This window comes from Diabrotica undecimpunctata, chromosome 5, assembly GCF_040954645.1.
Source record: "Diabrotica undecimpunctata isolate CICGRU chromosome 5, icDiaUnde3, whole genome shotgun sequence".
Lineage (NCBI taxonomy): Eukaryota > Metazoa > Arthropoda > Insecta > Coleoptera > Chrysomelidae > Diabrotica > Diabrotica undecimpunctata.
The window spans coordinates 141,224,437-141,296,525 of record NC_092807.1 but is presented as its reverse complement, the minus strand read 5'-3'; the positions used below and the strand labels follow the sequence as shown (position 1 = coordinate 141,296,525).

The 72,089-nt window shown below is 32.6% G+C and overlaps 2 protein-coding genes and 1 long non-coding RNA gene across 5 annotated transcripts in view; 2 read left to right on the top strand and 1 right to left on the bottom strand.

Annotated features, from left to right (window-relative positions):
- The window catches only part of LOC140441889 (uncharacterized), a 10,742-nt gene extending 6,680 nt beyond the window's left edge, over positions 1 to 4,062 (top strand). Inside the window, exons 2-3 of the long non-coding RNA XR_011951046.1 lie at positions 2,470 to 2,555; positions 2,656 to 4,062. This is a non-coding gene — a long non-coding RNA (uncharacterized lncRNA). The remainder of the gene's footprint in view (positions 1 to 2,469; positions 2,556 to 2,655) is intronic.
- Positions 4,063 to 22,886: 18,824 nt separating this feature from the next.
- LOC140442495 (uncharacterized) lies at positions 22,887 to 23,300 on the bottom strand. The gene has a single exon (XM_072533563.1). The coding sequence runs from the start codon at positions 23,298 to 23,300 to the stop codon at positions 22,887 to 22,889; it is 414 nt and encodes a 137-aa protein (XP_072389664.1).
- Positions 23,301 to 26,002: 2,702 nt separating this feature from the next.
- On the top strand, positions 26,003 to 71,719 carry mnb (minibrain). 3 transcript variants are annotated; one of them, XR_011951045.1, is made up of 8 exons: positions 26,003 to 26,953; positions 36,524 to 36,759; positions 37,015 to 37,351; positions 37,416 to 37,702; positions 38,788 to 39,044; positions 44,345 to 44,676; positions 62,052 to 62,178; positions 71,063 to 71,202. XR_011951045.1 is itself a non-coding variant. In XM_072532864.1 (7 exons), exons 1-7 carry the CDS (start codon positions 26,899 to 26,901, stop codon positions 71,341 to 71,343), a joined length of 1,785 nt encoding a protein of 594 aa, XP_072388965.1. In that variant the 5' UTR covers positions 26,004 to 26,898; the 3' UTR covers positions 71,344 to 71,719. The 3 variants fall into 3 exon arrangements, 2 of the variants coding, with proteins under 2 accessions (XP_072388965.1, XP_072388966.1); XM_072532864.1 differs by lacking the exon at positions 62,052 to 62,178 and having other exon boundaries at positions 26,004 to 26,953; positions 71,063 to 71,719; XM_072532865.1 differs by lacking the exons at positions 26,003 to 26,953; positions 62,052 to 62,178 and adding an exon at positions 35,594 to 35,612 and having other exon boundaries at positions 71,063 to 71,719.
- Positions 71,720 to 72,089: the final 370 nt, after the last annotated feature.

The window sequence follows — 72,089 nt, the reverse complement described above, 5'->3', positions numbered from 1 at the left end:
TAACTGACATCGTAGACATCTCAAAAAACCGCGTATGTCATATCCTGCATTAAATTTTAGGCATGAGAAATCTGTCAGCACGATGGGTGCTGCCTTTGCTTACTTCGGACAACAAGCGCAACCGTGAGATCACTTCAGAGCAGGATTTGATGCTATTTAAGCGGAATCCGGAGGAGTTTCTACGTCGTTTCGTAACCGTCGACAAAACATGGATCCACTGGTACACACCAGAGACTCAGGAACAGTGGACGGCACCCGGCTAACGTGCTCCGAAGAAGGTGAAGACTGTGATAGGAAAGGTGATATCCATCATTTTCTGGGATTCACAATAGGTGACCTACACTGACAACCTGGAGAAGGGCAAAACGGTCACAGAGTTCTACTACTCTGAATTATTAAGCTCATTCAAAGCCGAATTGCAGCAAAAACGATCCCATTTGGCGAAGAAAAAAGTACTCTTCCACCATGACAACGCATCAGCTCATATCTCCGCCGTCGCCTTAGCGAAATTGGGCTACGAACTGTTGCCCCATCCACCGTATTCTACAAATTTGGCCCCATGCGACTTCTTGTTTCAAAACTTGAAAAAGGCAGACATTCAAGTCGAAAGAGGAGGTCATTGCCGCCACGGAAGCCTACTTTGAAGAACCCGAGAAAACATATTTTTCAGGCGGGTTGAGAAATAAATTTTAAAATCTTCGCCCATTGTGACGTCAGAGCTTAGGTAGTCCATTGCTAAGTTACCAGTTCCAGATGGGAGTAGTAGGGGACGATTCCGTGTGGGACGCTTAGCTGACATATGTGGAAGAGATGACTTAGAAACTAATGAAGAAATATAAGTAGGAAAGGCGAAAAACTTATATAAGACTAGTTATGATATACGGAACTGAATACTGGACAGGTAAAAAGTAAGAAGAACAACGAACGCATATGACTGAAATGAGAGTGTTTAGGTAGATAAGTAAAGTGACAAATAAGGATAAAATTGACAAAAAATTGTCATTCCAAAATTGTTTAAATAAGAATTTATAAAAAACTGAAAATATCACAGTTTATTGCTAAATGTCCCGTTGATGTCTTGTATACTTCCTATGCGCTTTTATTCAAACCTTGCCACTATTCTCTTAAATATACAGTGAATGTAAAGAACTCAACAATGACTACATAGAAAATGGTGACCCAGACGTAGCTAATGACCTGTTAAAAACTTTAAACGAAGCTCGGCAAGATAACTAGATACAAAATAAAGAGAAAATGGAATTCAAAAGGTCGGGCAGACAATCTTGGAGTCTACTTGCAAGATTGTCTGCAGCTCTGCACAATTCAGAACTCTGCCATGAATTCGCCACCGACGAAATAACGTCGTTACTCCGAGAAATAAAAACTGGCAAGGCGCCAGGTTTTGGCGGGATACATCCTCATTTCCTACTGTAATGTGGCCAAAGGACATCCAAATGGTTGGCTGTATTCTACTCACGGATCTTAATAACTGAAAACTTACCAAAAGCTTTTAAGAAAAGCAACGTAATTGCTGTATTAAAACCAAATAAACCACCACTCTACGATATAGCACTGCCCTACCATCCTACCAATCCTATCCAAAATATCTGGGAGACAGAACTCTTTCGTTTAAAAAACATCTAGATATAACATAATCTCTGTGGTACTAGCTGAGCAGCATCTACAGAGATACTACGAACATTTGTGCTAAGTTTGGTCTACTCTACAGTAGAGTACCGTGCATCGGTCTGCCTAAATAATGTCCATATAAAGTTAGTGGATACGCATCTCAATATAACAATGAAAATGATTCGCGGCTTCATCGGTTATCCAACTTTCTGCGTCCAAAGTTGAAAATAGGCCTCCCTTAAAATTTTTTTAGTTCTGTCTGTCCTGAGTTTTCTGCAGCCAGTTCCCAGTGATTCTTTTGACGTCGCATCATTTGAATTTCCTCAAAAACCATGCCTTTTGAGACTTCTACAAAAGAAACTATATATTAACTGCATAACCCCAAAAAATTAAATATTACGGGATTCTCTATGTGATTTGCACATAAAATTACAAGAGCAAGGTTAAGACAGTGAAAGTGGTAATGAACGTATAAGAAATTTTTTTCTTTTCCTTACATCTTATTTGCACTTCAGTAAAGTTAGCCATCCATCGAAGCAAACAGTTTCAACGTCCTTCCATGAAAAACCCATTCTAACAAAATGAATCTCTAAACTGACAATACTGAACCATAAGGTATATATCGATTGCCGTAGGGTGTAGTTATGGCATGACTGTTTTAGGACTGCCTAAATATTCAGCGGTTTTAATTTACTGCAAACAATTTATTTGCAATCACTGGTCTTGAACTCCTGAAATATGCAGCCATGGAGTATATGAGTACACAAATCACTGATTTTTAACCCCCAAAATTTTTACCCATAGAGGATGTGGATGTACTAATCACTATTTTTGGACCAGGGTACTCATAGGAAAACTACAATTGCCATTTGGATCGCCAACCTTCGAAAGGAGACGGCGCAATGAGAAGAAGAAGTACTCATAGGGTGAGTTTACAATTGCGATGTCAAAATTGATTTTTGTGTGAGACTTGTGCCATAGCCGTTCGTGGGAATTAATTTTATTAATTATTTTTTATATTTTTAGAAGAGTAATACCTCATTTCAGTGCCCCTTCTAGATAGCGTGATGGTAAACACGCCTATGATTACGACTAAGGTAAAACCGACAGTTTCCAGGGAAGAACAAAGCCCAACTACTTAATCATATCATCATATTGAGAAACGTTGAATCTTTGGGCCACTTCTTATTGAGTACTACTACCATGTTGCAAAATGGCCTCTATGGTGGCTAATACATCTCTAGACACTAAATAATATCAGTGAGAAATAGCTTGTTAGAACTGAACAAAATAGTATAACATTTGTACTTCGGTGACAGTGTTTTTATAAAAACAGTGATTCATATTTTTTTATAAATATCGTAGTAAAATCTCATTTTCGCTAATTGCTGCAACAAAAAAATTACCGAGTAATACGGAAATTAAATTTTGCCAATGCGGTTTTTATTTTATCAAGTTTTGAGATAAATATGGATTATGTTTTTATATAATCATATCATTGCCGTGAATGCAAAATGTCGTATGTAAAAAATGCACTTTTCAGGAGCAAGAAAAAAACTAAATAATATTTACTGTGTGAGTAGTGTTTTTCTCCAAATTAGAAGATATTATAATTAAGGAAAATACATGTGTATGAGCCTAAATCATTTGATAAGTTATTATTAAATTTTAGCAAACATAATGCATTTTGCGTTATAATTAAATTTCGAAAAAAAAACGTAAGCTCTGAGGTTCAAGAGTATCAAGAAACAGTTCATTTTGCAATCTTATTATGACTTTTATTAATGATAAAAATTGAGTAAAAATCAAAATATTGGTATAAAAATCTTGTTTACAACATTGAAATGACAGCTCAACTTGTAATAACATGCTTGCATTGACTTAGAACTTGAATTGGATCATCATATTCATGAGGTATGGAATAATGGTAGAAATGGTGTTAGTTTTCAGGAATTACTTTCTTCAGTGATTGCAAGTCTTCAAATGTCCTCTTTGTTACTTTAATAATAGGTGCGGAGAGAGGTATTCATTTTACAGTGATTTGTGCCATGAATACGATTGGAACATTCGTTCCTAGCGGTATCATATATCCCAGGAAAAAATGAAACAAGATATCTTAGACCAGGCTTTGCCAGGTTGCTTAGAATTGTGTCAAGAAATGGATGGGTTAATGGAGCTTATATTGGAATAAAAAAAATAAACATTACGATAAAAACGGTATGTAGAATGTAAGGCTTATTAAAAATAACTGATAATACTGAATGAAGTTGGTAAAGAAGGTAAGAGGAAGATATTATTGTACCAAAATATTAGTTATCTGCTTAATGATCGAACAATACGGGACACAGTTTATATACTAAATTATTTTACACAGGCTCGATACGTCAACTACGGTCCAGCAACTGGTTATCTGCAGTTTTGATAAGTTAAAATAAAAATAATCATTCATAAATTTAATTTACATTAAAGTTAATTATTTTAAGAGTTTAGTTACTAAATTTATGTTGTTATTTTGTTGTTAAGTTAATAAAAAGTTCTTTTTTAATAAAACATAGTTCCGTTACTAAAAACCCTTAAGTAATTTATTTAGCCAAATAATGGGAAACTCTTAGAAGATCGTTGCCGTTCGCCAAAAGTACACCATTACCATAAAATCAGGAAAAACTTAGGTAACAGAAATATTAAAGACAAAAAGAATTCATTTTTAAAAATACATCAAGCATCATTCTGTATCTATGCAGATTTCATTGTATTTCTAATTTAAATTTAAAAGATTCATATTATAAGGGTAAGTAACTGTTGTGGCGCGCCTATCGGTGATTTGATGGCAGCATTGTGTAAGTACACTGACCTGCACTGTTCTCACATCCTCCTCCAGCTCCTGAAGGTATTGCGCCCAAATCTACCTCTCATCCTTCTCTCTTCCATTCTTTCATACAAGTCTCCCCAGTGGCATTATTTCCACATGTTCAGGTCACGAAGTCTTCTCGACTTTACAAACCTATCTCCTCCTCTCTCATCAATTATTGCAATACAAAATTACTTCTAATTGTCCGTAGATTCTTTCCGTAAGTCTATTTCTTTCAGAAGTTCGAGGAGGACTTATCTGCCTTTATAATGCACCAGATTTCAGTTGTGAAGGTAGCATTTGGTCTTATCAAACGATTGTACAAATTAATGTTTCCAGTATAATCCTGTTTAGGAATTTATGTTATATCACTAGAATAGATTTGTATCCATCAGAAACGGAACTAAAAAATCAAGTTGTGTCGTTAGTTTCGTTAAACCAGCTTTCCCTATAATAATAAATAAATCTCAAGATCAGGCATTATCTGACTCAGTTTTTGGACATAAAAATCTTCGTCGTACAGCAAATATTCGCGTAAAAGTTGTGGATGGACTCTTCAAAAAGAAACTTAAGAGGTTATGTTTAATATAAGTGGGCTCTTAACCATCCTTCCACTCGATCTAAGAGGTTTAATATAGCTTATTCCTGGGTTAGTTGTCCTTTCAGTACAGCCTTATTAACAAAGTCCATTGTGGCCTTTGATGGCACTTCTACTAAGTCGTACAGTTCGACTTGATAATGCTCAAATGCATTTAGTTTTATCCTATCCAACCCTGGAAAGTTACACAGAAACTGGCATGCCATATTGACTTAAGCCTGACAAAATATGCAATCTCTGTCAGTCTGATTTTATTCATGTGCTCCTTGCGGCGACAGTGTCCTGTTTATAGACCTACGATAATTCAAAGATCATTCTTATTTATATCTAGTAGACCTTTGGATCTCTTCTTTGAAGTTTCATGTATAAATGCCTTCGAATGTTTAAGACCCATTTGTTCGTGCCGGTGGTTATGTTTCATGCGTTCATATAGTCCGATATCCTTCTTTTGTCTATGCTTCTTGCTATGCCAACGACAGGTTCCGGATCTAAGAATATTCCTTTTCCCCTCCCCTTGGCAAGTAAGACCGCTTCAGGTATCCAGAGCAAACTTACTTTTTCTGATCCGAATCAAATTCTAAAGACAGTTCCAAACTAATTTAAAATTGATTTGATTTCAGTCCCGTTAATGCCGCCTGTTAATTTTTATATATCTGTTCCTGGAGTTCCTCTTTATTAGTTTTTGCAAGCACATCTCTATAGTACAAATTTCTGCTTGGAAGATAGTGAAGTGGAGCTTTCGCTAAGACTTAGCCTTGCTTTTTCTCCGTATACTCCAGGTTCAACTCTTTCATCGATTTTAGAGTCCTCTGTATACCAGCATTGATCTGCCTTTATAAGATTCGTTTTGTTCGAAGCCCTACTTCCTGGCGTCTGACCCGCCTTCTCTATTCCTACCCTCGTCTCGTTCTCCATTTGTGTATATAATAGAGGAAGAACAAGAGAAGTATAATCTCCATGGATGAGGTTGGACTAAAAGAAACTGGATTGAAGGAAGCACGTGAATTTCCTCGAATAATGTTATTTACAAAGATGCTTTCCTAACCATAATTTATTCAAATTTTGTTGAAAGTTTGTTAAGTTTTTCACTCTAAGTAAGTGCTTATTGCTCAGTTTTATGAATTCGTTTTATTTAATGTTTAATTTTACCTATTCATCTCATCCTGCGACGGGCTCCAGTACTAGTGTCTATACAGGCTTGGTATAAAGCATAGAACCAACTCAATATCTTTGAAACAAAAAAGACGCTAATCATGAAAGTTTACATGCAAGTACTATAACGCATCGCATCTGAGGCCATATTTTTTGTTACTCTACTTCCAGTTTCACCGGAAATACCCTCAACTATTTTATTTAAATGGGACACCCTGTTTACAGATTTTAAAACAACTTGTTATTCCTAATTCGTACAATCAAAGTTTGATAAAATTTGTTAAAACGAGAAATTAATCACTTTACAGTTAAATAATAATTAAATTTATTTACGAAGACCAATGAGAATAATAATTGAAAAAAATCACTTCAAATGTCACCATAACCGATCATAATTAATAGTTCAATACTATCTTTTTCACTTAAATGCATCATTTTGATTCTACAACTTATTACTGTGAATTGGTTTGTCGAAAGTAGATAATAGGTAACTCGTTACTCGCTTATTTCTTACTACATTGTTTTAATACAAAATAACATGACGCTTTTATGTTTTTACTCTTATTAGATAAGTAAATAAATTAGTAGACTTACACATTGTGAGGATGTGAACTGTTGCGAACATTTGAATTGATTTTATAAATTATTAGTCTCATTTGCCTTGGGGAATAAAATAAATAAAGATTCAAGGTGTCCTATTTATACTAAATAAGTTGAGGACATTTCCAGTGAAAGCGAAAATAGATTAGCAACAAAAAATATGACATTAGATAGGATATTTGTTATTGTACTTGAATGTGAAGTTTCATGAATATCGCCTTTTTTGTTTCAAAGATGTTTACTTGGTTCCATACTTTATTCCAACCATGTACAAAATCTGCATATATTATGCAGTAGTTTCAACAAGTAGGCTTACTCAATTAACGTTTCCGCACACTAGTATTACATTTTCCAGCAGATCTATATTTTTCGAAAGAAATATATCTGAATGACTACAAAGTGATCCTATAGAAGACGTAAATAGTCCAGAAAACAGAAGGGATTTAGAGAAAATCCCTACATAAGGAAATGTATTACGACTCCACACAAAAAACATACACATAGTAAGAAATTAGTAGTTACCAAGTCTAATAAAACCTTCGATAATTACTCAAATTGACACATTGGAAGCAACTATAAGTTTCTCATAAGTATTGATTATTTTCAAATTACAACCGCGCATACTCAAAAGGAGAAATCGATATTCTTAATGTGTTTTTGGTGTTGTTTTACTCATCATGGAGTATTATTATATACGATAATTGCATATTACATAGATGGATACGGATCGAAGAATGAATTTATCCCCTTATCCATAAAATTTTAATATATTAAATATTCCAGATTACATAATTGTCTGACATGATTTAGCATTTGTAATATTTCTGGAAACATGCCAAAATAAAATATAAATAATTAAAATAGGTTTTAGAAATTTTATTGTTTGTATATGACACGAAAATTACCTAATAATTATTTTACTAATGATATGTTCAGTTAACCTTCACTTTAATTACATATGGTTATATATGGCGTACTGTGGGTTGTCTAAAAATGGTAATATACATACACCGTGTTGCTTTGAACAGGACCCAACCTCATAGTCTAAATTACTATTTAAAATTCAATATAAAATAAATAAAATTATGAATAATTATAAAAATAAAATTAAGAAAAATTAAATAAAATTAGGTAATGTAAAATAGATTCTATATTATATTTTACAAATTTTGAAAATTACTCATAAATATGGGAATAAAATCAGTAGCACTTAAAAAAGAATAAAACATTAATTTAAATGTTTTTTAACTTCGCAAATAAATTCAATGATTTATTGATTAATTTTGTAATCTTCTTCTTTTACGGCACTACAGACCAAATTGAGCCTTGGCCTCCTTTATTTTTTGTCTCCACCCTTGCTTGTCTGTGGCTGATCTCCATACACGGACTCCTAAAAGGGCTTGTACGTCGCTGTTTACTCTGTCTTCCCAGCGCTTTCCAACCGGTCTGTTTCTCTGCATTCTAGCATTGAGTGCTCTTTTTGGTAGCCTATCCTCTCCCATTCTTATCCGTGTCCAGCACATTGCAATCTTTGTATTTTAATGAAGTCTGACAGTGGTGCTTCCTTATAAAGTTGATAAAGCTCGTTGTTTTATCGACTTAAAAATTTCGTTTTTCCTCACATGTCCTAGTATTCTCCTCAGTACTTTCCTTTTGAATGTATCGAGTTTGCTTTTGGATGTTTCTTTCAGGACCCATGCTTCACTGCCATAGCATAATATTGGTCGAATTAACGTTTTGTAGATTCTCATCTTTGTTTTTCGGTGGACATTTTTAGACCCAAATATATGGGAGAGGGCAAAATAAGCTCTATGTGCCTGCGTTATTCTCTTATGTATTTCTCCATCTTCTGATCCGTCGGCATATATTTCTACTCCCAGGTATGTAAACTTTTCAACCGTTTCAATGTCATCTTCATTTATAACGTTTTGTGGAACTATATTTCTTCTCGTCTATATCATTATTTTTGTTTTTTCTGTGTTAATTTCCAGACATAGCATTTTTGTTTGCGTTTTAAATCAATGTTTCCTGTGCTCTTGTTGATGTTTTACTCATAATATTAATATCATAGGCATAAGCGGGGAGTTGAACCATTCGGTTGGTCAGTAGGTTTCCTCGTCCAGTTTGCATTTGCCTAACCGCATACTCCAGTGCCAGGTTAAAACAAAGTTGGGGCCAGCTCATCTCCCTGCGAAATTTCAAAAAAGTTTGTCCGGTAGTTTTTTATTCGTACACATGCCTGAGTTTCATTAATTGTGGCTTTAATGAGTCTAATTATTAGCTTGTGTGGTATTGCCAATTCAGCCAATATATTGTAGAGTTTTTTCCTTTTTACTGAGTCGTATGCTTGTTTGAAATCTACAAACACGTTGTGAACATCAATGTCATGTTCCCATGATTTACTCAAGATCTGTTTGACTGTAAATATTTCATCCAATGTCAATCCTCCCCCGTCGGAAGCCCGTCTGATACTGTACAATAATATTTTCTGCTAGTGGTTGGCTGAGCGGATCCTGAGTGGATTTGATGAGCGCGTGGATGTGACTTGCTAGGTGGTCGCCACCTACCTTATACAATTCTGATGGTATTTCGTCAACTTCCGGGGATTTACTGTTTTTCTGGACCTTAATAGCTTCGAAAACTTCCTCTATGGTTGGAGCTTCTACTCCATTCTTTACTTCATTCTCTTCTACGTAGTTCGTACCATTTCATTTTTTCAATTTTGAAATAACTCCGATAAAAACAAGAACTAAATACTTTGAAATACTGTACAAAATATTTAAAGTTTTAATCAAACAATAACATAACCTTAAAATATAAACATTCAAAGTACTTTGATATTCTTACCTTACAAATTCACGAACAACAAATAATACCAATCGCACAGAATGCATTTTTATGACGAAAAATCCTTATTTATTCTTCTATTAGAAAAAACAATATTTCCATCTTCTTATGAGACAAATACACACAAATTAGAAATGTTTGGAAAGGTTTTTAAAACCCCCGCTCATTGTGACGTCAGAGCTTAGGTAGTCTAAAAGAGTCGACACCCAAGGTTAGTAGATGTTAAGTACTTAAATATCTACTAACCTTGGTCGACACCAATGTTTGTCTATGTCCACGTCCACACACAATATTACAGTCCATCTAATTTACAAACCGTTGCACGTCATTATCTACGTCAGAGATCGAAGTTGACATAGTTGCCAAAGTATAAAAAAATCCTGAATCCATTTTAAATCAAATAGGTCACATAATTATTATTATACTCTTTACAACGACTATTTAAATTCTTACGTGACATTTTTGAAATAAAACACATTAATTTTGTTCTAAAAAGAACAGATTTTATTAAATAGGTAAAAATATAAAACAAGAGGTATTCACTTTAAAATTTAAAATAATAAAGTACAAAAAGTGTTAACACCGCAACTGTCAAATAAGTGTTACCAATTTATGCCAAAATTTCACCTTCGTTCGATTACAGTTACAGTGTGTTCCGAACAAATGTTCTTTATAAAAACGCTGTATAATGCATTTATACAAATTAAATGAAACATATTGTTGTCTATTTCTTTAAGTTAACATTAATAGAAATTTTTAAATATTAGTTCTACGCGTATATAATAAAATATGTCTAGTGGCTGTAATGCCAGTGTACTCGGCAAAGTGATTCTAAAAAAAAAACACCTACCGCCTAAATATTTCGTGTTGGTATCATGTGACGTCACGGGCTATGACGCCGATGACGTGCAACGGTTTGTAAATTAGATGGACTGTAGTCAACTCATAGAACTTTGCTTTCTGTGATTGAAATTATATAATCATTTTTATCTTTAAGCAGGAGTTAAGAATTAAAATCCAAATATACTTAATTATATCCATATTTTACTATATACATAACATACATCCATTTTTTTATCGTATAACTAAAGTAAAATGTTCTTATTTGCACTATCACGGAGACGGAACTCTATAATTGTAATTTTAACTGCTTCACGTCAAAAAATGCCTACAATTAAAAATAAACAAAACAAAAACGATTAACCTCTTGCTAAAAAAAATAATACACAACCAAAATTTTGTTAATAATTTTTGATCGATTTTAGTTTTCTGTTTTCATTTTAGAAAATATTCGGATTATTATTAGGGAAGATATTACAGGTATTTGATTTCTTGTTCTTAAATAATTTTATTAATAGAATTATAAATTTGTACTGTAAAGTATTTCGAATTTAAAGGTTTTATGTAAAAACATGCATAAAGTCATATAAGCTGTACAATACCTAAATATTAATTTTTTTCAAGGTAGTATAGGTTCATTTTGGTGTTTAATGCATGCAGAACAATTTATAACCCTTTCCAATTTTTTAATTATTATTTAACACTCAAATGACATTGTATGTATTAATTTATTTAAAAAATGAGAAATCTGGAAGATTATATCCTTTGAACAAAAAGTAGGAACAATGATACATGTATTTTTTAATATTAGGCTTGTGAAATGAAAAAATTAAATTAAAGAAAGATAATTAAAAGTTATTAGTAAAAAAGTGCCTTGAGGAAATATATTTGGTTAGGTTAGAGTGCCTTAAAATGCGAAATGCCCAAGTAATCTTTTCTTTGGCCTTTTCCCAATGGGTTTAAATTTTTCTATTTCTCTAATTACATCTCTATAATTTTTATCTTGGATCATGCCAATATATTAATAAAAAGACATGTCTTGCCCCTTCACAGACATGTCTTGCCCTAAGTGTACCCTAGCAGCTCTTCAAAATATCTTGTGTTCATAAGAATCACTTTCATTGTGACACTGGGATCAATTCTCAACCAATCAATTGGGGGCTGCTTCTAAATGTCCCCTAATATACCCATTCTTAATGTTATCCTTTTTTCACCTCACTTATCAATCAAAGCATACTTATTTCTGTCATAATCATTAGACATTCCTCTTTATCTTTAACTACCCAACATTCAGTCTCTGTGTTTTAGCTGGTCTTAAAGCAATTTTTAGAATTCCAGTTTCATTGGATTCTTTCATTTCATCCATCCTGATCTGTGTTTACTGGATATACTATACATCTCCATCTATTTTCCCCTATAATACTGATCTTAGGTATTTAAAACAATTACTTTTCACAATCATTTCATCATCCAAAGTTGTCATTTTTTCTGTAGAAACTTTAGAGTTCTATAACTTCATATTTAAATGAATATTCCAAATACAGAGCTTCTTTACACTGTTCCAGTTATTGTTGAAAATCCTTTTCATTATTTCCTACTTACACTACATAATTGGCCCTACATTAAGCATCAGAGAATGTGACCCTGTTTTCTGTTTCTCTGTTGAGAACATATATGATTATTTTTACAATAATTTTTTTTCCAAGTAACTTCTTTATACTATACAGAAGACCTTCAGGGGATGGTTTATTGAATAACAATGAGCCATAGCCATTTTGATAATTAAAAATTGAGGTTTTTTACTTTTAAAAATGTCTTGTAGTGAACAATTGATAGCTATTACTGGACAATTTGGAATTGTCTGGTTTGAAACTCAATTCTTCTTCTTTAGGTACCGTCTCCTCTAAGGAGGTTGGTAATCATCACAGCTATTTTCACTTTTGAGATTGCAGCTCTGAACAAGTCGACGGAACTGCAATTATACCACTTTCTCAGATTGTTGAGCCAGGAGATGCGTCTTCTTCCAATACTTCGTTTTCCATGTATTTTTCCCTGCATTATGGTTTGTAGCAACACATATTTATCCCCTCTCATAATGTGGCTGAGATATTGTAACTTTCTTATCTTAATCATATTCATGATTTCCATTTCCTTTCCCATCTTTCTGAGGACTTCAACATTTGTTCTTCAGTCTACCTGACCTATTTTTAATATTCTTTGGTAGGTCCACATCTCGAATGCTTCAAGTCGATCGCTCACCTCTTTCTTTAACGTCCAGGCCTCTTCCCCATACAGCAGCACCGAAAACACATATGAACGTAATATTCTTATTTTGAGTTGTAAACTAAGGTCTCTACTGCATAATACTTTTCTTATCTTATTAAATGTTGCTCTAGCGTGACCAATTCTCATTTTTATTTCTTCTGTATACTCATTATTTTCATTAATAATTGTACCAAGATATCTGTATTTTTTTTACTTTTTCTTTTGGAGCCCTTCTTATGTTTAAAAAGTCTTGTTGTTGTGTTTTGGAAATTGTCATAAATTTTGTTTTATTAGCATTAAGCGTTAGTCCGCTTTCCTCGCTAGCATTTACGACATTATCTAAAAGTATCTGTAGATCTTGTATATTTTCTGCAATTAGTATAGTATCATCGGCATATCTGATATTGTTGATGGGTCTGCCGTTGACTTTTATTACAATTGTTACATTTTCGAGTGATTTTTTAATTATTTCTTCCGAATATAGATTGAACAATAAGAGGGAGAGTATGCAACCTTGCCTTATGTCTTTTTTTTATCTCTACTTCCTCTGAAAGTTCTTTGCCTACCCTGACTTTTGCTGTTTGGTTAAAGTAGAGATGAGTTATTATTCTTAAGTCTTTATGTGTTTATCTTTAAGTAACTGTATAAGACGGTTGTGTCGGACCTTATCGAACGCCTTATTGTAATCAATAAAACAAACATAGAGTGGTTGGTTTACATCCAAACATCTTTGCATGATAAAATCCAAATAATGCCTCTCGTGTACCCATGGCATTCCTAAATCCAAATTGGGTTTCAGTGATGTCTTGTTCCACTTTTCTGAAAATTCTTAAATGGATAATTTTTAAGAATATTTTTAGTGTGTGACTCATTAGACTAATTATACAGTGGTCATTACATTCCTTTGCATTAGGTTTTTTTGGTAATGTAATAAATGTTGATTTGAGCCAATCTCTCGGAATAATACCCGTATTATATATAGTATTATATAAGTCTACTAATACATTGATCTGATCTTCTGATATTAATTTAATTATTTCAGTTGGAATTGTGTCAGGCCTCGCTGTTTTATTAGATTTTGCCAGATTTATTGCATGTATTATTTCATCCTTAGTTATATTTGGACCTATATCATGTTCCTCGCAATCGTTCATGCTATTTTGTTGTGTCCTGTCATCCTCAAACAATTCTTGTATGTATTCTCTCCATCTGTTTAGTTTGCCTTTGATATCAGATATTATTTTACCATTCGTATCAACAAGGGTGTTACTATTGTTGGACCGTCTTATACCTGCTAATTCTTTAATTTTTTTTGTGAAATTCAAAACTGTCATGATTTTTCTGGAGTTCTTCTATCTCTAAAGATTTGTCGTTGTACGACTTCTCTTTAGCTGCCCGTATTTTTATCCTGATCTCCTTGTGTGTGGCTTTGTATTCGTTTACATTTTTGTTTTTGTATGATCTTCTTTTGTCCATTAGTTGCCGGATCTCATTTGTCGTCCATGGAGTCTTAGCTTCATCGATTTTGTGACTACTCAGCGTATCTTTAATTGGCATCATTAATGTGTTCTTAAATGTTTCCCATTTTTCGTTGGAATCTTCATTATCATTGATTATTGTTTTGCTTAACTCTTCGTTAGTTTTCAACATTAGTTCTCCTTATATTCAGGTGTTTTAGCAGAGTGCTTATTTGTTGTTTTTTGTCAATGAAACCCAATAGATGATGGTTAATGAAATTATTAATCAGAGAAAAATGCTATATTGATCCAGATAAGATTTACAATTATAAAGGATAAATAGTTAATAAATTAAAAAAAAACAAAAAATATCTCCTCAGCGAGGAATCAAACCCCCAGTCACTTGGGTATACTCAGTACTCAATACAACTTTGAATTATGGCAACTGTTATTAAACATATCATACAAAGTGTTTTCTTCTCTTCTGTGTAACAAACTGATGCTTTTTACTAAAGAAATCATTGGTGAGCACCAATGCAGATTTTGGCTAAACTAATTAAGTAGTGAAAATATACACATAAACAGCCTATTGATTTAAAACAAACCAGGTGCTTATGGGTATACCCTAAACACTAGTCAGATTCTTACAGCTTCCTCTTACTGACACTAAATCAGCTATAGTAATACAATATATAAAGACTGACAACTTTGAGATCAATAATGGTGTAAGACAAAGAGATGCTCTCGCAACGCTCTTGTTTAACCTCTTGCTACATACAGAAATATCTAAAGTTGACATCTATGGGAACCTTATAACAAAGAGTAAAGAAAAACCTGCATGTGTAATGAGAAAGAAGGTTTTAGAACATCATGAGAAAGTGAAGCAAGATGTAGGATTGAGAATAATTCAGAATAGAACCAAATATATGTTTACATACTTCACAGCTTTGAAAAGGTAGCAGAGTTCACATACCTAGGATCCCCAATAACTGAAAGTAATGGTGTGAGGCAGAAATGAAGAAGAGAATAAGCAACAGAAACACGACATATTACATAAATAAAAAACTGCTAACTTCTGAACTATTAGTGCAGAATTCAAAGATGTAATTGTACAAAACACTAATAAAATCCATTGTGAAATATGGACATTGCTGCAGAAAGGCGAAGATGCCCTGAAAAGTTTTGAAAGTAAAATGCCAAGGAAGATTGGGCCTGTAATATATTAACAGGCATATACAGTAAATTTTATTAAATCTCACAGAATTCGTTGGTTTGGCCATTTCCGCGGTTAGTACAATTAAACCTAGAGCTAAGATTAATACTATTATAAAAATTAATATTAAACTCACCAGTCTTCCGGGTTGAACCGCGTTGATTTCGATTTCGCCGAGCTTTCGACATCCTCTCTGATGTTTTCTTCAGGGTTTCCGAGATCTGTCTCCCGAGCCCCAAACACTACTAGTAAGTTTCAATATTGTTTCACTCTTTACAACATTCCTATAGATGAAACTCTAAACATGCTGGAAACTAAATACAGTATCCAACAAGACCACTTATCTCTCATTAAACATTGCATGTCCAACACCTATTTCATCTTCCAATTCATCAATTCTACAAACAAAGAAAAGGTGCCCCAATGGGCTGCCCTTTATCTCCAGTAATTGCCAATATCTTTATGGAAGACTTCGAGACCCGAGCATTATCCACATCAATGCTCAAGCCCACATGTTGGCTACGATATGTTGACGATACATTCGTCATTTGGCCCCATAACAGGGATGCTTTGGTGTCTTTTCAAACCCATCTGAATGGTATACATCCTAGTATCCAGTTCACGATGGAGATGGAAACTGATTCTCGACGTTATCATAAAGAAGAACCAATCCCAAGGTTTTCATTACTCTGTTACATCGAAAACCCACGCCCACCAATCGTTACTTGCATGCCAACTCTCACCATCCACCTGCACAAATTAATTCAGTCATTAATACACTTGTCTCCAGATAAATACGCCTTTCCGATGATGCAAGTAGACCCGCTGACCTATCTTGTTTGAAACAATCCCTCATCCAAAAATAGGAGCATCCACAGACATCAATCTCCCACTCAATCTCAATCCAAAGACTCAGACCCTTATCATACGAAAGCTTTTCTTCCTTAAATCAAAGGTGTCACTGAAAAAATCGACAAAATTTTTAAATCAAGAGGAATAACCCTCCTTTCAATATAAAGATACCACCCCAAAATAAAAGCACACTTAGGCATAGGATAGATTTTGAAGTTAAGGGTAAATAGAGGTCGATTCCAAAATTTCATCAAAATCTGATGTAGCCACAAATTGAATTTGTGACTTTCCAAAATTCAATTTGTGGCTACATCACCAGTATTTTTTACTTATATATTGTAATTAAAAATTAGATTGCTCTTAACATTGCTATACAGGAAGATCCGATTAAAACAATATGTTTGATTATCTTCAATGAAAGAGGTTTCCCCGGGAAAATCACCATTGATTTTTTTTTCAAGGACGACATCTGTTAATATACGATCTTTTAATTGTAAATTAATAGATTGCCACCTAGTTTAGTGTAATTTCTAATCGATGAAAATCGATCGTTTTAATAGGGCCCCCCTTTTCTGTATATTCCACCTTGAATATGTCCACAGTACAAAACCTTGTTAGTTTCATATTTCTTTTGTTTTAGTTAGTAATCATGGATAATTCGGAAGTTATAAAAAAGGCCCGTGTAGATTTATCGTCGCTACCAACAAGACAGTATTTAGATCAAACTGTAGTGCCTATATTGATGAACGCACTTTCATACCTAGCCAAAGAAAGACCTGATGATCCAATTGCTGCCTTAGCTTCTTTTTTGATGAAGAACAAAAGTACATACGAATCTAACTCAGACAACTCACCATCCAATACTGAAATGACTAATGTCGAAGAAAAATTATAATTTATTAGATAACATTTATGGAGACTTTACATTTTAATTTTAATTGATATAATAAATTTTCTTTAGTATAATATTCTACTTTGTATTGATCCTTTCGTGGTTTCGTCCTTAATTTGGCTTGTACTGAGACATACATGCCTTAATCTTTGAGACAAGTATATGACTACTGGCAGGATCAATCGCAGCTGTTCTATTAACTATGTACTCGAAAAAGAACGAAATATGTAGACAGCCTCCTCTAGTTTTTAATACGAGAAAGACAAACGTATCCTAATCTATCATAATAAATAAATAAATTCATTTTCGTTTACGTGTTTATTTGCGTTTGAAGATATATACATGCTAAGGCACGCTTACGAAAAAAATTATATGACAAAATAATTACGTACTTCTTAGTCTATGTATTTTCGAATGACTTAATAACTATAAAGGTCCATTCACATCATTCCATAGTTTTTAGAATGGTTTAAGCGGATCTAGGTTATAATTTTACGCCATCCGGTGAAAAATTCGACATTCCCTGAACTAATGAAATGAAAAAGACAGAAAAGATTTGATTTCACGTTCAAAGCGTCTATGTATCTATTGATACGTATTTCGACTTAAAAAGTCTCAGAATAGTTATTCATATCCGTTCTTAACGTGAAAAATAATCTTCTGTGTCTTATTAGAAGCAACAATAACATGGCTTCGTTATGGACGCAATAGCGACATCTGATAGAAAAATCGGTAAGATAGTTTCGAAACAAATTCAGATTTCTGCTTTAATCTGGAGCCTTCTAAAAATTGCAAGACATGACCAGACGACGATAAAGATGTTAAAAGAGACATGGGGAATGAACGGCTATGAATAACTATTCTGATGAGACTTTTTAAGTCGAAATACGTATCAATAGATACATAGACGCTTTGAACGTGAAATCAAATCTTTTCTGTCTTTTTCATTTTATTCGGATCTACTCTGTATGAGTACGAGAAACAAATTCGTTAGGATTTCTGCCTAGATGAATAGACATGTCGTGGAATGCAAATTTTAGATTCCCCATACATCTTTATCATCGTCTGGTTATGTCTTGCAATTTTTAGAAGGCTCCAGATTAAAGCAGAAATCTGAATTTGTTTCGAAACTATCTTACCGATTTTTCTATCAGATGTCGCTATTGCGTCCATAACGAAGCCATGTTATTGTTGCTTCTAATAAGACACAGAAGATTATTTTTCACGTTAAGAACGGCTATGAATAACTATTCTGATGAGACTTTTTAAGTCGAAATACGTATCAATAGATACATAGACGCTTTGAACGTGAAATCAAATCTTTTCTGTCTTTTTCATTTTATTCGGATCTACTCTGTATGAGTACGAGAAACAAATTCGTTAGGATTTCTGCCTAGATGAATAGACATGTCGTGGAATGCAAATTTTAGATTCCCCATGTCTCTTTTAACATCTTTATCGTCGTCTGGTCATGTCTTGCAATTTTTAGAAGGCTCCAGATTAAAGCAGAAATCTGAATTTGTTTCGAAACTATCTTACCGATTCCCTGAACTCTTCGCTAGAATGAAAGTGACACGGTGTTCTCGAAAGAGTTAATCGGTACGTATTTTAGAATAAAACGCTTGGAAAGAGGGGAGTAGCACATTTATTTGTTTTTGTGGATAATGCAATCAATAAAAACGCTCATTGGATCGTTTTTGAACCACTCACTTAAAAAGCTTGGAAAGTTCGCTGTCTCACCGCAAAGACTAGTAAAACTGTCATTGTGTACGTTTTTACGTATAAATCGTGCTGATTTATAGGTTTTATGTATAAACCTAGCTCAAACTGCTCAGCTCAAACTGTTGGGTCTACGCTGGGAAAGAAGAATTTGAATTATACAAACTTAAGAAGCTATTATACTTTCACTTTTGTATGGATTACTTATGTTGTAACAAAATTCCATAATTTGGTTTTATACTTTATCAATAATTGAGGAATATATGTGGCTATTCAAATCAAAATCCTTTCTGGTATTACTTTTACTTGCTTTATTTTGAGTATAAGATAATATCATTGCCCATTATTAAAATTGATCTACACCTAATAGAATCACTATCCTATTTATTCTAAGAATGATCCAAGGAAAAGCTTATGGAGTTAAGATAAAACTATACAATATTATGATTATGTATTATATAATTATATTCAAGGAAACTTGTGATAGTAACATTTTGAAGACGATATCCTGGGCAAACCTAGCAAATATATCTATTGCCACATCTTTTAGCAAAGGACCCCAGCACTGAGCTTATGTAAAAGCGATTTTAGTTAAATTGTTTATGAGTTAGAGTCTGTTGGAAGTGTCTGTTTTTAGCCCTTTTGAATAATATATTTGTAAAATATACAGTTTTAGTAAATATGTGCTACTTATTTTAGGGAGTGATTCTGCATTAAACTTATGTCCGCAAATATTTCCTTTTCTGAGATATGGGGTGCTGAAATTTTTCTTACAAACTAAAGATTTATTGCACTGAAAGCAACTGACTTATCAGAGCGACTGAGTAAGAAGCCCTTCTTCGTCTAGAAGAAGAATTTATTTCAAGTCTTGGGACAATGATAACTTTTGATCAGCCACAGGCTGCATCATCTGCAAAGCTACATCTCCTCAAAGTTTCAAGAGCAGAGGATGGCTGGAAAAGTCACAATGGTCGAGAGGGCGGAAGAACCAACAGCGTCTGATCCAGAATGGGCGGCTGAAGAAAAGGTCCTCCAAACACGCCTATGATAGAGGGAGCCATTAAAACGAAGAAAAGATAGAACATTCATATGTGCAACGTGGAATATACAAGGATGGAACAAAAAGGCGATGGAAGTGATGAAGGAGTTTAGAGAAAGCCACATCGACATACTAGTAACAACAGAAACCGTACAAGACCATATCCACTGCTGGAGCGGAGTTAATAAGGAATGTAGAGCAAAGGCAGGAGTGCGAATACTAATTAAAAATAAATGGAAGAACAGGGTTAGGACATGGGAGCCAATCAACGAGAGGATAATTAAAATGCATATAGATATATACGGTAAAGAGACAGTGATACTCGGAGTATTATGCACCAACAGACGATTCCCTGAGAGTAGAAAAAGAAAATTTCACGGAACAACTTTAACACCAAATAGAGCTAATCAAGAAGAACGTGGAGATAATTATAACAAAGATCTTAACGGCAGAACCGGAAGGAAAGAAAACGATAAAGTAGTGGGGAGATTTGGAGAGGATGAACAGAGAGGAGACTTAAAAATATTCATAAATATACATGGACGCAAGAAACACGAAAGCTGAAACGATAATAGACTACGTAATAGTCAAACAATATACCACAATAAAGATAAAAGATGTGAGAGCCAGAAGAGGAGCAGAATGTGGAACTGACCATAAACTACTGACAGCAAAAATGGGCATTAATTAAGGAACTGGAAACATAACAGGACCCCTCTACAGAAGAACCGTTGAACACTATAAGAGAAAAACAATACAATATAGAACTACTCCAAGAACAATCAATAAGAGAACTTCTACAATAGAACAATCAATAATACAAACAACGTCTAGACCAAAAATTAATAGAATTCAGATACGGCAATATCGAGCATATAAAGGTGAATATAAAACAAGCAGCATTCGAAGCCCTGGAGAGAAAGAACATATAACAAATAAACAGCACTATTATGAAATAAATGAACCAACAAAAAGAATAATTGAAGAAAAAAAAGCAACTATACAGAAAATGGCTGACTACAAACATCGATGAAGTTTATAAAGAATATAGAGAAAAAGATAGAGAAGTGAAAAAACAAATACCACAACAAAAGAATGAAGAATGGGAAAAAACCTGCTTAAATATTGAAACATACATAGGAGGTACAAGAACTTCGGAGTCATGGAAAGTACTGAGAGGATTGAAACAAAACTCAAAAGAAAAAATTAAATTGGGAAATATGCAGGACAAAGAAAGGAAGGACCATTACAAGGAACTGGTAACAGAACAAAGACCACAATTCATTGGAAAAGAAAACAGACGAAGACGAAGTAGGGAAGTGAGAACGACCATAAAAGCAATCAAAAATAAGAAAGCACCGGGACCTGGAGGTATCTCACCTGAGCTTATAAAGTACTGCTTAAAAAAATTACACCGGATGATAAAATGGATATTTCAGAAAGCCATAAATGGAGAACAGCTCTCAAAGCAAAGAGATAGAAAACGATGCGAAAACTACAGAGGAATAAGCGTAATATTATTAATAAGAAGATTATATGTGAAGATATTGCAAGAAAAGATAGAGCAAGTGATAAAAGGCAAAATCGGAGAGGATCAGGCTGGCTTCACGGCAGGAAGATCATGCATAGCCCACATATACACACTGGGACAACTGTTGGAAAAGAAAAAAGCAAAAAATAGAGATATACATTTGGCATTTGTGGACCTGAGAAAGGCGTATGATTCTGTATCAAGATCAGAACTATTGGAGGCAATGTACAAATTAAAAATTCAGACGGAACTCATAGAAGCTACAAAAGCTCTGTATAAAGAAAATAAAGTGTTCATTAAACTGGAAACAGGAATCATAGGAGAGTTCACCACAACAAATGGGCTCCTGCAGGGTTGTTCCACATCTCCAACCCTATTCAAAATATACTTAGAGAAACACTTGACTAGGGGAAATGTGTCTATGATGGACCCCTTAAGGAAAAAGCTCCATAATAATTTTAATTATTTACTTAGCAGGCTTTAAATATGACCACATAACGCCTTGTTATTTGTATAATATGCAAATGTTTCAAATTTTGATAAAAATTAAGATGACAAAAGTTATTCATAGTTTACTAAAATCGTGTTAAGGGTCCATCATGGACATATATGCGCTCATGATGGACCCTTTGATACGCCCATGATGGCCCCGTTGCATTTTGTATGAAATAAGTAAATACCAAATTATTTTATTAAACCAAAAGATATTCTAAACCATAAATAATATTACAAATAGGTATTTTTAAGAAAAAAGTTACATGCACAATTTACCCACAAATTGTTTACGTCCAGGATTGACATCTGCACATTTATTGTGACACCAATTCTTACACATTTGACAACGAATCCATTGTTCTTTGGATCGTGAATGCGAAAACAGTTCGTTACAGTAAATGCAAGCTGCATCGTCCTAGTCGTCTTCTTCAAAAGAAGATTCACAATCGTCTTCAGAACTGTTTGTAGCTGAAACACGAACTTGCCTTTTCACTTTTCTTGCGTCTTGTTTTCTTTTTTTTTTGCTTATTTTTGAATTTAAATATCCTGTTTTACCCCGTTTTCTACCCTTTTTCTGAGTTACTTCAGATACTCCAGCTAAAGGAGCAGGACAAATATCTTCGACCGAGATGTTTAGGACTGACGATGATGTTGATTTCTGATCAGTGATTTTTTATAAACCTTCAATCGAAGAAACATTTTGGTTCCGATGATCCGGTAGTGAATTCTCGTCAGAACATCCTGGTAGTGGGTTTTGTTCATAATTTTCTTTATCTGTTGTTGTAGACGGCAAAAATTGCCAATCCTCAAAGACATCTGGATTGAACGGTTCTGTTTCTGTCTTTTTAAATGCATTTATTGCATTTGATGGAAGAGCACCTTTTAAATATGCTCTATTAAAGATACTCGCTACTTTAAATTGGGTAACTGTTTTACCTGGATTCTATCGCAGCCATAATTGAATTTCTTGTCCGTAGTAAGTTTAAAGTGGTAAAAAAATCCTACGTCTAAGGGTTGAACGGGATGAGAGCAGTGAACAGGTAAACAAAACATAATAATACCGTTTTCTTTTGCAAACTGGAGAGCTTCAAAACTTTTATGACTACCATGACCATCGAGTAACAACAAAACTTGGTTGGTTTTAGAAGCCTTTGAATACCTTAAAAAATGTTGCAGCCAGAGACAGAAAATGTCGAAAGTCATCCATCCTTTTTCTTGAGCGAAGGCTACACTTCCAGTAGGTACATCGATCATAAGTTCGTCTTTCTTTTTCTGTCGAGGAAAAATCAAAGCAGGAGGAACATATGTTCCAACTGAATTCATTGCACATACGACCGTAACATGTAGACCGCGCTCTGCACTACTTAAAGCACCAACCTTTACCTTTACCTATTATAAATCTTCTGCGATCTCTTTTGCTCAGTTGTCAAACTGGTCTCGTCCATGTTATAAATGTTTTGCGGTGGAAATTGAAACTCGTCTAATAAATATGCTAATGCTATAAAATAAGCACATATATTTGGTTTATTAAAAGCTTGAGCCTTTGCCAACGAAGTATTTTCTGGAGTTCGTAATGATATTCCAGGATTTCGCTTTAAAAAGCAAAAGCCTCTGACCCATTTGCAGCCTGCCATCTTGGTTTCCTTATTAAAACTGTGGCTAATATTGTTTCTTTCAGCTACTTCGTATACAAGTTTTCGTAAATCTTTACTGGTCAGGCCAAAAAAAACGAGCTCCCATGGTGATAATATGGTCAGCAATTTCCTTTTCAATAGTAGTGGAAAATATTGGTCTTCGTCCTCCCAAATCACCTTTGGTACTTCCTTATTAGGTACTTATTAAAGTGCCTTTTCAAAGTCCTTTTTGGAACGTTAAATGTTTTTGATGCCAGCTTAAACCCCATAGTTTTTTCTTGTATGCTTTTTAAAGCTTGCTGCATATTACTCTCATTCCACTGTTGCCTTTCATGAGGATCCATCCCTGTAAAATGTATTATGTTAATCGTTAAGTAGCAACTTATTTCCTTTTTGCTATGATGGACCCCTAGTCCGTCATAGGTAACGACTAAGGGGTCCATCATAGGCAAATAGACAAGACAGTTAATTTAATTCTATTACTTTTGTTTTGACCAACCTAAAACAAAGTATAGTATTTGACAAAGAAAGTGTAGTCATTTTATACAAAACAAAAGCAATACTTAGCTTAACGTATGTTACCAGTAAAATATTACTTATCAAAAAATTTTATTAGATCAGCAACGCCAAATTTTAATTTTATTTCACAAATTTACTGTTATAACCTCCAGGGTCTGAAACTTTGCAAATACTAAACTACAAACTTCGTGCGCAAGCGGCATATTTCATATTTGAAATTCCAGCAGGGGGTCCATCATAGACAGGAGTCCAACATAGGCACAGTTCCCCTACATGGAAAAGAAAATGCGAAGGCATGGGAGTACCGGTACGAAACGAATACCTATATACGCAGACGATCAAGTAGTGATTGTACAAGACCAAGAAGACCTCAGTTACATGATGAAGAAACTACAAGAAGAATATACCAAGGCTGGCCTAGATATTAACCTCGCGAAAACAGAGTACCTATCTACAAGTGAAGAAGACAGAAAATCTACAGATTGACGACAACGTAACAATCAAAGGAAAGGATAAATTTAAATACTTGGGGTTTATAATCACGTAAAAGGCAATACCAGAGGAAGAAATTAAGCAAAGATTGGGACAAACAAGAACAGCAATCCGACAACTTAACCCAGTATGGTGGGATAGACACCTAAATATGTATGTAAGATAGTAGCAGCAGAGATTGAATGCCTGCGAAGATGCTGCAGAGTAACAAGAATGGATAGGAGAAGTAATGACGAAATAAAACATAGAACATCAATAGAAACAGACATACTAACATTATATATATATATATATATATATATATATATATATATATATATATATATATATATATATATATATATATATATATATATATATATATATATATATATATATATATATATATATATATATATATATTATTATATAATTAACAATTTTGCTTTATTCGTTTATTTAAAATTGTTTGGAATTTTATTTTAACCTTTTAATGGTAACTAAAAAAATATATTTTTTGAACTCGTTAATAACTAAAAACAACAGCGAATTTCCTACAGGACACATGTAGAGTTTCTTTCCATTGGTATATATTAACTAAAAAAAGTTATTTATGCTAAATACCCGGATTATTCAGTTCCAAACAGTCTTTCTTTTTCCCTGAACTGAATTTTTTCCAATAAAGGAACAACGGCGCTCTGACTGATAGATTATCAAATTTTCCGGGAGATGGCAGTAGTCTTAGGTCAAGTATATCCTTGAGCCATGAAGAATTAAAATTAATTTGAGCAATATAAATAATGTGTAACGGTTCTTCAAAAACAAAATTTAATATTGGCTACATGTAAATTTATTTAATTGATTACTTGGACGAAATTGTAATATTTTTCGGAACAGACATTTTTGTAGCGGAATGTTAGCGTCATCTCCCAGACGTATTAGATATTAGAACTCAATATTATAATTTTTGGAAAGGATATCCGAATTAAAAATCGAAACGTCAAAACAATTTTAAAATGTTTGCTATGCTTTTTATAAACAAAAAACGAAAAGTTCAAAATTATGATCTCGTATTTTTCTGTATAAACGCAAAAGTGAAAATGATACCATTACAGATCGCTTCTATAGTCGCAAATAAAAGACTTTGCCAAAGATAGATTTCCTTTGTCAAAGTCATAGATTATATCATAAGTAGATGGCAGTTGTGGCGATTTTACGCTGCCATATTTATAAGAATTTTAAAACGTTGCTTCAGATTTCTTTTAGTTAAACAAATTTTATTATCGAAAATATTTGAAAAGCACTTTATAATAAATGATTCTTTAAAAAAGAAAATGATTTACTGCGAAGAATTATATAATATAGATTTTTAAGTCAAGAAGACGCTGGATGAACCTGGCAACACTGGTTCTACTTAGTTGAGAGTTGCCATGTTGTTGCGTTTTAGGGGTGTGCTACACCATCAAAATAAAATAATTTAATTGATTACAGGGTAATGAGCGTGAATTTGTGAAAATTATTGAGTGTTATACGAGTTTGTTGATATCCTGAATCAATAGTATTAATTTTAAGTCCTCGGAAAGTGAGAATTTAACACACGTGGAGTGGAAAACAGTAATAAAGGTGAATGATCCAAATACCTACATGTGGGCCTGAAAACAGTAGTTCTGCGTGTTAATAACTATGAGTGATTTATTGTTAGTTATTATTTTAACCTAGATTTGGTTTAATTTATCAATGTGCTATGCGTGCACATTTGTTATTGTTTTGCTCAGTAGTGCTTCCGAGTTTTTTCTTGTGTACAGTGAAGTGCTGTGACTGTCTTGTCGTCAATCGAGAACGATCAGTCCATTCCTTGCGACAAGGGGAGTGAACTTTGATACATTCAATCAGGTTTAGTGAGTTGGTTTTCAATTCATATAAAATTAAATATGTGTATACCATGCGGCCTAAGCAATATACCCCAATTGTGCCGCAATATTTCTTAAGTACCAGAGAGAATCCTATAATCGAAGTATGTTGTGTTCCTCAGATTGACTGGTTGTTGTTTTTCTGTCTTCGTCTCTCTCGAAACGGAAGTGGCTGTGTCTGTGAAAGCATAATATCGGCTGGCCTTGGAAAGCGGGAGGTTAGTGGCCTTAAGCACGCGGGATTGTTTACCCAGTGACAGCATGGAAGTTGGTTGCCATTAAGGTGGATCATCTTATGTTAACCCCGGCTGGACCATACAATCAGCCGTGGGTTGAGATTCAGAACAACAACAAAAAGCAGATACCCTTATTCATTTTGTGTAGTCCATGGCGTGGCACAAGCACGAACACGTAATGCTCATGGATAAAAATAAACCAAAAAGTAGGTATCTTCTTTCTCTTAACATTGTCTCTCCACACATTCAGTTAACACTCTTGATTTTGTCATATATTTTTAGAAAATTGTGGTGCAAAAAACTTCCTTGATCTCAGGACTAAATAGAGATGAGCTTAACCAGTACATTTTAAATCACTAATATTACTTCCTGTGTTTTTCAAGACCACTGATTTTAAAAAGCAATTTACCTTCATAATCATTTGAGAATTGCGTTTCTATTATTATATAAAATATAGTAGGTATAAAGTAAAAACAGCATAGATATATTTGAGCTCCACAACAAACTGGAAAATTCAACATTGATTAATAGTTTAAAAAATATATTAGTAATAATAATATAACATATATTCTAGTTGACATATTTGTCAACAATGTTGAAAAATAATCAAAATGCCCTTGTATTATGAAAACAACTTTAGTATGTAAAAAAAATTGATATGTTGCAAAGTTTGAAAGCCATAAAGCCATTTATTTCCATGTTTTTTATTTGAAACATCTAATCTGCTAAATTGTTTTGGGAGTCTTATTTATTCTTATAAGTTTTGTTATTTTAAATATATATTCATTTTATCCTATTCAATGTCAAGTTTATATTATAATTATAACTTTGTAATTTTGAACATCTTTGCTAGGATCTAGTTTTCTTGTTCTTCATAATAGTTTTCTCTTCTGTTTATTTTTTTTTTAACTTTTGTTTGACTACCAAAAGGTCTCCTTTTTCTCATACTTTGTTTCCTGAGATTTTTTCAAGTACTTTAATAGCTAATAATTGTAGTCATGTAAATAATGTAGAAATATGTAGTATGTTTCCTTCTATCTAAACTAAATTGTAGCCATATAGTAGCAATTGCTAAATGTAGTGTTCCTTCTGGTCTCAACAACTAGTTCCTTGTGTATAGAAATGTGTTCTTTAATTTTAACTGTTTTGGTTTGAGTCTGCACTTCTTTACATATTCCACTGATATCCTATCACTTGTTGTTACAACATTATTTACACCTTTATCTTTTATTTCTTTATCAGCAATTATATCAACTCCATTTCTGGTATTGGTTTTCCTTACATACCATTTTTTATATCTCACCTAGTTCTTTCTCTCTTCATTATTTTTCTACTTCTTGCAGACAAACAATTTATATTCTTCATTAAAAACACATTCACCAACTGTTATTTGTTAGATTTCACAGATTTTAAAAACCTGTTCTATATTTATTAACCTATAATGGTATATCCCCTGAGAAACTGTTCACCTGGAAATATGAAAGGATGTTTTCTTCAGCTTCTATAGCTTCAGCAATATTTTACCACAGGAAATATCTTTTTGTTAGTTTTAAAGGTCCTTTCAATATTATGATTTGAAAACATTTACCTAGTATTTGGTGATGTTTTGCCAACATTCTTCTTCTTCTACGGCACTACAGCCCAAAATGAGCCTTGGCCTCCTTTATTTTTTGCCTCCACCCTTGTCTGTCTGTGGCTGCTCTTCTCCATACACGGACTCCTAAAAGTGCTTGTGCGTCGCTGCTTACTGTGTCTTCCCAGCGCTTTCTTGGCTTTCCAACTGGTCTCTTTCCCTGCATTCTGGCGTTCAGTGCTCGTTTTGGTAGCCTATCCTCTCCCATTCGTATCACATGTCCGGTTTTGCCAACATACTACCAATGTAACCAAGGAGCATCAGCTTACATTTTTCTGTATAGACTAGAATCAATACTCTTAAGATTGCCCTAGCCAGTACATTTACCTCCACTAGGAGGTAAGTACTAGATCTTTAATTAAGCATGCCCAAGTCACAATGCAAAATTCAGTAGTTGTGGTCTGTAAAGGGCTGAGTTCTTGTGAGCAATGTGAAATATACTGCCTTGGATTCTCCTACAAACTCCTACAGATAAAGGCGATTTTTTTGCCACATATTATGTTTCATTAACTTACATGTGTTTATATGTCCTTATATCTAAAACAATTATGATGGCTATACAGTAGGCCAAGTAAGCAAAATGTGAAAAGAACACCCATTTTGATACAGATGTTATCATTCGCATGTATTTTGTATCCTATGCCTGTCCATGATTATTAGGCAAAACAGACTGAATAAATGACAGCCAATGACAAATGTAGCTTTAACAGTATGATAGCTACCAACTGTCAAAGTTCAGAAGTTTATGTTGGTATATCTGATACTTTGGATATTATTTTGCTTTCATTTTTATCCCACTACCATTTATTTTTGGCATGTTCCCTCTATGATAAAATATAATGTGGAATCAAAAGAAAAGTCATTCTTTGAGAATATCACTTCTCAATAAGTCACTGATCATGAAATATTTCCCATCTCTATATTCAATTTGTTAGTCAGAGATAGATCACAAAGAATGCAGTACATTTTTGGCACAGTATTTTTATACAAAATAAATGCCAACATAGGTTAGGTACCTATAACTTTTATCTGTCATTACTTGGATTCAGAATATTTAAAAATATATTGTTGTAACTTCTGAATTTATTTTTATATGCTTATAGATATAGTTAAATGAATACTCCAACTAGTTCAGATAGTTTCTACTAATAAATACAAACTTATAAATATCTCATTATTGTTATGTAATATGTACTATAAAAAATAGAAACATTATTTTTATTAATTAAACCTAATTTTTTATTTATACAAAAAGGACATATTATTTGGTAATAACAAACTTTCAGTGATGTTATAGGTATTGTTTCTTTGAAATTAAAGTATGCTATTATAATATAAAGGAAAGTTTCTAAATAGCTTATGACATTTTGTGACCTAGAAAAAAATGTGTTAATAAAATACTTGGCTCCAAGCAAAAAACTGCTTAACATACTATGTAGGTTACTTGATACCTTAATCTAAATTACAGGGTTGCCACACTGTTAATAAAAACAGTGAACTACTTAACTAATTAATTTCCATATACACATATTAGCGATGTAATGAATATTCACATTTGCGAATATTCACATATTTTTGCATATTCGCATTTGTGTTCACATTCGCAAAATTTGTGCAAATGTTTTGCGAATATGAATATAAGAAAAAAAATAATTTGAAGATTAGGTTAATAAAAATCCATTCCCTTCTCAGTTTATTTTTTAAGAAAACTCACTTTATTTTTCAAGCTTAGAAAACTATAAAATTAGAAAACAAAAAATTAATGATGCAATGTAAACAAACAAAAACAAATTATTCTCTGAAACTTTTATTATTCTGAAGTTTTTAATTTTAGACAATGATTTTGAAAAAGAGTTGCAAAAAAGAGATGTAAAGAGTTTAAACAAACAAACATAAACAGTTGTACTTCAGTTAGATAAGTTCAGATAAGTTCAGATAAATTTAGTAATTCAGCAATTTTCGGAACAAGATACATATAATTTATATAAACTTATCTAACTAAACACCTCGCACAAATGAGAGTGCCGGTAGTGCCGGAGACAAATACAATTGCCAAATTAAAAAAACTGAATATTCACATTTGCGAATATCAGTGCCATATATTCACATTCGCAAATGTTCAAAAAATGGCATTCGTTACATCACTAACATATACTTAGTACTTATGTAGAAATATTAACAAAAATTACACATTAAGCATTAAGTAATCAAGGTGTGTGTGGATATTTTAATAAATTAATGTTTAAAAACAACTGTATTAAAATTAAGAGATGAATTATTTTTGAATGAACTGAAATGTTAAGCAAGCCAAGCAAAAATGCATATAAAAAATATCTTCTGAGCTAAAAACAAATTATTTATTTTCATAATTATATTAACCACAAATTATTTTTCAAAAAAAAGAGAATCATCTAAGTAAAAGTAGGAATTATTGTTGGATGTACCAGCTTCAATAATTATAACAGATTATCGAGTAACCAATCAGAAATGTAGAGTAGGTATATAAATATTTTTGTCTGTGGGAACATCAGAGATAATTGGGAATGAGTTTTAAAATGAGAACATTCTATGTAGATATATGTGTACAGTTGGGAACTTGGATTTTTAACAAATACATTACCACCTAAACTTTAAGGAATAAGTCTAGATAGTTTTGTTTATATCAACACAATGTATAATTGTGTAGTCTAGTGTATTATATAAAATCAGAACCGTTTCAATTGATGTTAAATCAATTGCGAGGATATTTATGTCAAGTTCCTGAATGAACCATTTCTCAATCAGCTCTTTAGAGTGAGCTACATACTCCAATAAGTGGATCTTCTTTATGTACCATATTAGAATTGTCCAATGTTAATGATCACCATTGCGAAGGTTTCTGGATCTTCTGCCTCATTGAATACTTGTTTTGCATTTGTTATCTGATTCCATTCATAAATGTTTTTTAGCTAAGAAATCTGTTTTCTTCCTGTACTTCTGTGGTCTATTGTGTCTTTAAGAAATAGTTGTAGTATTCTATATACTTTTCTCCTGAATATATTTCCCAGAAAAAATATTTTCCAGTGGTTAACAGTCTTTAGTAATTCTTTATCTTTATTAGTTAATACTTCCTTATTAGTTTTCCTTGAACAATTTCTGAAGTGGAAATCGAAATGTCAAATAATTTAAAGTAAAATGGTGGTTTATTCTCAACAAAAATAGTAAATAACATTTATAATGCTTCAATTCAATGTCTTAGTTCTACAGACATGGTTATTGCTTCATTTTCAGAAAAATGGTTTTAGTCTTAGCTATTCTGCATTTTATTTCTATGTCTAGATCTAGTCCATTATGACAATTCCTAAATATTTAATTTTGTGAATTTTTTCAAACTTGACTCAGTTTGATTAAAACTTTGCATCTGGATGTGGGTTACAGCTAAAGACTAAGAATGTGATTTATTTTTCAGTTTATTTTAATGAATTTGGACCTTCAATAAAATTGATGTTTCTTCTCTTGAAATAGATAAAACAAATCATTTTAGTTCAACTCAACTCGAACACCTGCTATTAAATTCTTCATTTTTTGTATAAAGTAACACCCATTATTTCATATGAAAAGGTCACTAAATTTTATACTTATAATGCTTTTTGTAGCTAGGCAATTTACAGTATTTATTTTGAAAATGGCACATCTATCGTAGATGTGACCTTTTCTAAACAAATGATAAACATAGGAACATAGTTCTTACTGCAAGGAATATAGTCACAATCATCATTTTATGCAAAATCTTTCATTGCTAAATATTCCTTCCCAAGAGGTTTTCTACTTGAGGCAGCTTTGGTTGTATGAATTTTGTGTCCATAACTTAAAAACTGAAAATGTCACATTTTACTCATATCATGAAGGTCAAGCTCTCAAATGGCTCAACAAAGTAAATAAATTCATACCAAATGAAGTAGATGAATTACATGTTTTTTCGAATGGATGCTCATTTTTTTCAAGTTTAGCGGCAAATAACAGGTTTAAGAAAATAGTTTACTATTTCCCATTATGATTCGATTCATTTAATGACTGATAGGGATTTTGGGTGTACCAAAAGAAAAATTAGGAAAGTTGATAGGATCTATACTCCTAAAGAATATGAAGATGTGATTAGAAGTTCTTCAAGCAATGGAAAGTACATAGTAAAGAAGATTGGTATGTAATGGTGCCCATTTTTGTATAAGAAAACTGTTAAGTCAATAGAAACACAAAAAAGAATGTTGCCTAAAGATCAGAAAGTTTTGTTCCAGGTATCCTAATATAATCAGTTCACCTATACTTCTGACAATCAAGGAGTACTGCATGTTTCAGAATATATAGATAGTTTGGTTACACATTCTTTTTTAATGACGAAGCCAGCTGTATCTAGACAGGAACTACCATCTATAGAAAATTATAAAACCTATACTTCAAAAATACTCATAAATGCCAAAAAAAATGGATAACCTAAAATCGCTAATTCAGTTTATCACAGAAGAAAAAAAAGGTTTTCTATAAAACCATATTCCAGTGACCAACTACAGCATCAGAAGAGGATTTTAAATTTTTGTCACCTTCTACATTGATTAAATGACATTTTTTGTTACCTAACAGTTTTATAAGTATTTTTTCTCTTTTTCAATAAAATAAGTTTCATGTGTGCCATGTTTTTTAAGTAGGTTTGCATATTCTTTCATAATTTTGTGCTATTCGATGTATATTGTTGTAAGCAATTATCCTAAAAATTCTCTCATTTGTATAGAGCTTCATTACAGTTTAAAACACTGTTTTGTGTCTGGTGTACAATTTGGTTTTCTGTAGATGTACCCTTTTCCAAATAACTGAATCAGTTGAAGTAATATTCACTCATTGTCTTATATAGCTGTGAAACTTGGACATTCAAATTAAATACTTTAAAGAGACTTAAAACCTTTTGAAATGTGGATTTACAGAAAGCTCTTGAAAATACTCCCAACAGATTATGTTGACAATGAGGAGGTTCTTCAAAGGCTTAATAATTTATTATTTTTAACACTAAAAAGAGAAAAACTGCTTACTTTGGCCATTTCATAAGAAACAGTAGATCAAAGCTTCTGAAATTAATTATCGAAGGGGAAATAGAAGGCAAGAGGGGACTGAGATGTAAAAATTTCTGGTTGAAGAATAAAAGAGATTGTTGTTACTTCACCAAGATTGTTGCCAACCTTGAATAGAATATTATACCAAATGAAGATAATTGAAAAGCTTTACAAGTTCATTTAAAATTAATAAACTTATTAAAATTCAGTTACACACATTTGTGTTTTATTTTAATTTATAATAGTATGATGTATAAAAAAAATACAAAACTCCTTACACATTCAAAGCTTGTTCCATCCTAAAGACTTTTCGTGGACATTGATCTGCTGATAATATGTTAACAATTTGTATTTATTATTAATTTATTCTTAGGAAAAACTAACAAATAACCACTATATTTTTGGAATTAATAGAATAAGAAATATCTATACATTTTAATCAAAATATAAATGGAGTGTTTCGTTTGTTTTATTTAACTACAAATTAAAGCTTATTTTCACAAAAAAAGAATAACACAATGATATTTGATTTGTATTTTCCAAAATTTTTTAAAAGCAAAGATATATTTGCAAAATATGATGTCTTTAATTGGCAAAATAATTATTTTTGGCAATTAGAAACTCCACATTTATCATTATGCATTTTACTATGATTTTGAAATTAATTAATAATGTGACCTAGTTGGAAACACATTTTTAGCTGTAATTGGGTGCTTTCCAATTTAAATGCAGAACTTGACATTTTTTAAGAAGAAAGACCATAACTTATCAATGTTATACCACTAAAACCAATAAAAAAGTATATACTGTATTAAACCCCCTGGAGTGAAAGTCTTAGGAGACATAGATTGTGGCTACCCAAAGGTTGAGATGTCAATCAATAAAGCATTATATTTGTGATAATGTGAAATAGTTTTTGTAAGGTAATAGTTGCTCAATATACCAGGCAGTATCAGTTTTGAATTTTCCATGGGAGTCTATTTTTTTACTGAAATTACTTCAGGATGTTCCTTCTATCAATAATCATGAAATGTGTTAATCCCAAACTTTATGCTGAATTTTTTATTTAACAATATCTGAAAAAAATTTAAAATTTTTTGCTTTTGGCATTCATATTTTTGGCTATAACTAGACGAAATATTAATCCTACAAAAAATTATACAAGGTAGAAATAACATATTTGACAAACTTGAAAATTATAAATTTAATGTTTATTGTTTAACAAATAGCAATAATTGGGAAAAAAAGTACAAAAAAACATTAGTTTTTCCTTTAAATTTTTTTAACCCTTTAAACATAACTTTAAAAAATTCCCTATGCTCTCCTAGTTGACTAATTTTAATTTTTTAAAGTGCATTTGAAAGTTTGAGCATTTCTTTATAATGATGTAATTTTTTTTTAACTATTTTTTATCTGCTTATTTTGGACCCAGCATAATTTTTTGAATTTGCATTTTTTTTTTCAACCCTGGATTGCAAAATTATGCAACAATTATTAAACTGATCCTAACAAAATTCAGCACATATTTGTAGGCATAATGTGAAGCCTGTAAGTTATGTTTATGGGTTGAAAAGATTTAAAGTAAAAACTCCATTTTTTGCACTTTTTTTTCCAATTATTGTTATTTTTTAAACAATAAACATTAACTTTTCAATTTCTAGCTAGTCAAATATTATGTAAAATTGAAAAACGAAACTTACCCTTTATAATTTTTTTGTAGGATCAAAAAGTGCTCTATCGAGTTATAGGCAAAAATATGTATGCAAAAGCGTGATTATGATGAAATGAATTAATAAATAATTTAAGTACAATTTTTGCGACTGGCGCATATCACGATTATTGATACAAGGTACATTATGAAGTGATTCAGGATGTACCTAAATTAATTTTATAATTTGAGCTATATCAGAAAATTATATAATTTTCTAGGCAGAATAATAATATAGGTACCTAAATTTTTTCAGATGAAATAATAATAATTAAAATCAATAATTATATGATTGAACTAGAGAGAATAGTATATTAGTTGTTGATGTTGGCATTTTTTATACCTACTATTTTAAAATACTGATTAGTTACTTTTACATTTTAGATGATTCACAAGAGAATCCTGGACATTCCTAATTGAATTGGAAATTGTATGACTCTAAAGTAATGTAACTAACTATTGATTTACTATTAAAACCAAACAATTCATATTCAAACTTTAAAATATCCAAGACATAAATTCTTCAGAATTATTGTGTCTATCTGTTCAATAGTTTTATGAACAAATATTACAAAATTTATACATTCTTATTAACAGAAGAAAATATGCCTTTTTAAATTTCAACAAAGGGAATACAGATAAGGGAACTAAAATATATTTATTAGTAGTTAAAATAAATTATATAAACTGTTTTGTCTGCTGTAATCGGTATTAGAATATTCTGACTAAACTCTTTTAAAATAAATGGATATGTCTCGTCAGTTAACTGTTCTTTGCATTAAATAGCCAATCTATTTATCTATAACACTCTATTATTAAACATTATATATTTAACCTAAGAATTCTTTTTTTAAACAATTTTTTTAAACTATTCTTATGATTCAGCTAAATAAATTAACTTTTCCATTTCAATTTTGTAAGCAAAAGAAAGTATCCATGAGTATTTATGTACAGCAGGACCATATTTAAATAAAAAATACTTCCTGTAGAAACTGGATGGATGTGTATATCAAGAACTTACTTATGAGTAACTTTTGCAATCAATGTTAAGATGTACTTATGACAAATAATAGGAAACAATGTGATTAAAAAGTTTCTGGAGCTAAAAACATAAAAGTAAATAAGTTTTGTTACACCAGAATTTAAGATATATAACAAAATTTAAATAAAATCAACAATAGAAGGTTTACAGAGAGGGCAGATAGTAATTGTTAGTAACTATTTAAACTTATAAATAACACAGAGTTTTTATACCAATGGAAAATTTGTAAACCTTCTTATTTTTGATTTAACCACTCTTTTCATTTACATAAAATTTGTAGACAATAAGAATTATTAAATATTTACCTTTTAGTGCCAGTAGCACCTGGTGGTGGAGGAGACATGTCTCTTAGCCAAAGGCGGCATGTTCCTCTCTATGGCCGCTTAGTAGCTGAAGACACTTTGGGGATCCCACCGATGACAAATTCCTCATCAACTGACATTCAAGCAATGCAAGCAAGAATACCTCCTACCTTTAGGGACTCATCCTCAGCACCCCTTAGAAAACTTAGTGTTGATTTAATCAAGACTTATAAACATATAAATGAAGTAAGTATCAACTATATATTATTTATTGCTTTGTTCAAGCGTGTTAGTTTTCCTCCTTTCTTTGCTGATTAACTCGTTCAGCTTACTAAGTTCGTAACTCACAGAATTAAGGTCAGATACTTGTGGCACACACATGATATATTAAAACTTAACTATCCTCATAATAAATATATAGTCAATATAATTTGGGTAAAGAAAATCTGGTTATATTAATCTTCTTCAACAATGATTCCTAATGCATTTTGTTTTTTATAGGTGTATTACGCTAAGAAAAAACGAAGAGCAGCCCAAATTCAAGGAGAAGATTCTTCTCATAAGAAAGAGAGGAAGATATACAATGATGGTTATGATGATGACAACCATGATTACATAGTGAAAAATGGTGAAAAGTTCCTGGAGAGATACGAAATTGATTCTCTTATCGGCAAAGGTTCTTTTGGTCAAGTCGTAAAAGCATTTGATCATGTTGAACAATGCCAGGTGGCTATAAAGATTATTAAAAATAAGAAACCTTTTCTTAACCAGGCTCAAATTGAAGTTAAGTTATTAGAAATGATGAATAGGGCCGATGTTGAGAATAAATATTATATAGGTTGGTATTTATTGAAACAATGGTATGCTTAATAATAAAAACTAATAATAATTTCTTGTTTCAGTTAAATTAAAAAGACATTTCATGTGGAGAAATCACTTATGTCTTGTGTTCGAACTATTATCTTATAATTTATATGATTTACTTCGAAACACCAATTTCCGTGGTGTATCATTGAATCTCACAAGAAAATTCGCGCAGCAGCTCTGTACAGCCTTACTCTTTCTTTCTACTCCTGAACTGAATATCATACATTGCGATCTGAAACCGGAAAATATTCTACTATGCAACCCAAAAAGGTCAGCTATTAAAATAGTTGATTTTGGAAGTTCTTGCCAACTTGGTCAAAGGGTAAGTTTATATTTATTTTTTAGTGAAATATAATATGGTTAGAAATAGGGGGCATTTACATTAGTAAACCCCATATATCGTCGTGGTTATTGCAATAAGTCATGTATGAAAACTACATGTACATCTTCATCATGATCAGATAGCACTTGGCAACAGTGTGTGTACCTAATAAAACATGAAAATTATTTCGCTCCAACGAAATGTCGAACAATAGTAGGTAATAATCAGAAAAAATATACACAGTAAGCTGTATCGAGACAGAAAAAGTGCAGTGAACGAAAAAGCGTGGGCAAAACCCAAAAACCATAAGCCAACATACATGAATAGTGTAAACAACAGTAAAAACTAAGTGAAAAAGACATTTCAACTTGACAATTGACAGATTAGTAACGATAAGGTTACGAAACCGAACAAGCCGAACAGCGACGTTGCTGGATTGTGAGTAAAATCCACAGAAGCCTAAAATTGAAAATAAAGTTAAAGTTAAATTTACAACATACAAGAAATAAACCTTTTGACAGGCTGACAGGGAGTGAGTTTCTATTGTTATGTAAAGATGAAAAAAATGATAAAAAAGAAAATGGAAAATTAGATAGTATGGAGAATAGTATAAGAATATAACAAAAACTTGATGAAGTACAAAATCATTTCCAGCTAATGACAATTCAGATACATGGATTTGTCTTTTTTTGCTTATTTACCTGTAGTACAAATCATTGGGAGCATCCGACGACTGCTACAAATAGTGCAGATACTCGATCAACCAGAGCAGCGACAGGATTTGATGTTTACATATGCTCCCACATTGTCTTTGATAATGTCTACCCTAACTACAAGATAAGAAACAATTCCAGACCACAGTCTATAAGTGCTGAATATAATGTATAACAGAATAACGTTAAAAAAAGTTGAGTTATATACAAGACAACTAAGAGTATTGTGATTCTTAGATTAGGACAAGAGGAGTTACTTATTGTTCTCTGGGATGTAACATTAATATAAATAAAAGGATATATAAGCCATAATTTCTAATTAAAACTAAAAGCTAATATTTTCTAATTCCTGTATTTAATAATTTCTTTTAGATATATCAATACATTCAGTCAAGGTTTTATAGATCGCCTGAAGTACTTTTAGGAATTCCATATGATTTAGCTATAGATATGTGGTCTTTGGGATGCATATTGGTGGAGATGCATACAGGAGAACCTTTATTTAGTGGTGCCAATGAAATTGATCAGATGAATAAAATCGTCGAAGTTCTGGGTATGCCACCCAAGCATCTTCTAGATCAAGCTAATAAAACAAGAAAATTTTTTGAAAAATTGCCAGGAGAGAGAAGGTAAGTTTAGTAACTTATGAATATTTAAGTATGTGTTAAAGATGTTAATGAAATAGTAAAATTAATGGCAATTTGCCTGGTAAAAATAGTAGTTAATTCTTTATTCCACATTGCACTTTATGTGGGAATCAGTATAGGTTGTTCAGTAAGATGACGATGGTTCTATTATGTTTTATTTTTCCAAATATGTTAAAAAATACATTAACACAAACAAGCATAACAAAAATAGAACTTTAAATACAAGCTTTGACACAGTTTCCGGAAAAGAATATATGGGCCGGTATAATGGGGAATTATTTTGTGGGCCTAATATTCATTAAAAATTGAAATGCAAAAAATACTTCAATATGTTGGAGAATGAAATAATAACTGCAATAACTGAAGTAATCACGAATCACTAACAAGACTTTCATCAAGACATCATTTTTCAGTAAAACTGTGTTTCGTCTGCATTATGCACGCAATTCCAAAATTAATTTAAACAAGATCAGCGGATCTTAACCCATTAGATTTTTCATTGTGGGGTTACCTAAAGTTCAAGGTACACCAGACAAATCAACAAAACATTGATGATGTACGTCAGAGATCATATACCTTTTGCAATTTAAAAAAATTGAGGATGTGGCTGTCATCTGATGGGGGTTAATCAAAATACCGAATCTTTGATACCATTACAATCAAATATCACAGTTGTAGAAAGTGACTCATGTTTTAATTATTTTTTTTAGACCAGTAAAATTGGATGTTTACCCTATAGAAAAAAATATTTTTGTTCCAACAAAAGGTGAAAATTTAATTATTATTTAATAAACAAATTAGAGAATTATTGCAGAATCTGTTTAATCTCCTAAAAATTGACAAAAACCTTCTTCTTCTGACTGTTCAAAGAATATGCATTGAGATCTCCTTCTACATGAAATTAATTTCAATAATTTGACTGGTCTATTTTTAAACTGTTCAAATGTTTTGGTCAAGATTTGGTTACTAAGAAAAATGTAACGTTGTCAGCGTGTATGATTCAACTTAAAGTTATCTGCAATGTTGTAGTTAATATCTTTCTCTATCGGTAGATAATGTCTGCGATCAACAATAGCATCTCAAATTACGGTCATGAAACTGGCAACAACGCCATTGTTAGGGTAGCAATTTTATTGTCTGTTATCCGTACGTCGGTTTCATAAGCGCACTGACAGGGGTTTCAAAAAGCAAAGAACAGAATTGTTTGTAGTATTATTACTAGTGAAGGAGCTTTTACGTTTACTTTTTGTGAATTGTGAGTAATTTAGTTTAATTAAATTTGGTGACAAATAATAAATATGACTGACAGTAGCATAGTGAACCGTGTATCAAAAAGAAACATCACAATTTAACACGCGAAGTTTTAACAAAAGAAAATTTAAATTTAACAGAGAACAAAATTCGCCTACATTATGTAGTATTTTGACAAAAGTTACCGAAGCTAGTGTGTACAGAGTAATTAAAACAGACGATGAAACAAACGATAATAATACTTTGAATTTTATTTCAAAAAGGAATTACCAACTATAAAAAAATTGCTTCTTCTCTCCAATTTAATGAAAATATTCCAAAAATATCAAGACATGTTTTGTTACATACTGTACGTAAAATGAACTTTAAAGGTATTTCAAGAGAAAGAGAAACAGGAATAGTACCACTATTGAAAAATAAGAAATATTTTATGATGAAGAAAGTATTTGAAACAAATAACAGAATTTCGAAAAGATGGAAAAAATATTCAGATGAAATATGGTTAAATGAAGGACATACTGCGACAAAAATATGGAAGGATTTAAATGTGAAAAGCAAACGACAAGCTTTCCTAACTGGTTTGTCGACAGGCTTAAAAGTCCCTTCCGGAAAGTAAAAACACCTTATTAGCCATATTGGTATCGATTTAGGATTGGTTGAAAGAGGTTTAAATGCATTTGTTTTTAAAAAGACTGAAGATTACCAAGAGAAAATGGATGCAGATCATTATGAAAATGGGTTTCAGATATTCTGTTAAAAATCGTACCAGGATCTGTTATTGTTATAGATAACGCTCCATATCACTGCCGGCGTGTAGAACAGTTATCAACCACTAAATGGAAAAAAGCCGAGATTGCGGATTGGCTTACTAAAAAACATTAAATTCAATGAACCAATTTTGAAAATTGAGGTACTAAACTCTTAGCATGGTGTCATTAAGATAAATATATTAAATATGTAGTAGATGAAATGGCGCGTGAACGAGGCGTAATTGTAGTTAGATTGCCGCCATACCCTTGTGAGTTAAACCCGATAGAACGTATGTGGGCTCAAATAATAATGAAGTAGCAAGGAACAATGTTACTTTCAAATTTAACTATGTAAAAACCCGCTTAATAGTGCCTTCAGCAATACAGTCGTGAATAAAATGTATCGAGCATCTAGTGAAAGAAGAGCAGAATAGATTATGTATAATGTTCGTTTTTATTTGAACATAATTTTTATTTTTTATGGAAATAAATATTCAGTTAAGGTGACCCATTTATTACTAGTACTGTTTCTTACCAAGAATTGTTCAAGTGCTTAAGTTTCAGTTTTACCTGTGTTAAAAGTTACTAGACAAGCCTTTTTCTAATCCCATGTCATTAAATCTCATTTGACAATAGGAATTAAATTTAATCCTTGAATCAGTTGTTGCGTTCTGCACATACGATGATCTCAATATAACAATTGGGGTCATCAGAGAGGGAAGAGAAGATATTATGTTTAATCTAAAACTCGCTGGTTTCTCCCTTTCGAGTAATGCGGTGCATACAATGATTAATACAGTTATTAATGCAAAACACACATGAAATACAATCGGTGTTAACAAAATACAAATATAGAATACAGTAAAAAAACAAAACAAATGCAAAATGTTCAATTGACAATGTTCAATCGCGATCACGGCATAACTGAGATAAAGTTCTTAACAAATATGAAATCTATATAACAAGTAAACGTACTTGATATATGCAGCAACAAGATAAATGGTGTATTGTACCTTACCCAATGAAATGATAGCTCCAACCGCTATCGCCAACGTACAGGAACCACATAGTTGATAGTGGACCGACCTCCACCCTTACTGCATTTAATGACTGTCTCAGTCACAAGACCGAAGAGAAGTGGTGTCTCAGGTACTCTTAACCCAACGCACGTCTGTCTGATGCGGCATATGGAACCCGTCTCTTATCTCATTCTTATCTCAAATACACGTCTGTGTCATTTTGCAGATGGATCGTCTCGTAATATGTAGTTTTTAACACAGCTATATTTTATGTAAACGGAATCTTGGAATACGGGGAGAATCAAAACTACCACAAAGTCTGTTAATATTATATAAATGTTTATATATCGTTGCGAAACTGCAACATCAGTTATAAGTTTATTAATTTAAACGGATAAAGGGCTTTTCCCAAAAAATATATTTAACAAGGTCTAGTTTTCTTCAGTTAAGGCATCTATAAAATAAGAAAATAATTTTTATGACAATCAATTCGTTCTAAAATCGTGATTATTTTTTTAATAAAAGCCTTCGACTCACTCGTCGATTTCCTTTCTCCTCAATCCCACAAAGGTCTACATTGAAAATATTAATCACTTTCTACAATTTTGGTACTGTGCTGTAGATATTAGATCAAATAGAAACCATTTGTCCGAGCGATCTTTAAAATAAACGTGTTGACAGGGTGTAAGACTTTATCCTAGACTTAATAATTATTAGTGTATATATATTTACCTATATCAATATCATATTAATTACTATTTAAATGGGAATAAGCCACGATTAAAGGTTAAAGTAAGTTTATTGACGTTTCAATTTCCACTTCGGAAATCGTTCTCAAAATACAAACATTAATAAATTATTTAAATGTATATTTCTTTGTTTCTTATATGAATTTTCATATTCTATATGTAAACTAAAAATAATTTGATCAAAATCAGAATTTGATATCACATTAAAAAGCAAATCTTCAATACTTACAATATCTTGTTAAACAAAAAATCAATTAGATCTATGAAATTGTAACCTTACGCGGATCATGGACAAACTGGCTCTATATAGAATCTTTTCCAACCGTCTGTTTGAATATGCTGGACGTAACTTCAAGCCCTTTGGTATTAGGTTATTGTCTCTACATCTTCGTAAAAATTTGATTGAATTTTAACAATAGGTCATTTTCTTGTAAATAATTTCCAATCTCCGAAAATTTTGAATAACGCTTAAGTGTAATTACTTCTTCTTCTTCATGTGCCTTGTCCGTTCCGAACGTTGGCAATCAACATGGCTATTCTGACTTTGTTTGCGGCAGATCTGAATAGTTCAGCAGATGACAATCCGAACCATTGCCGCAAGTTTTGGAGCCACGAGTGTCTTCTCCTCCCTGGACCCCTTCTGCTGTCTATTTTCCCTTGGACGATCAGTTGTAGTACTCTATATTTATTATGTCTCATAACGTGACCCAAGTATTCCAACTTTCTTTTCTTTATACTTATTCCTACCTCTCTCTCTTTACCTATCCGGCGTAGTACCTCTTCGTTGGTCACGTGCTCAGTCCAGGATATACGTAATATACGTCGGTAAGCCCACATTTCAAAGGCCTCTACTTTTTTCATCAATGTTGCGGTCATTGTCCACGCCTCCATTCCATATAACAAAACCGGGAATACATAACATTTCAGAAGTCGAATTTTGAGAGGTAGGGTGAGGCTTTTAGAGGTGAAAATTTGCTTCATGCTAGTGAACGATGCTCTTGCCTTTTCTACTCTTATACGTATTTCCTTCGCTTGATCCCAATTTGAGTTAACTGTTGTTCCCAAGTAGATGTACGAATCCACGTGTTCAATTCTTTCATCGCCCAATATCAGTTGCTGTGGTGGTTGTTGGGTTTTGCTTACTAACATCCATTTGGTTTTTGTGATATTTAGTCTGAGTCCGTATTGTGCACTTGTTTTTTGTATCTTACTCATTAGGCAACTCAGTTCCTCCATGCTACTTGCTAGAATCACAGTGTCATCAGCATACCTTATGTTATTAATTATTTATCCATTTATCTTTATGCCTTCTGTGCTTTCCTCCAGCGCTGTCTTAAATACTTCTTCTGAGTATATATTAAAGAGTAATTACTTAACGCTTAATTTTAATTTCCGAAGTGGAAATTGAAACTTACTTTAACCTTTAATTGTGGCTTATTCCCATTTAAATAATAATTACTTTAAAATGCCACAAGAAAATAGCTTTAGAACAATACAATATCATATTGTTGTAGGTACATACTGAAAAAGACTAAAGATGGTAAAAAATATAAAATACCAGGTACCAGAAGACTTCATGATATCTTAGGTGTAGAAACAGGCGGCCCGGGAGGAAGACGGGCAAACGAAGTCGGTCATACGATGTCTGATTACTTGAAATTCAAAGACCTAATCCTCCGTATGTTGGAGTATGACCCTAAAACAAGAATTACCCCATATTATGCTTTGCAGCACAATTTCTTTAAGCGTACGTCAGACGAAAGCACAAACACCGCAAATAGTACGAGTTCCAGTCCCGCAGTCGCTTCTTTGGATATGTCTTTGACAAATTCTGGTAGTCAGCATGGTGAGTATGTTTTTAAATGAATTTTAGTATAATTTGCATATACAATTATTGATTTTATAATGATATATATGCGAATTTCCATAGAGACGTGCCAAATGGATATATAGTTTCTAAAATGATCCAAAATAAATTACATATTTTGAGATTAAATTTTCCTTGTGCTTAATAGTTACAACACGACATGTACCATTTAATTATTGCTTCTAATTCAGCTATGAAAACATTCAAGGCTTATCTCAAAAGTGTGCGATCTTCGTTCATAACTTTGCAATGCTTTATGCTTCGTCATTCAGCTCATGGTATTCTTCGAAGTTATTCCCATTCAACTTAATAACATGCTGTCATCGGTGCTTTAAGTAACAAACGTTCTGAAATTCAGTTTTTGTAATGATTTCCAATGCCATTGTATTTGTTTGAATTGCCTTTATTTCCTCGTCAACGTTCGATGGCTGCTAGTGCATTAACGTGATGAAGAAACCAGTCATTCTTTCAAAAATGTTTCCGGTTTCTTCTCACTGTATCACGCAATCTTTTTAGAACTTGAACATACCTTTGTTGATTTTTTATCTCTTAGACCATATTCACCACGATTGCCAATGCTAATGCACGATTTATCATTGATGACCATTACAAGTTGACATTTTCAAGTGTTGTTCTGGAAGATCGACCGGACCGAGAGAACGCGGGTCACTGTCAACAGACCCGTGGCTATTTTTAAACCAATTCAACCATGATTTGATCTGTTGCTTATTTGCATCATTTAAATAGTTTCCGCACTACTTTTTTCAGTACCACTTAATACTTAGTTACTGTTTCCGCTTGTACTCCACAGAGGGCGCTTAAACGGCGCGAAGTTATAAACGATGCTCCGATACTTTTGGGACAGATGCATTGATTTATTAAGTGTCCATTTGTATTAAAAAAGTTATCTGAAAAGCCTTTTTTTTTCTTTTGCAAAAAGTAATGCGAATCAGTGAAAAGTCACTCAACGACTTGGCAATGCAGATGAAAGTAAAAAAAGAAGTCCATTAAAACAACTTTGTCAAGCATAAACAAAACCAGTATAATTGTGACGGAAAGAGTAGAGGAGATGTGGCGCAAGCTTCAATATCAATCGTAGAATACAAAACAATATTAGCTAGAATTATAGTTTACCATGATAAGTATCCAATATTATTGATACCTTATAAAGACAGAAAAGAAGAAGACAGTTACAAAGAGAAGCTGTTCAAGTTTGGTGAGGATAGCAAGAAATTGTTAATATTGCTACTTGTAACTGTTTAAAGTTCAGAGATTGCAACTGTCCTAGAAACCGAAAAATACCAATAACAGAACGAAAAATTTTAATCGACCAACGGACTGACCGTAAAATGATGATTAGTTGTTTAGATCGTGAAGCGATCAAAAAAATTAAGAGTTTACATAGATTACACCAACAAAAACATCGTGAAGAACAAAGAACCTTGCAAATAGAGGTGGAATCCATTCCTATTACTTCTAAATCACCTACAACTTAAAAGATACAATCGAATGTTCAACAGACAGAACAGACAAGAAAAATAGTGAAATTGCGGTCTTCCAATCGCAATAGATTGTTTCCACTTCTTCACTCACAATGACTGATGTCACATTTCCGGTTGTTGCCAGAACTTAAAATCGTTATGGGGTTTCAGATCATGCTGGAGCTACAATCATTTATGCAGCTTTTCAAGACATTGGTCTCTTTACTGAAAACAATTCATCACGAGTTATAGACAGAAGTAGAGTTTGATAATATGCTCGTTCCAAACGTTGATACACGAAGATGGTCGGAGAAGAGTGATTCAAGAGGAGCATATTACCATATTGAAAGAAGCGGATTCTGAATACCTGGGCCATATGTCTTTGAAAACTGGTGACGCCAAAACGATTTGAAACTCTATTCTGACATTCTTTTCCTCCACGCCATTCTATTCATGTCCACACCAATGGCTCATATGCCAACTACACGCTAATGAACTGACATTGCGTCATCTTTTTCAACATCTAGATGGCACTACAAGTGGACCAAAAGGTTTCACAGGTCCCATTGGCAAGGCAGTTACTAACAGTGAAGTATTAACAGTTGTTCCGTTTAATGCGTTTAATTGTGCGTTACTCGATATTACCAAATCTACACAAGAATTACGCACTGATCAACTATTATATCTACTACAAATATATCAGTATATCAATAGTGGACATTGTGATGAAAATTTTGCGAAAAAAAATCTTTTTAAACTAGTTCACTCTAGATAGTTGACAATGACGAACCGGATATTAAGATTATATGTCTCAGGTCCGTGAGAATATCTAATTATACTTAGCACATTTATTTTAACGTTCTATGCTCATATATGGTTCAGGATCAAGACTGGGCCAATTTGTATTTTTGGTGCCAAACATCATTTATATGATTTATACGATAAAACTAAATATTGAGGAGGAAGAGGTAAAGGAAGCATTAAGGAAATTAAAAAAATAGAAAATCACCAGGAAAGGACAGAGTGCCGAACGAACTCCAGAACGAACCTAAAGTACGGGCGACCAGATCTGACCAACTATTAAAACTAATCCAAAAAATAATAGAACAAAACAGAATTTCTTAAAAATGGAGATCAAGCATCCTAATACCTCTCTTCAAAAAGGGAGACAAATCGGATCCGGAAAATGACAGAGGAATTAATTTATTAAATAAAACACTAAAATAACAAATAAACTGAATGAAATTATAACACTAGCAGAAGAACAACAAGGTTTTAGGTCGGGAAGTTCATGCACCGACGCTATATTCGACGCTAAATCATTAGAATACAACAAATCGGCATATCTATGATTCGTGGACCTTAAGAAGGCATTTGAACGGGTCAAATTAAAGGACGTTATCCACTTATTGTACACAAGAGAGATACCTCTAGGAATAATCAAAACGATCGGAAATATCTACCAAAGCCATTGTAAGACCAATAATGACATGCCTCAGAAACAAGACCCGACACAGCCACAACGCAAAGGCTACTGGAAACTGCAGAGATGAGAGTACTGAGAAGAATTACAGGAAATACGCTGAGAGATCAAAAGAAAAGTGAAGACATTAGAAGAAAATGTAACGTACAGTGTATAAATGAATGGACACAAAATAGAAAAAAAGAATGAAATAACACACATAACCACATAACCATTGTCGTCAAAATAGCAAGAGATAAGTCACCAATCGGTAGAAGAAGTATCGGACGACCGCGCAAAAGATGGAGTGACAACCTTCCATAGTGGTATTAATCCGACAATGAACAAGCAGAATTGCTTGTAAAGAGGAAGAAGAAGAAGAAGAAAACAACAAAATAAAAGTAAAAGTGGAAGAAGAACTAACCGACCCTATTGAAGCTGGCAATGGGATAAGACAGGGAGAATCCCTGAGTCATCTATTGTTCAACCTGATTATGAATAAAATAATAAAAAAGGTAAGAATTAAAAAAGGATACTAAATGGGAGAAAAACAACTTAAAATTATCTGCTATGCAGATGACTCAATACTACTCTCTCAAAGTGAAGACGATTTATAACGTATGCTGCACCAATTTAATATAACCCCCAGAAAATTTAACATGTTAATTTCCCCAAAAAAGACAAAATCTATGGTTACAACAACAAATTTACTATGAAGTAAATTGGAGCTGGAAGGTCAGATAATAGAACAAGTGATGGAGTTTAAATATCTAGGCATCACATTATCTAGCTACGGAAAGCTCGAAACTGAAGTGGAAGATCAAGTGAATAGAGCAAACAGATCCGCAGGTTTCCAGGAATGAAACAATAGGGAGAAATAAAAATATCGGGAAAGATATGAAAGGCAAAATTTATAAAACAGTCATCAGTCCAATAATGACATACGCGGTAGAAACATGACCTGACACAGAGAGATCAAAAAGGATGTTAGAAACATCAGAGATGAAAACACTTAGAAAAAATGATGGCAAGACAGTACGTAGTCATCAGTGATGATGACGTAGATGCAAGTTGGAGAACATCAAGAACTGGGTAAGAAATAGAAAAGTAGAATGGAACGATCATATAAGCCGAATGACAACAAATAGAGTAGTAAAGAGGGCAAGAGACGGTTCCCCAATAGGAAGATGATCAGTAGGAAGACCACGAAAACGATGGAACGACAACTTACTGGAGGCACATTAAAAAACCGAGTCATGTCTACATAAAAATTAAGAAGAAGAAGAAGATAAAACTGTCGCGCTATTTATACTGAATATCAGTACTGAAATAATATATCACGCCATCATAGAGCCACAGCTTGTGAAAAATGAAATCCGTTATATTTCTTAGTAACATTTTTTTTATTAAAGCTTCGTTTCTGTTTATCTTTTCATTAAATATAAGTTGTAGTTGTTCATATTTTCGTGACCATTAGATGTCAGAGAATGTTTTCCTTGATTTCATTGCATTTATTAGTAATTGAGGAGTGTTTATTTTTTACAGTAGGAGGACTTCTGCATTGGTCATTCTACAATTCCAGCTGAGTGTTAACATTCGCCTATAAAGTCACATTTGAAACGCATTTTGTTTTTTTGTATCTTTCTCTTTTAATGACCGTCGTTCGTATTAGTAGAAAAGAAGCGACCAAACATAACATTTTACTTTTCGCAGTCTTATATGGATATTTAGAATGCTACTATAATGTATCTAGCACCCACAATGTGATAGCTAATGATGTTTATCATTCATAATTAAATACAGAAATCCTGTAAATTGAAGGTTACTATCATCATCATTCTGGCTTTATAACCCTACGTGGGTCCTAGCCTCCTCAAGAATTTCTCTCCGGTCGTCCCTATCCATCGCCTTTCTCCGACAAGCACGTATTCCCATATTTCTCATGTCTTCATCGATGTTACCAAGGAATCTTGTTCTAGGTCTTCCTCTTCTCTGACCAATGGGTCTATCAAGGAGCGTTTTTTTAGCTGGGTCATTTCTGGTCTATTCTGTATATTCTATAAATTCGAAATTGTATGGTCTTCTCCACTTTTCCATTGTCATTCACTGCTCTATAAATTTGCCTTAGTACTTTTTTTTTGAAACATCCCAACATGTTTTCATTACTTTTTGTTAAGAGTCCAGGTCTCTGAACCATATATTAGGACTGGGCGTATTATTGTTTTGTAGAGTTTTATTTTTGTATTTCTCGATATTATTGTGAATTTAAGGAGGAGATTGAGCCCAAAATAGCATCTGTTGGCGATGCAAATTCTGCGGGTTTATCTCTGCGGTAGCATTATTTTCAGTGTTAAGGAGCGCTCCCAGGTATACAAATTCGTTCACTGATCGTTGACGTCGTTTTCTATAACAATTGGTCGTGGTTGCGTGCTTATTTTCATATACTTCGTTTTGTTGGTATTTATTATTAAACCCATTTTGTAGCTGATTCTTTTAATGCTACATAGGCCCCTCGTGCAGCGTTTTCCGTTCTCCCAACAATATTGATATCATCAGCATCGGCCAGGATTTGCACTGATTTATTATATATTGAACCAGTGGTTGTGATTTGTGACATATGTATTACTTTTTCCAGAGCCAGATTGAACAGTATACAGGAGAGAGGGTCTCCCTGGTGCAGCCTGTTATTGGTTTTAAAAACTTCAGACAGTTCCCTTTGAATTCATACTCTACATTAAATTTTTTCATGAGTTAGTTTTGTTAAATTTACCAACTGATTTGGTATTCCTAGCTCTTTCATTGACATTTCTCTTCTATTCACAGAGTCGTAGGCTGCTTTGTAGTCTATAAATATGTGATAAAGTTTACTATATTTTATCAAATAAAAGTCTTTTGATACTCTAAAAATTGTCATTATTGCCATCTACGCCTTACTGAAACAATAAGACTGTAAACATTATTTTACAAAAAAAAATGTCTAGATAAAAATACATATTTTTTTTTTAATTTTAAGAAGAGTCTGAGGTGAATGAAAAGCTGTTATAGAAAGATAGCTGTTTAAAATGATAATCATTACAATATTAAGTGGTGGTAATTTTTTTTTAAAGGTAACGGTAAAATGGTATATATATGTGCTAAAATATAAAATATAAATTTATTTAATAAGTTGAATTGGTGGATTAATAAAATAAGTTAGCAGACAACTTATATTTTTGGATTTTGCTAGCAATGTATGACAAATTTACTTTTAAATAAAGCTTCTGTATTTTCTAACATTAGCAACTTCTTCATTGCTTCATTTTATAATGGTTACATTAACAATTTCGATAAATTATCTATGCTTTTACTAATTTTTATAGGTGGTGGCTCTGCAGTTAATTTTCATGTGAAACTTTGTCATTTTCAGTTTAATCACAAGGATTATTTTAATATGTTTTGGATTTTATCATAGTCATCTCTAAACTACATGAGTGTTTTCGTTATTTAAAAAATCACCGTTATTGTTTCTGATGCTTCAATACTGTTGTCGCTTCTGCAATTCATATTCATTTTTTCTTTTTGCTGAACTTGTTTTTTTTTTGTTCCTTGCGATTTTAAAATTGTTTATGTCCCTTACGAACTTTATTTGCTGTTTCATTTTTTTATTTAAAGAAAATGTCATATTAACTTCATTCGTGGCATTACAATGAACGTTACAAATCATATGTACTGGAATAAATCTACTTTACAATTCTATAATATTTTCGTCACAGCACTATTGAAAAAATGTTTTTATTTTGTTTCCTTTTGTTTTTATTTGACTATTTAAATTGAGTAGGTGGGTTGAGTGTATTATAGACAAAGTCGGGTTTATATCGATTGGTTGAGTTATTCTAGTTGTGGTAAATTTTGTTGAGTTGCTTATTTGTATATATACTTAAGAAGTCTTTTGTATTTTGCACATACGAGGTTTGGCGTCATTGTATCCGTGAACATTTACGTTTGCTATTGCTATTAAATTTTAACCTTGTACCATATATATTGAACTAAATTACTAAGAAGTAAACTTGATACAGAACTTGATAAAGAAACAATGATAAACTAAATACGCTAAAAAACACTGTTTTTAAATATTGGAATACAAAAAAAAAACAGAAATGGCGTATATACACGAACTTATAGCTGACGTCAAAAGAATCGCTGGGAATTGGCTGCAGGAAGCTAAAGACCAACAGAACTGGAAGAAATTAGAAGGGGAGGCCTATGTTCAACTTTGGACGCAGAAGACTGGAGATGAAGCAACGATAATTCGTTGCCTTAGCTCTGCAAGACTTGCTTGTTTAGTTTTGTAAACTGAATTTTTCAAGTATCCCCAATAAAAATAATCTTTAGGATTGAAATCAAGTGAACGTGGAGGCCATTCAATTCTACCTCGTCTACCAATCCATCGTCCGGGAAATATCTCATCTAAATAACGACATTTAAACCCAAATGAGCTGGAGCTCCATCTTGCTGAAACCATATCTGATTAAAATTGGCCCCAAACAAGTTTCTCAGTGTAGGTACAATTTCATTTCTAAGTAACATTTCGTAACTATCTGACGTTAAATTTCCTTCAATAAAAAATGGTCCAATTAGCTGAGTACCTATTATACTTACCATACATTTAATTTTTGTGGTCTTTAGACAGATAGTAATTTTCAAAGGCGAATCGTAGATGAATGGTGAAGTAAAAGGATACTTCTAGCGTCGTTAAAAGTCTCTAGTAAGAGGCTTTGAATTTGCGGTTCACCTAATTTTCTATCAGAGAGAGATGTCTGGACTTCTTGTTACTTCGTATAGATGTCGCTGCTAGCGTACCTGGCTGTTATTTTGGTTATAATAACCAACTACTAGACTGCATTTCATTTCAGTTGAACTTCCACAAGTGCTCCTGATGATGAGTTGCATAACTCGAAACACGTGTAGAGCAATGGTGGAGTTCCGATTGAAATGAAATGCAATCTTTTAGTTTCATATATATATATATATATATATATATATATATATATATATATATATATATATATATATATATACATCCCGCTATCCTTTAAAACTCTTTTCACGTTGCAGTAATTTAGCATCACCAAGAATTGCTATCATTTTCTATTTATAAATTGTGTATGTTCGTTTAGTGCACCTTTGTAGGCTTGGCACTGTTGTCGGTTTTTCAATATTCCGATTTTTTTTATATATTTAATTTTTTACGTCATACTTACGTTTTAACATCGAGCGGTAAAATCACTGTATTTGGCATCATTTTAGAGCCAATAGATGTTGCCGGTATTAATCCTTAAAATAATATTTTAGATACCTAAATATCGATCGCTTTGGGTTCAAGTTCAAAGAACGACATTGAAACTACCTGCTCACAAGTTGCAGTCTCAACGGGTTTTTTCTTCGTTTAGATGTTATATTTATTCAACCTAGATATTTTTGCCCAGAGAATCGTGTAGGGGAATATTTTACATAAATTTCAATTTACAACCTGTTTAGTCGAAGCTATGATGAATAGTTTGAGATAAATATTATGGTTTTATGGTATTGAGGCCTTAATTATTGGTTGTGATCCTGTTAATGTTTGAAATTTTGATTTCCATTCCGGAAATCGTTCTCAAAAAACGTTTTTTTGTACAAAATGTGTATACACATGTTTACATAATTTGTACAATAAACAAAGTTATTGTAAAATAATAGTGGAAATCAAAACGTTAAATATTAGTTAATTAAAAATGTAATTTTCATCTCAATAACGACCAATAATTGTGGCTTAATCACATAAACAAAATAATATTTGACCATGCCATAAGAATTCACGGAACCTCGCTAAATAGTTTAAAAAAATCTTATATAGAAATTTAAATTCTAAATAGTATGAGGGGTAGCTGACGAAAAATTCGTAAAGACGTACACTTGATTTTGCTTTGTTTTTTTAAACAATCTTAAAAGGCAAAAAAAAATTTTTTGCTTATAAAACGTTTTGTATACATTCTAAAGAAAAATAATTCAAATAAAAGTTGTAGACCATAAAAAGTTTTTTATGTAGAGAAATACCAAATTTAAATACATAAATAATTGATATAATTTCAAAAAACCGTAAACTTTAAGATATTATGTTTGTAGTAATTTATAAATGTTAATAACTTTGTTTTTTGCCTAACGACAGGTAATATAGCTACTTGAAATTATGGCAATTGATCAGTTATTAAAGTGTGCTAAATATCAAGCAGATCAAAAAATATTTTACAATTTATTCAATTTGTTTATGACAGAAACCGATTATTTAAACAACCGTACTTGTCCAAACAGTATGACTCTACAAGTATTTTGTAACTTGCAATCGATTCTTTGCGCTTTCAGTTTTAGGGTATATTAAAAAAACTTAAACATATTATTAAATTTTTTATTAAAAACAGTTTGAATAGGGGACTTTTTAGTTTTTAGACCACTTCAGGTTTTTTCAGTTTCTTTGACAAGTGCGGATTGTCTATTCGCTTATTTCTTAATATGGGCTATGAGCAATTATCTAGTCAAGTCAACACTATTATAGAAGTTACCCATACTTTTCCAGTACTCATTCAGACGGTTCATCTTAATTGTCCCCATATGGAACATAAGTCCGAGAAAAGTCTTAAATTCTGTTTGTGTTGTCTCTTTCCAAAACGCAATCCTCGATTTTTCTGAACGACTTTGTGCAAATATTTCGTCAGAGTCAATCAGAGTCACTTCCATCATTCATTTAATCTACATCGTCCTCGACAGATGCTTCTAACAATGATTGTAATTCAGCAGTGGTCAATCTACGTTTATGTTCACATCTAGCTTTTTTAGATGTCGAAGGCATATTATTTACATCCATCTTTTTATAAATACTATAACTCACTTTTACGGAGGTAATTAACAATAAAAACGTTCTACTAGAAACTATCAACTTACGACTTCCAATACTATAGGCCACTTGAGGCACAATACGTTTTTACTCAATAATAGTTCCTGTATAAGAAAAATTATTTTTTAATGTGCTTCAATGAAGCACACTAGACATATTGCAGTATTGCCATCACATTCTTCACAGTATGTTTTAACTTTCTACTAGTCATGCTTCTTCTTAAAAGTTTGTAACATCTTGTACACTTTCTTCTCTTTGTATTATCTACATCGCTTTACCTGAGATGGTATTTTTGGGTGTAACTGGTCTTGAGGGTTACAACATTTCTTTAATTGCAAATGCTTTCGCGAACTCCAGTCTGAACATAAGGATAGGTTGTCGCTTTTTTTACGTTTTCTATTATTTAGCAACTTAGCATTGACTACTACGGTATTAAATGCGGCATTAAATATTAATTCCACTGCCACTTTCCGGTACCACTTCAGAATTTTGGGTATTGGGCTTTGGTAAGAAGCCACTTGATCACTAAAATCAACACTCTTTTTCACCAAGTTATAATCGAGAATAGTTTGTGGTTTTAGTACTTGTGTATAATTTTTCTTTTCATTTGATTAAACCAAGATACAACTATTATGTTTAAATGTTGTAAGGATTAAAGCTGGTCTTTTGTCGACCCATTTTATCACTTGTAAAATCAATTATGGGGTTAAGTTTCATCGTGAGTAGCTGGTTGCAACTTTTTTAATCGAGATTTTGGTTTTACATGTTTTTAGAGTAAAACATCTGTACATGAATAATTCGTTTCTTGAACAATGATTTCAATTCATCGACCAATATGCTAAAATAAGGTGTTATTACGTCGTCCGGAATATTATAAACTGGTTCTCTTTCACAAAGCATTGGAAATATGGTTTACATTCTATATTTAGAAAAATCTGTTACTGCAACTCTTGTTCGACTAAACTAAACTAAATTAATACACAAAACAAATTAATCTATTTTTTTTATAGAAATGCAGATTCCTGTTGGATTTTTATCAGTGCGGCATGAGTCACTGGTGTCTCGTATATCCGGACCTCTTATCGCATTACAAACATAATTCTCAATTAGCAGTGCGGTACAAGATACATTTAGGTCGTATAATCTTAAAGCCGTAATAAGACCATAAGACCGTATGTTATATATAAATATATTCCTATAAGAATTATCTTGAAAGATGAAAAAATACAATAAAAAAGTGCAATATTAACTGTTATTTAAAAAATAATAAGTCATTCACGGGCGTACAGTTAAAAACAAAAGTTTTCAGTGTTCTATTGCTTGATTATTATTATCTGGTATTCTGAAAATGTTGACATTTTTTCCTGGTCTGATCTTCCTCAACTAACTTCATCTTTCTTATTTGGTGGGTTGTATTGTTCAGGTCTCTTTAAGTGTTTTTGTTGCTATCCATAGTGAATGATTTTCTTTAGACAATGTACTAATGTAGTGTTCAAATGTGGAATTGCGTGCATCATGTAGCGCTGATCTTAATTGTCTGATTATCTATCTCTTGCTCTTCATTTTTCGACTATTAGCTGTATAATATAATTCTGAGTGTTATTTGTGTTTTCTTGATTTGGAATTGTTAATCGTGTAGCTCCATATGAAATAGTAGAAGATGAAAACGACAGCATATTCATCGATAAAAAAAGGAAACGCGATAAAGATATCTGAAACAACTGTTTTATGTTTTACCAAAACAGATGAACAGAGCACTATAAAGAGGAAGTAGAATTAGCTATGAAACAGCTTGAATGGGGAAAAGAAGTAAGCTTAGACCAAATACCAGCAGGAATTATTCAACTGAGGAAAAAAATTAAATGGATATTTTACGCTAATATTTCACGTTCTGCGACGCATTCCACGTTTGACACACTGTCTTGTTTAGTTTTCTGTCATTCTATTTGTTAAATCCTATCTCATGCTCATCACAGCGTCAAGGAGCAATAAATGTGTGCACTGAACGGGAGGCATATGTCTAACAGTGAACGTTGGAGATTTTTCGAGTTTATCATATCTTCTTCTTTAAGTGCCTCTCCTATCGGAGATTGGATATCATTAGGGCAATTCTAATTTTATTTACTGCTGTTTTGAATAATTCGTTAGTGGTACAGCCAAACCACTCTCTTAAATTTCTCATCCAGGACATTCTTATACGGCCTGGATTTCTGCGTCCTTGGATTTTTCTTTGCATTATATTTTGTAGGAATGTGTACTTTTGTCCTCTCATCAGGTGGCCAAACTATTCAAGTTTTCTCTTTTTTATATTCAGTATAACTTTTGGATCGTTATTTATTCTGCGTATTACCTCTTCATTTGTAATTTTATCCACCCAACTTATTTTTAGTATACGGCGGTAGCACCACATCTCAAAGCTTTCAAGATTTTTAACATTCTTCTGTTTAAGAGCCCATGCCTCAACAACCGTAAAGCAAAGTACTGAATACATACTAAGTAGTTAACTAAAAGTGGACGTATGTAAAGATATGCATGACCTAATCGTATGGTATTCGCTAATAATCCTGTCACGTAATATGTCACACACTTCTGTGCGTTAATTCGTTTTATTGCTGCCAGTTTAAGGTGTTATTACATGCCGCCATGTTTAATTTTTCTCCACCATCGTATTATCTCCGTTAAATCCTATCATTTTAGGCTCCATATGTCATGATTAGACCTATAGGACCGGAGATACGCAACTAAGGCTCTTTTGACATAACATATATAGGAGCAAAGATATATACCTAAGGTCCTTTTGGTGTTAATGTATTTGATTTCTACGTCGTAGTATTCTATTGGTTAAATTGTACCATTTGAGGTACTGTACGTCACGATTGGACTAATAGGATCGAAGATACATAACTAAGGCCCTTTTGCCAGGCTACTCTATTTAATTTTTATATCTCATTGTATTCTATTAGTTAAATTCTATCATTTGAGGTACTTGAACAATGTTTTCTTGAAACGTCACGATTGGACTCATAGGACCGCAGATACATAACTAAGGCCCTTTTGACAAGCTGATGTATTTTATTTTGGTATGGTATTGTAATCGATTGGTTAAATCCTATCATTTGAGGTACTGTACGTCACGATTGGGCCACTAAAAACGAAGATACGTAACTAAGGCCCTTTTGACGTGATGCTGTATTTGATTTCTATGTCATTGTATTCTATTGGTTAAGTGCTATCATTTGAGGTATCGTACGTCACGATTGGACTAATGGGACCGAAGATACATAACTAAGGCCATTTTGACATGCTACTCCATTTAATTTTTATACCTCATTATATTTTATTTGTCAAATCCTTTCATTTGAGGTACTGCACATCATGATTGGACTAATAGAACTAAAGATACACAACTAAGGCCCTTTTGACATTGTTCTGCATTTGATTTTTCTATCCCATTGTATTATTTATGTTAAATCCTATCATTAGAGGTACTATACGTCACGATTGGACTAATAGGACCGAAGATACGTGACTACGGCCCTTTGGACATGTTGCTGTATTTCATTTTTTTATTTCATTGTTTTCAATTGGTTAAATCCTGTCATTTGAGATACTGTACGTCACGATTGGACTTATAGAAACGAAGATATATAATTAAGGCCTTTTTGACATGCTGCTATATTTGATTTTTCTGTCTTATTGTATTTTATTGGTTAAATCCTATCATTTGAGGGGCTGTACGTCGCGACTGGACGAATTGGAGTGAAGATACAATAGGTAGTTGCAATATATCATAACCCGTTCCTTTTAACCAAACATGATTCCAAAATGATTTGTGGATGAAAAAAATATATATATATTCTTAAGTTTACTATTTCGTTGTGGGCAATATTATATTCAACAGCGATGCCAAATTTCTGATGCTAAAATGATTGATAATGAAAGTGGGATATACATTTTCATGTATATAATGGCAGCGAGTAAACGGTAAAACCCTGAACTAAATATATATAATATTTTCACTGTACCATCATTTTAGACTCAAACATTTTCTGGAATAAACTTATATAACTCAGTAAGGGATAAAAAGAGAAAGCGGATATTTTAAAATACCAACACGGTATCAAAACTCTAATCAATGAGATGGTTAAAATTCTTGTAACAAGTACAGGAAAACAGTTATTGAGGTCTTGTAAAGTAGCGTCGATATACAGATGCTACTTTGCAAGACGATGCTAAATTGATGGGAAAAGCATAATGTATCGATGCGAAAATGATAGTAGGATGTATATATATATATATATATATATATATATATATATATATATATATATATATATATATATATATATATATATATATATATATTTAATTTGGTATTATCTGGAACTTCTTATTGTAAAATATGGTTTGGAAGTATGGTTTACCGTGGCTCTCCGTTCATTATTACATAATATTTCCTTTACTTCTATTTAACTTATCCCGAGTTGGATTTTTGGACTTCTTTGGAATTCTTTCGTTCGCGTTTTTATTATTTCAAAATTCTCTATTTGCCGTTTTATAACATTAGATTGGGCTGCTTTTATCTCATTTTATCCTTTACGTTTGCGAGCTTTAAGAAAATGCGGCCTGATGTATACATTTTTAGATATATTCGTATTGCTCTTGCATACTTTCAAATTCTCTCTTGTTCTTTTCTTTTGATATTGTATGAGATTTGTCTAAGTTCTTTCTTTTATCATTTACTTCCTGTTTTCTGTTGTTTTCTATTTATGGGTATCGTTATTTTTGTTTTCAGGTGGTACTGTCATGTTTTCTTGATTTCTGTTAAAGCTGTAATCAATATTCAGTTTTTGAAGCTGGTGCTTTTGAAGTCGTTTTTCATTCATTTTTTAAGATACCCTGAATATTCCATACACCACAAGTCACAGTTCTTGTTTGTAGGTTAGTTGTCGTGAAATTTCTTTTACAGTCCTCCTCCTTTATCCGTTCTTGAGACCGGCAAAATTAATTGAACTACTCCATCATCCTAACGCCATATTCAGGCGGAGTTTGTGATTCCACATTCATTGAGACATTTATGAACAAGGTATTTGTGTTTAATATACACTCAGGAACAAAATAAACGCACTAGAAATAAATAAATTTTATTTCTAGTCTAATTTTAGTAATTTTTTGGGCAAACCATAGATAAAATGACCGATAAAATGCTAGAGACGGTTTCGTTAAATTTGACAAATACCTCCTTCGAAGTGAAGTTCCTTTCACCCTTAGAATCTGAGTCTTGAAATGCTACATATGGTTTATCCTAATGTACGGAAGTGAGACTTGATCACTTAGAGTGAGATCTCTGAATCGTTTGGAGGATTACGACATGTGGTGTCTTAGAAGGCTGCTTAGAATTCCGTGGGTAGACCATGTAACAAATGATGAGGCTCTAAAAAGAGCTAATGTCCAAAGAGAATGGTTAGATCTGGTTAAGCTGCGAAAGGTTTCATACTTGGGCCATATTCTACGAAATAACTATCATAATTTACTAAATGTCATCTTGATGGGTAAAGAGACCCTGGGTGAAAGCAAGATTCATGTTTCAGATACCTAAGGTACTGGTGTGGCATATTTGATGTTAGTACGACAATAGGAAGAGTAGGAGAAGGATCTCTCTATATTCGGCAACTAGCGTGTATATCTATACGCTGCATAGCCTACGGTGTCCAAAGGGCCGTTCGCAGAAGGTTGAAAAAGAACTAGGGGTGGTAATACACAATATTAAATTAGACATAAATTATTTCACAGGGAGCTTGAAAATAACGGTTATACAAAAACATTGTCAAGAATTTTTATTAACAAGTAATAAAAAAAAATAATGTGTTTGACGACCCCGTAGCTGAATACGTCTAGGCGTTGACAAAATGAGATTATCGATGTCTGCTTGTGGCACCTCGTTCCAAGCAACTTAAATTTCACGTATTAACTGTGCCAGAGTCTGTGGAGGATGGTGCAAAGTGGACAGTCTCCTTCCCATCATATCCCATACATATTCGATAGGATTTAAATCCGGAGCACGGGGCGGCCACGGCAAAACATTAACGCCAGCTGGTTGGAGAAAGTCCATAGTTTGACGAGCAGTATGGGGACGCGCGTTGTCTTGCTGAAAAAGGACGTCTCGACGGCCGTCGAGATAAGGCAGTAAAGTGGTTTGTAAGATGTCATCAACATAACGCGCAGCTGTCATATTGCCTCGAATAAACACAAGTGGTGATCGGCTACCATAGACAATAGCCCCCCAAACCATTACTACAACTGTCCTGTGTACATGCCTCTCAACAGCAAACCCGTCGCTAATCTCATCGCTCTCTACAGCGGCGTCTTACCATCTTAGGACCATCATGTATTCCTAAACAGAATCGTGATTCATTGCTGAATGCTACATTATGCCATTCTGCCATCCATTGCTGCCGTTCTCTGCACCAATTCAAACGTTGATGACAGTGGTCCGCAGTCAAAGGAAACACTAGTCGTGAGCGAAATGAAACTAGTCCAAAGGCTCAAATGCGACGGTATAGTGTACGTATACTAACAGGTCTACCTACTACTCCAAACCCTTGGTCAGCAATTTGACGCGTAGTAGCAACTCGGTTGAGCAGTTGGTCTTCTTCGTTGAAGAAGACCAACTGGACCGCATCGAATCACACTGGGATAGCGGCTTATACAAAACTGAAGTGTTTCTCACGGTGGATAAATGAGTAGTGCCCATTTCAATGCAGGACCGAATAGATTTCTTATAAGTATGTTACGTATATTAAGGCGGTATTTATACCACATATTAGGTTACGTACGTAAAGACACACACACAAACACAAGCTACATAAAACTAAATATAAAACGAAAATAATAATAAAAAATGCTTAAAGGAAAATATGTGTGGAGGCAAACCCTGTATTATGACTAAAATGTAAGCATTTGCTAAGATTGTATATGTATGTTAAAATTAGTCATTTTATCTAGAGTTTGTTCAAAAATGACTAATATTCGACTACAAATAAAATAAAAAAGACACCTCAAATTTTGGTAAATATTAACCTGTTGCGTTTATTTTGCACCTGAGGATATTTTAACAATCACTTGTTTGAGATACATGAGCAATATACTATACATATTTAGTTCCTAGATTTAAAAACTAGTTCTTCATCCATAATCATTAAAGTTGTCGATATTTACGGGGCAAGGCGATTTTCTTTTGTTCGTGTCGGTGACGCTTAATCCAAAATCGATCTTTTTTTTAATTTATTTTTTTATCAGAGCATTTCTTTCCACAAATATTTTTACGTATTGTTTAGTCAAAATAGTGCTCATGTGACGTGAAATATTATCGAATATAAACAATTGACTATTTTTTACAATTTGTAAGCAGGTTTAAACCAAAGAAAATGGTATTTAGAATTAATATATGTTGTAAGCAAACCATAATTAAAATAAGTAGTAAGATCTATGGATCTTGCAGGCCAACGCAATGGACCCCCTCTTCCATTCGATTCGTTAGGAAATTCGTCGTCAAGATAATTTCAAAGTTTTTAAGTTAATAGAGGTTGAAGTGTACAATTGGATCGTTAAATTAAACACTCTTAGAGGTAAGTTTTAGATAATTAGCACGCTGAGCACGAATCTTTTCTTTTTACTTTCGTTTTTCTATCTATTCTATTATGGCTTATTTAGTTACTTTTTTATAGTTTATCTTTTTTGCACTAGTTAATCCTTTTAATAAAACCATTCTATTAAATTATATTTAATGTAAATGACGTAAAAGTGAAATACACTACTGCCTAAAATTAATGCACCACCTTAAATGTACCAAAGTTTGAAGCTATTTTTCGTCTGAACGGATGATTGGATTTTGATGATTTTTTTTCTCAGATTATAGGTCTATTTTTAATAAATCATTGCGTTAATGTTTTCTGAAAAATATTGACGTTTTACCCGTATACGGGGTGTAAAAATAAAGTTGTATTTTTCATCATATTTTGCAACACTGTGTGGAATTTATTAGAAAGAAACGCTGCATCTTGTGAATATTTTGAGATAATTTCGTCCTTTCTCAAGATTTTCTTAAAAAAATTATTTCGATTTCTCTATTATCAAAGATTACAGAGAACTTAAAATGTAATAAATCTTTATTAACATTTAAAGCAAAGAAAACACTACTTACACAGACTTTATTGACATTTAATACAACTAAAGCCTAAGAAAACATAACCTATATAATCTTTAGCAATTCCTTCTCCCAAAAACACTTAATAACAAGTATTTCCATCTCTACATCTAACTGCTTGTTCACAGCGATAAGGCATACTTAAAATCAAGCGGCTTATTTGGTGTTGATCAATTGCATCCCAAACTTCTCTCACCATAACTTCTATGTCGTCAAGAGAGACAGGTGGTAGTTGTCGTCTCCTGAGTTGGCGATCAATAATATCCCACAAATTCTCTATGGGATTTAGATCAGGGCTGCAGGGTGGCTAGTTCATGGTGTGTATTCCAACTTCGTCCAAATAATCACGGACCACACGTGCAATGTGTGATCGACCGTTATCCTGGCATTAAAAAAAAATTATTTTTTATTATTATTATTTCCTATTAAGGAGCAAATGGAACTATCCCCCCAAAACCATTACAGATTTTCCATTGAATAAAGTAAGGTCGTATGTTGCACTGTGCATAGTATTATATTGGTTGTCGAATAACTCTCACACGTCTATCTGAACTATACAAGCAATACCTCGATTCATCAGTGAACAACACGTGCTCCCAGTCATTAACTTTCCAGTCAAGGTGCTATCTGGCAAATTGTAATCTACTTTTACGATGATTTACGTTTAAAGCTGGTGCTCTGACATGTTATCCTTACATGTAGATCTTGTTCAGCGAGATGTCTTTCAGATTTAAATATTATGAACATCTGCTACTTGTATTTGTAAACGTCTCATTGTGACAAAACGTTCTCATATACATAGTACGAAGTTTGATAAACTGATCTTGGCATGGTGTTGTGAGTCTTGCTCTTTCTTGTCCACGTTATCTCGTATGGTCGCTTGTTTCTCGCAAACGTTGAATGACTCGTGATATTGTAGTATGAGATACTCTTAACCTCAAGCCTATTTACGATATCGTTGCTATATTTCAAATTTGTTATACACGCCGTTTAACAAATATGTCATACAACAGCTATGGCATACAACAAAAAACTCTTACTTTAACAGACACATTACTTTGAGTATAATCACGTTTTCTCACAAATTTGCCGGTTTTTAACCGACTTAACTAAAACACGTCTGTCTTCAATGGGCCACCTTCCAAACCTAACTTGAATTCATTCCACCCTTGATATCGACCGGGGCTAGTTTTGCTTCTCCCTTTTCAAATCTAACCTGTTCTCGGAACCGGAATAACCCAAATTTCTCGTTAAGCATATCACAAAACGACCTTGAATCAAACTACTTTTAAATTTGTGGAAATAACACGTACAAATCAATAAAACCTTATTTAAAGTCGAAGTTACAAACTGGATTTTGAAATTTTTTCCTTTCATCACAAATGTATATAGATAATTGGGGAAATATTCATACTCGGGCCAGGGGCGTCTTAGAAAATTTTATACTAAGAAATTTATTATGCTACACTCTGACCAATGGGTCTATCAAGGAGGGTTTTTCTAGCTGGGTCATTTTGTTCCATCCGCATTACATGCCCTATCCAACTCAGACGTCCTATCTTAGAAATAGATCTGCAATGCGAAAAAAAATCATCGAAATCCAATTAAGGATTCAAAAGAACAATAGCTTAAAAGTTATTGTATAGTGAGTGGTGTATTAATTTTGGAGAGTAGAAAATCACGTTATGCTTTGAACATACTTTTTTGATAATAGAGATATCGAGATGATTTTTTTTTACGAAAATGTTGTGAAAGTATAAAGCTATCTCGAAATATGAATATGATGTAGCGTTTGTTTCTAATACATTTCACAGGGTGTTGCAAAATTAGATGAAAAAACACAACTTATTTTTACACCCCGTATATATGTAGGTAAAACATTGGTATTTCTCAAAAAACATTATTATAGTAATTAATTAGAAATATACCTAAAATGTGAAAAATAAATCATCGAAATCCAATTAAAGGTTCAGAAGAAATATAGTTTCAAAATCATGGTCTAGTTGAAGTGGTGCGTTAATTATGGAGATTAGTATATATTAAACGAAAAAAAAATCGTTTAGATATTTTTTATCAAGAAATATTATACTGTAATGTACTGTATTGTTTTTATCAAGAAATATTATACTGAAATATGCACGTGTCAACCATTTTGTATGAATATTCCGAATGAGTTATAAAATTAGTTTTTTGAAATGTTCGAAAATCCACACAAAATAAAAATGCTTACTGTTAGGTAGAATGCTATGCAGAATTGGGATATAGTATGGAACCAAGTAAATATTTTTAGAAAACAGAGGATAGCGGTTCTGAAGATATGCCGTTCTTTCTGTAAACTCTTATAGACATACAGTGTTGGGGTAAAGTATGGAAACAAGTAAATATCTTCGAAACGAAAAAGACGATATTCATGAAACTTTGCATACAGGTACAATGACACATAACGCATCTGACGTCATATATTTTAATAGTGTATTTTAATAACTTATTTAATTTAAATGGAACACCCTGTATATTTTTGCAGGTTTTAAAAAAAATATTATTTCCAATTCATACACATCAAGTTTGGTCGAAAAAATTTGTCATAATAAGGACTAAATCACTACAGGTAAAGAATGGGTAAATTTTATTTACTAAGACCGATGACAATAATAATATAAAACAATCACTTCAAAGAGATCCTATTAATAAATTTGTTAGTCACTCTTTCCAAGACTTTCACGTATTAGTTCACATTCACTAGTAATTCTTTGTCTCAAATCCTGCAACGATATTGGTCGCCGAATGTAAACACGTGATTTTAGACAACCCTAAACGAAAAAAAAAAAAAAACTAACGGGTTAAGGCCCGGAGAATAAGCAGGCCGCTCTATGAATCCTTTACGTCTAATCTATCGATTTGGAAAATTCGTATTCAAAAATCTCTATCCCGTCGATAATATTTGGGAGGCGCTCCATCTTGTTGAAACTAAAAATGTTGTGGTAACTAGCAATTCCCTTGAAGTAAATTTTGTCTGCAGAATTAAGAATTTCCGCCACTCTTCTTGCTCGTCCACACTATTTTTTGCAGCATCAACTTTAGGTATAGGCGATAGCGTATCCAATACTTTTCCAGGTGTAACATTTAAGTCTTCAACATTAAACGTACCAGCTGCAGTTTCTTCAGCAAGGACTAGAGTAATGTCTGCATGTGAAGGACCTAGTTGATCTAAAGTATTAAGATCTATTTCTGTTTTACTTTGTTTTCCTACTACAGCTGAAGAGCTCTTATTTATGGGCAAAAAAGCGTGCTCTGCAATTTTATCGTAATCAAAGGGACAATTCCTGTGACAACAATTCCAGATGTTCCATTTTTCACCGTTGCTGAGATTTTCCACTCATTTCCTAACGATTCTCCAAACTAATAACGTGTAATTTCTTGTTGGGTTATTTCTGATAAAGTTCTGACATCTTGAGTAAAAATTAGCCTTTAAGGATTTGAAAAAAGCTCGGTAAAACGGCTACAGGTGGCATTCCATCCACGTATTCTTCTTTTTTATTTTTTCCTTTGAAAATTTAATACGGAGGTAAATGTACACCCTCAGCATTTCAGCAGCTTATCACAGAAGTCGTTTCTCCAGAATTATTTATGTTTATAATTAAAAATAATTTTTTATTTACAATAAAAATACTATTTTTCAACATTTTTCTCTGCAATAAAGTTAAAAATTTAAGTTTTTGCGTTAATTCAATACATTTTATTTTAATAATTATAAATTTAATGAAACATTTCTAAATAGGTAAACTTGAATATAAAATCTACTGAGAATGTTAAAATGTTAAAATCTTATTGAGTATACTAAATCCATAAAATTTTCCATATATATTTTTACTGTATGTATGAAGAAAGTATGCTTCTACTATTTATAAAAAAGTATATTTAAAAAAAAGTTATAATTTATTTGGCAGTCGTTGAGTTGCGCCAAATGTAGGCAACTTACAGGTGTTGCTAGTAACGCAATATTATTCAATATTATCATTTAAATTCAAAGTAATGATATCTCGCAACACTTTTGTGATTTTATTATTTGTTATACATATTGTTATGTATTTGTACTATGCACCAAACAAATGGTGATGGCCCAAAAGCTATTTTGTAAACATTAATCTTTCCATTTGTAAATACAAATCTATAGACGATTATGCAATTTCAAAAATATAAACATTAAACCTTTGATTTATTGTTTCATGCAGTTTTATTTTGGATGTGTTATATGAGTCCGCTATGCCCGCTATGATGTGTTATATGAGTATGCAAAACTTTGTATTTACTGTATAAGTCAAACTGAGTTATTTGCAAAAAACTGATAAATTTTGCAAAAAACCTTAGACATAATAAATGGCACTTTTTTGTGATAGATAAATGCTTTATTAGGTAAAATATAATGATTTTTTTCTTAGAAAAGTTATTGGGTTTGCTAGAAAAGGAAGAAAAATTTGAAAATACCGAGTTTTGCAAGTGAACTATGTAAATACAGATTTATGCAACTAACATTTGCAAATACATGATAATAGTCAACCATTAACGATATTAGTGGTTGTTATATTAGTCTGTTTTCTAAACCTAGTGTGTTAGGAATAAGGAAGAAAGCATGTGGAAGTAAACTTTTAGTGAAGTTTATTTTTATCCAAAGTACAAAAGGTATTACAAATTATAATATGTATATATTTATATTAATTCCTAAACTCTAAGTTCCTCTGGGTCCTCAGTATCTATAATTTTATAAAATTTGAGATCCGACTGGTCTCTCCAATTTTCACCAAAATGGTTTCTAAGGAGAGTGCCTATGGACGATTTATCTCCTTTCAATGAACATCCAATCTGTTGTAACTTTGGTTTCAATAAAGAAATCTTTTTCCCTTTTCGTATTATAGACTTGCTGAACCCTATGTCAGAACGATAAAATATTTCCCCCCTTACCGTAGCCATATAATCTTTGTCCTTAGAAAATATAAATCGTTTCGTTGCATTACATTTAAAATGCCACTGGGAAGGTTTTTTAACAACAACGTTACTCGTCTTTCTCCAGTCTGATATCTGCCAGTCTTTACCAAGTCTCAGCACCTTTGAGTGTTTTCCCAATTATGTCTTCATATTCTTTTCTGTTTATTACAACGTTCTTCTTTTTTTATCTCCCTTTCTATCATACCGAAAATCCTATCTGGTGGCAAAAAGGAATGACCAACAACAGGAAACGTAAACTCCACTTCCTTGATGTGACCAGGTGCTTCATAAACCAACCAGTAGATTATCATAGACATCATCGTGCTATTTTTGTTCTGTCCACCACATCCATCTGCAAATAGGTGAACTTTTTCGATTTGATTTTTAAAGTTGAATTTTATGAGAGTATCATGTACAGCAGAGGCAACAGCATTTGAATCTTTTGGATGTTCAAACTCCAGCCACACATATGACGTCACATTTGCAGAAGAAAGATGGGTTTTCGAATTTCCAGCCACGATGGTGAAATTATAAAAATTTATTTACTGTGAGAAATAAGCCGCCTGGTCGGGAAGCTTTGGCAAAGAAAGATTTTTTTGACAATCAAAAGAAGATATTTGTATATTATGATTTGATTCATTTTTTAACAAAGAATAAAAGGCTTTAGCTCTTAACGTATGAACTCTCTGCTGTTATAACCTTTAACTTTTCTTCTTCTGACTTTTCTTTTCTCAAAATTTCCTTCGCTCTGAGACACGCAGAACAAGCATCTACTAAGGGAGTGCCGAATGATATGTTGTAGTGTTCATTAACGTATGTTCGGAAATATGATAACTTTACGGAATGATGTGGATGACGTTGACAATACATTCTGTAAAGCTTTGTAAAATTCAGATCACATGGTAAATACAATCTAGTCGATCGTCCTCTATTATAATGACTCTCTGCACCGTTCAAACGCCCCATAAATGTTTGGATAGATAATTTTATTGGATCAAATCTACCTTTTGTTGTATCTCCCCCTCTTCTCTCTTTTGGTATTTCACCCCGGATAACAAACGTTCTTACAACACGCTCTATTCTTTCAGAACTTAAATGAGTTATTCCAAGAAATGCTGTCTTGCATATTCTTAAAAGTCCACCCTCTACTGTAGGAACAAAATATTTAATTAAAATTCCATGTAGGTTTGTACCTGATCTCTTGGGCTTTTGACCTTCACAAAATTTCAGCAAAAAAATATCTTGTTTTATTTTGTCAGTTGTTGAATACAGATTATTATGGAAACGCTGAATGTCTCGCATCTTTAAATCTATACAACAATACACTTTCTTTGTATGGTTACAGGTGGTAAAACCGGGTAAATCCTTAGGTTTATGCCTAAAAATATTGACAATAAGTCCCAAACCTATCTAGTTAATTGTAGACACCTCTTACCTCTTAAGATTCATTACATTTCGTTTCCATTTTTCTATTTGTACAACTCGTTTTCTCCCTTTTCCTTTTTCACAAGGTCTAATATGCACATGAAGATCCATAATGTTAATTATTTGCAATAAACTTGGTGTTTTTAGTACTCAAATAACAAACAGTGAAACCGGTAATGGCGAATGATGGAATAATTGACATGTGCACATGAGACGTGTCATGTGACTCAAACAATGTAAGCGATTGGCCAATTGCAATTACACAGTTATGCAACTGGCATAGCTGACAAATACAGAGTTTTGCGTCTGATTCAAGATTTCTAATGCCTTTTTCTTAGTAAATACCTTACTTTGCTGCTGAATTTCTACATCAGCAGATAGCTATAACATGTGACAAATAACTGTCAGCCAAAACTCAATTTTTACAATTTTTGCAAATACAGAGTTTTGCATCTAGCGGACTCATATGTGTAGTGAATAATTGTTAGTTTACAGGCACTTTAGCAGATTTGTGTATTATTTACACTGTTACTTCCAGTTTATTTTCAGTGGTAATTTTTAAGTTACCTTTATTGTCAAAAAATTCTATAAAATATTTATTAAATTATTTTTTTAAATTGTTTTAAAGCATCAATTATCATTTTTAGTAAAATACCCCGAAGAAAATCAAACCTCAACTACGCATGTAGCCAAGCCGCAAGTCGTAAACGAATTGCAAGGGCTCAGCTAATAGATCGGGCTAACAAACGAGTCAAATAAATGAAAATCAGAGAATGAAATTAGAAGAGAACCGTACACAAAAATCTTATGCACATCGTGACCAACATGTACGACACAATATATTAAGAACGAAAACTGCACGTAACGAGAAAGACAGGGAATCAACTGCGCATTTTACACATATATCATTTGTTTGTCTTACATTTGAATATGCCCCAGACATTAATTATTCTGCGCATTTTAAAATTGCTATTAGTGTAATGGACACAGTATGCCTATATTCTCCACCCGAACCTTTAAAATTACTTGCACCTGAAGAAGAAGAAAAATATGTAACGGCACACGTTTGGTCATTAAAAGTATCACCGAAAATGTCATTGATGCAACCATTTTGACTAGACGATTTGAAGGAGAAATCACAATATCATTTAAAAGGCTTGAATTCCCTATTCGATTAACATTCGTGATGAGCATTAACAAATCTCAAGGACAGACAATGTCTGCGGCTTGGATTTAAAAAATCCATGTTTCTCACATGATCAATTATATATGTTGCATGCTCACCATCAAAATTATTTATATTAGCAAAAACAAATTAGCAAATTAACGAAGTATTTTGTAACCATTAGCGGTTAATTAAATGTTTATTAATAGGCGTAATTTAAAATAATATAATTATTTAAAGTAAAAATCAAACTTTTGGTATACCTACCTTATTTATGGAACTTCTTAATTCATATAAAAGTTCGCAATAACAAATTTTATATAGAAACTTAAAAATTAAAAATTTTTGGTGGATTATGTTTAATTGTTAATATGTATTATAAATTTTATTTTTTGCACTTCTTATGCCACTTCTTGCACTTCTCTTAATGCTATTAGCATTTTCAGGAATTCTTGTGACATCAGTCAAAACAAGTGTATCATACCTTCTACGTACTAGGCGATGTAAACTAGTAAATGTTGTAAAATGCAATCTGTGTCCTTTTCGCTGCATAGATTTTACATTATTTTTGCATTTGACCCTTGTTTAATTATTCTTTAGTTTTTGAATTTTTATAAATACCACTTTGTTAAGATTTATAAAAATAATTATTTATATTGTTGAACGATTATTAAACACAATAATTGATTATATTATGCAATATTATTATAAGAAAATAACTTTTCTGTTACAGGGTTAAACTTAGCCGGTCGTTCAAAGGATTTATCTGAACAAACCTACCTATCTTCAGCATACACATCAATGGAATGTGACCCGTCGCCGTCTCGTCACATACATCGGCAGCGGTTTCAATCCTCCATGTTAAATCACGGGCCACCATCCCTTCAGTATGTACCCTATCCAACAACTAGAATGGAAAGCACGCCCCCCAAGCACAATCCCCCTAATAAGACTAATGAACAAGAAGACAGTCCTATGGTTTGTGTTCAGCAGAGTCCAGTGGTCATACACTGAGATTCAACGTCTCTTCGGCCTTTATACACAAGCAAAACTTAGCCAAAAGACTTTTAATACTAACTAGAAAAGTAATTTACAGTGATTACTTATTGTGATTTGTGATGTTGAAATAACTGATAAATGACATTTTCCAATTAGGCAATATACGTGTTAAGTGTTGTTCATGTCGATTTAATATGAAAATGAGACGAGAATTTTCGATATAAATGAACTGTTAAAGCAAAGACGTCAGCTTGGAAGTGCTTGCTCCCTTGGCATTCAGCAAAGCTAAAACTTGTACATGTTTTATTATACAAAAGATTTTATTACATCAATTAAGTCAGTCAAATGAAGAGTAATTTATGAGGATTATTCAAATATATTGATAATTATACTTCCTATACATTCTTTACCACATCCTTTATATCCTTTCCTAATAAATAAGTTAATGGACGTGTTTAATATTTTTTTTACAGATACGAAGTTGTTCTAATGGATAAGGTATATAAGGGATTAGGTCCACAGTTAAAAAACAGCGCATAAACGCGAAGAATTGAACATATAATATTTAGCATGGTATTATTTTCTAATGAGACAGTCAGAACGGCATGCAGCAATACCGCCACGGTAAGCCGAAGAGCTACATATACGATAAAAGACTTCTAGTCAATAGTTAATAAACTTGTAAAATTGGTAATATTTATTAAAAAATTCGTTTCTATCCCCAAACGTTATTATTCCGTTCTTCGATGGAAGTACTCGAC

Excerpts from the sequence above, each read along its gene's own strand:
- LOC140442495 (XM_072533563.1), bottom strand. The coding sequence starts at position 23,300 with ATGAATTCAGTTGGAACATATGTTCCTCCTGCTTTGATTTTTCCTCGA.
- mnb (XM_072532864.1), top strand. The coding sequence starts at position 26,899 with ATGGCGTGGCACAAGCACGAACACGTAATGCTCATGGATAAAAATAAA. Across the intron at positions 37,703-38,787 it reads CTTGCCAACTTGGTCAAAGG|ATATATCAATACATTCAGTC; the intron begins GTAAGTTTATAT and ends AATTTCTTTTAG. Across the intron at positions 44,677-71,062 it reads AAATTCTGGTAGTCAGCATG|GGTTAAACTTAGCCGGTCGT; the intron begins GTGAGTATGTTT and ends TTTCTGTTACAG.